The sequence below is a fragment of the Drosophila novamexicana genome, unplaced genomic scaffold (genome assembly GCF_003285875.2).
Source record: "Drosophila novamexicana strain 15010-1031.04,08,12 unplaced genomic scaffold, DnovRS2.1 tig00000068-arrow-arrow-pilon, whole genome shotgun sequence".
Lineage (NCBI taxonomy): Eukaryota > Metazoa > Arthropoda > Insecta > Diptera > Drosophilidae > Drosophila > Drosophila novamexicana.
In genome coordinates, this window is record NW_020824770.1 from 1 (window position 1) to 72,089 (window position 72,089).

General features: G+C 37.2%; 1 protein-coding gene across 1 annotated transcript; it reads left to right on the plus strand.

The window, feature by feature from the left end:
- Positions 1–18,797: 18,797 nt before the first annotated feature.
- Positions 18,798–36,171, plus strand: LOC115771322 (SUN domain-containing protein 2-like; the record flags this gene model as incomplete). The annotated part of the gene is made up of 5 exons (XM_030716986.1): positions 18,798–19,008; positions 25,093–25,166; positions 33,276–33,488; positions 34,242–34,331; positions 34,380–36,171. Coding segments are annotated over 5 exons (1,818 nt in total), but the record flags the coding sequence as incomplete, so codon positions are not given.
- Between the last annotated feature and the right edge of the window lie 35,918 nt (positions 36,172–72,089).

The following is a 72,089-nucleotide window of genomic DNA, read 5'->3' on the forward strand; positions in this document are numbered from 1 at the left end:
TTTTTAGGACTGGAATGTCTCTTTTGGGGACTTTTCATAATTCTTCATAATCTTAGTTCTTAGAAGAAACCTAAGGGTTAATAAAAATAACAATACCTTTTCTTAACATTATCCAACCAGCACTTTGCCTGTACCTCAAACTATAATTTTTATATTATCTTAAAGTTGGTCCACTTTATGGCGAGAAGATTTTTCGGGAACACAGATTTTAAATGCGTTTGCTGACATCTGCATAACTATGATGTAATCTGATTAGGTTTATTTTGCATGCATTTGATCATTAAAAAAGAACAAAACACAATTCGTACGCTAGTTCTCCCATAATATATGTTTTTTACTAATATTATATATCCTCATTTGGTCGATGTGGGTGCGAAATGAAAATGAAATGAAACAAACTCCATTTAGGGTAACGTGTTTTATGGGGACTCAGTTCCCGAAATACTCTCAGTATATAACACAAAAATTGTTCGTTATAATGTACTTTATATATAAGGTAAGTTTTAGGGACAAAAACGCAACGTGTATTATAAGGACACAGGAACGATGAGATTGGTCCAGTTCACACTTCAATTTAGTAAATAACAGTCAAATAGCTGTCCCCAAAAACATACTGATTTTATATAAATATAGAGACTCATATATAGAGGTTATGAGGACTAGGGAACAGTGAATTTCGATAAAACTCACTAAACTAAATAAATATAACGCGAAACCACGTAAGACTCAGCAATATTTTATTAAATTTATACATTTTAAATTTAGTGGCAGACTGGCTTAATTGAAATTAAGAGTCAAATTTATTTTGAATGTAGTTTTGGATCACTTTAGGTTAAAGTAAAATTAATAATGTGAATTAACATAAATGACGTTATTAAATACATGCATTTAAAATGAATTTTTTTTTAATTCCAAATTTTTTAACATAAATTAATATATACGAAAAAGTATAATCCACTTATTTTAAATATGGTCAACATATTTTTATTTAATCTATTTGCGGAGTTCCTTGATTTAGCCTTGCGCTGATTATCTATCCCATTTTTTTTTACTTGCGCCGGTGATTCCCACATTTATGATATGTGAATTATTTAACTGTGTTGACATTGATTAAGTGACGGCAATCCCTTAAGCGACAACAGGGTCCGCTCCAAAAGCCCGGGTATATTTCCTCACGCTCTTCATCGACCACGGTTTCTTATCGTTTTTCCAAATGATGATCCTGTTTAAATAATAGAGTTTAATACAATTTAGTGTGAAAAAGAATAACGTTTTAGTAATATAGAAAAATATTAAAAACTTTGCAGTCGGTTGCAACCGTCCGCAATACTCAATCATAGACCAATAACAGCTTATACAGCCTACCAGAACAATTTATTAGGTGATATCAATTTTAACATTCGCCACGCACCCAGTCAATCGTAGGCAAATAATTTTTATCGATCGTCAGAGTAGTCCATCAATAGTATTCATGAAAAAGTTAGTCAAGCTCTAAGATTCTGTAAGATTTGCGATTGTGCAATTTAAAACGATTTTTAGGATTTACAACGCCCCCCAGTGGTCGTCATTATATAATTGTAGCACTTTAACCTATCGTGGATATATACGTGTATATATTTCAAGCCCAAAGTTTCTAACTTCAATGGGCCCGCAAAATAAGCACGATATATTTTTTCACTTTGCGAATGAGGATAAATAGGACAGACTAATCGCAATGCATGTAAGCACGTGACAAAAATATGTAGGTTGCAATTCAATACTCACTACTTGGACGCTTTCCTTTTGCATTGGATTTTTCTACAATTTCATCATCGGAAATATTAAATTCGCTTTCTGATCGCTGTTCAGAATAATCTGATTCCGAATCCTCTAAAGGATCATCTGCAAAATACATTTTAAGTATAATTAAAAACATTGACAATAGGGCTTATGGATAAGTATTATTAGATAAGTTAAAATATTATATTCTACACAATAACTACACTTAGTATCACTCACAACCTTGATGAATATATTTACTCACTTCTTTTAACTGATCAAGGGCTACTGTGTTTTCATCCTCAACATTATTTCCAAGAGCTGCCATAAGCATCTGGGATACTTCGGCAATCTCCGCTACTGTTACAGGGATTCTGTAGATTTCTTTGTGTATATCTTTATGATGACCCATAAAATTGGCAAGCCTATCAATTTGGACATCTTCGACGTTAAGCATCGATGTATAGGTAGCTAAATGCTTTCGAAGCATCGTTCCCCTTAAGGCCCCTGGGCAGCGAGCCCCACACTCCAGGGCAAATCTTTTTAGAATGGGGCAAGCCCGTACATACTGCTTTGCTAAAGGCTTGGCGTTAGGCACGCTAAATATGTAATCATTATTTTTCTTAACACCAGCTCTTTTACGATATTTAAGAATAGTTTCAATACAATACTTGTCAAACGGTGTGAGCAGCACTGGCACAGTTCGATTTAGTTTTCCACGGATAGTCAACCTTGTGTATTTTGAGCAATTTCTCTAGTTTTCTTTCGTGAGACGGTCGAAGTTTTCTTTAATCCACATTTTCATCGATGGCGTGGCCTGTTAGATAGTTCTCAATTGTTAGTCTTTCAATTTCACCAGCTCTACGGCGGTTAAAAATTTGAAGGCCAATTAGTGTGCTTTGTATTAACGATGTCCATGACAAAAAATCAAACTTAATTTTCAGCACACTAAGAGAATTTCAGACTTTTTTATCACATAATCAAAAAGTTTTTGATGTCTTCTTTACATGGTAAGATAGTTGGTAGAGCTCTCTTTTTCTTTGACTGATGATCTTCTATAGCTTTTTTGTTTATAAAAAGAGGGATTTCGGTTTCCCATAGAACAAGAAAATCTTTAATTATTTTTTTTTTTTCATGATTTTGTGTTTTTTATGCATGAGTCCATAATATTTTGCGCACTTTTTAATTAAAGTTGTAAGGTTCGTTGCGACTGAAGGTGTTTTAAAAAACAACAAAGAAGAGTCCCACTGAGCCACTTTTCTGATACAAGATATCATTAAATCCAAATGTTTGGGATTAATGGCGTCTTTAAGTTCCTGTATCTCATTGGGTTCAGATTTTTTTATTTCACATAATAGTCTGCTTAGCAATCTCATGTTTGCTCTGATCATATCGTACTGAAGTTCGCCGTGCTTCATAGATTCTGCGTTTGCGAATAAAACAATCAATTCATCATATATCAGATTCCGAGAAATTGGATCATCATTTAAAACAGGCATTATTTTGTGCGCACAACGTCGTTTGCACTTTTATGCATAAAGCCGGTTTTGGAGCGACCTTGTTTTAAGCAAGTCACGAGTTCCTTTCTTATGATCGCTGCCTTTGCAATTATTAATATGACTTCGTATTGTGCTTTTGGGAAAAAATCCAGAACATCCCTTGCAACATATGAATCAACAACTTCATTTTTAGAATTAACTCGCTTTTGACGGGGCACGATTAGAGTTCCATTATTTAACGATGCATCGATATTATGGATATAATCACCATTTTTTCTAATTTCATCAATAAGTAATCTCCGAGTTTTGTCATTTTTCGGCAGGCATATGAATTTTTGTACTTGCGGCTCATTTTTATGAACAAGCTGCAAGTGACGAGCGAATTTTGTTTGCAACTTATTGCAAAATAAGCAAAAATGTTTCTTACAATTTTTTTGGGTTTTCGCAGTTTGAATAATCAAATCCCTGACATCACTTAGTGGAGTTTCAGTTGTGTAAGTAAAAACTTGTTTATTGGTTGAATTATTTAAAATGCTGGACTGGTTAGTTATATCCGGAGTATAACTGGAATCGAATCCATGAGTGGAATCTGGACAGTTAGTATTAAGCGATTGAAATGTATCATTTATCGTTGAATGATTTTGATTTTTTGCCGATGAATCTAGCCTATCATAGCCAAATTCGTTAAGTAGTTCCAAAGATCTTCTATTAGTCGATGAATTTTTAGTTGTATTGATAAATTCTTCGGATGCATCTATTTGAATATATTTAATAATAAATATATAACGAGGAATCCATATTAATTATTACTGGACATAATTCAATATTTTAAGTAAATATTTCGTATCTAATATAGTAGCACCAGGAGCTGTGCCTATATACATATTTAAGAACATTTATTTTACTTAACTTTCAGACCTGTAAGGATGTGATAGTATGACATAGTGTATACCTCCACTTCACTTGCAGTTAATTAATCATTCGGATGTGTCTCTATTACATCTTATATTTTAATGTATACAATTATTTTTATATTACGTTAAGCAGAATGAACGTTATTAAAAAATGTATATCTGTACTGATCATGATAAGCATTTTATTTATATATAGATAAATATTTATATTTTTCATTACCTTTACTAGAAACATATTAATATGAGACGAGAACAAGACAGCTGATAGGAACACAAACTAGCTGGAACGAACACGAATCAGTTAACAAACTATAAATTGGGTGATGTCAAGTATATAAAGTTAGCATTAGTAAATAAATATTAAAATTAGCAAAAAAACGGTTTAGATATGTCGGGAGGCATATAGCTTAAAAGAGAATATACTACTCCAAGTAACGCAATGACGGATTGTTTCTTTGATATAGTAATTTTATGATAAGTTAATCAGATCTTACCAATATGAAAAATTTTTAATTCATAACATATAAGGTATTGAATCTTTTAATGTATATCTTCAGATTCTGGCTTTGAAACTGTGCTAATCAAAATTATACACATTTAACGCTTAAAATTGTGAAGGATTGCATTTATTTGCTGTGTCACTATTTGACTTATCTTTAAAAGTCAAATTTAACATTAGAATTTTAAACGGACATTAATATTGCAAGTACTGGATTTATCTTCATTCGTTGCTGATTCACTTTCATTTAATTTAGTGCCTGCTTCTAGTGTCTATAAATATTTTAGGTATAAGGGAAAGTTTCCTTTCATTTTTGTTTCATAATTTTGTGTTTAATTGCAATGAGTCCATAATATTTTTGCTTACTCTTTTATTAAAGTTGTAAGGTTCGTTGCGACTGAAGGTGTTTTTAAAAAAAACTTCGAAGAACTGAGCAACTTTTCTGATACAAGATATTAAATCCAAATGTTTGGGATAAATGGCGTCTTTAAGTTCCTATATCTCATTGGAATCCGATTTTTTATTTCATGTAATAGTCTGCTTATCAATTTCATTTTTGCTCTGATCATATCGTACTGAAGGTCGCCGTGCTTCATAGAGTCTACGTTTGCAAATAAAATAACGTCACTTGCACTTTTATGCATTGGGCAGGTTTTAGATCGACCTTGTTTAAGCAAGTCACGAGTTCGTTTTTTATGTTCGCTGCCGTTGCAATTATTTATGACTCCGCATTGTGGTTTTGGGGAAAAATCCAGAACATCCCTTGCAACATTTGACAAAATATTAGTCTTTAGAGTTAACTGGCTTTTGACAGGGCATGATTAGAGTTTCGTTATTTAATTATGCATCGATATTATCGATTTTATCGCTATTTTTCCAAATCTCAATAATAAGTTATCTGCTAATTATATCATTTTTCAAGGGTCATAAAAATGTTTTTACTTGCAGCTAATTATTATGTACGAACTGCAAGTGACGAGCTAATTTTGTTTGTAATTTATTACAGAAAAAGCAAAAATAAAAGTTACAATTTTTTGGGTTTTCGCAGTTGGAATAATCAAATCCCTTACATCACTTAGTGGAGTTACAGTTGTGTACGTTGAACCTTTTTTGTGTTGGAACACTTTATATAGTGCTGGACTTACTTATATCCGCAGTATAGTTGGAATCAACTACTTGGGTGGAACGTAGATAATTAGTACCAAGCGATTGATATGTATAGAATGCTTTTGCTTTTTTGATGGTGAGACTGGCCAACAAGAGGCCAGGCAAGGGATAAGTATTTATTTATACATTTATTTCTTTTACATATTAATATAAGACGGACACAAGACAGCTGAATCAAACACATAATAGCTGGAGCAAACACAAAACAGGTAAGAATCCATAAGGTGAGTATTCTCAAGTATATAAAGTTAGCTTTAGTTAAAATATACAAATATATATAAATAATATAAATAATATATAATAAGGATGTACGTCAGAAGGCATATGGCGTACAAGAGAATATTCTAATTTAAGAAATGTAATGACAAATTGTGTATATTATATAGTATTTTTATGATAATTTCCTCAGATGTTGCCAATATGATTAACTCATAATACAATTTAAGACTGAACACTCAATAATAAATATATCACAATATATAACTCTGCCAGAAATTTTATGCAAATGATTTTTTATTTAGTCCTATTGGGCTTAATTTACTTATTTGCATACATACCGAAAGCTTCAAATTGGCCCGGGTTGCACTTATTTGTTGTGTCACTTTCTAAATTAAAGTCTGCTACTGGCGCGCCTTTAAAAGACAATGTTAATTAATTAATTTTAATATGACGTTAGTGTTTTACTTACTGGATTTATCTTCGTTAGTTGTTGATTCACTTTCACTGAACTTAGTGGCTGCTTCTAGTAATTCTATAAATATTTTATGTATTATTAATTTAAAAGTAACAAAATTGTTATATATGTACACACCATTATTAAGTTTCTGACATTGCTTCTCCAATATTTCTCGATCTTCTAAAGAAATATAAGAACATATACATACAAATACATATAATTATTGAAGGGAGAAATGTCAAGCCCAACTTACCATTCGAATCAATAATTTCCGCTTCAAAACTGCCTTTGCTGAATTTTGCAATGCAAATTTTACACCCTTCGTCTATTTTAATTTTTTTTTTTGGCAATACATAATATTGCTCGCACTTAATTAAGAAATACATCCTCTCGCACGCTTTCCAGAAATTTAATGGCGCCAAGTTTTCGAGCTACGCGACGAGTCAACACACAAGTCAAGTCATTTCTGTAAATATACTTTTAAGGCAGCTCTGCACTATCAAATTGAATACTCGAAACGCGTTCATTTTGCTCGTTTAATGGTAATCGATATTTATGCAATTAAAATAAGAGTAAAATAAGATGTGAGAAATATATTTGATTGATGATGGATGGTGATCACGAAAGCGGTCATAAAGAATAACTGCTAGCGGAAATAACTGTTTTAATTGGGAAAAAAATTAAGCCCTTTTTTTGTTAATAGATTCTTATTTTCATGCTACTATCGATATCTTACTTACATGTGAAGCAAGGTTTGTATTACGTCATAATACAAATAGAAAATACATTTTACTCTTCATGCATTATTATTAAACATTTCATGTTGCTTAATTAAACTAAGTTAATAATAAAAATTACCTATAGATGCCCGATTAATTGTAAGCATTTTTAACTAAAGACTCTAACTTAAAAATACGTTTTACATATATGGGCCTTGTACGTGATTTGAGTTAATAAAAAAACCAAGCTTATAAATAAAAAATTTGTTTTATTTTTTTATACTAAAATCACGTACAAATATATTTATAACAAAATTTTATTAGGTAAGAGTCGATAGTTAAATTTTCTTACGATAACTTGACTTTGGTCAAGATATCTTGAAAAAAAAATTATTTTTTCTTACAACTTAATTATCGACCAATCGTTCCTCTAGCAATTATATGTTATAATGTTGCTTAATTAAACAAAGTTAATAATAATGCTTATATTTATAAAATACATGTTTGTCTAAATTACCGATATATGCTCGATTAATTGTAAGAAAATTTACCTAAAGACTCAATAAAATATATTTTAAATATATTTGGGCATTTTATGTATTCTGAGTTTATTGAAAAATAAAACAAATATTTTATGTGTAGGCCTTGTTATACCCTTGAAGAGGGTATTATAATTTTGTCGTGAAATATGTAACGCATAGAAGAAGACATCTCCGACCCCATAAAGTATATATATTCTTGATCAGTATCAACAGCCCAGTCGATATTGCCATGTCCGCCTGTTCGTCTGTCTGTTTCTATGAGAACTAGTCTTTCCGTTTTGAAACTATTTTTATGAAACTTTGCAAAAGTTCCTCTTTCTTATGCACGCAGAACATATGTTAAAACAAGTAAGAGGCTCTAGTCGGAAGCTCCCGACTAGGGAATACCCTAAACCATCTTCTTTCGACACAGTAAAGGGGAGGGGGTGATATATATAAAACGAAAAGATACTTGATATATACATTCTATTCTGCAAGCTACGAGTCAATTTGGGGACTATAGCTCTTATTATTTGCCCAATTTTCTCAAAAAATCAGACTTCGATATCGATTTTTATCGATTACATGGAAACGCGGCATGTTATTGAATATCGGAAACAAACTCGATCTGCGCGGGACCTAGGAGGTCCAACAGCAAAAAATTTCAAATCTCTAGCTCTTACAGGTTCTGAGATCCTTGCGTTCATACATACGGACGGACGAACAGACAGACGGGCATGGCTAGATCGACTCGGCTATTGATGCTGATCAAGAATATATATACTTTATAGGCTCGGAGATGCTTCCTTCTGCCTGTTACACACCATAGGAAATATCGGTCGAAAATTACGTTGTTGTATGGAAAACATTTTTGTTGTTCAAGATATCTTGACAAAACTCGGCACCTATTAGTTTGACTAACTCCTCCTCAAAATCATGTTAACATAGGAACATTTTAACATATAGCAGCCATGGGGACGATCGGTCGAAAACTAAGTTGTTGTATGACAAATTTTTTCGTATTTTAAAATATCTTGACCAAACTCGGCACTTATTAGTTATACTATACTCCTCATATATACGCAAAATCATGTCAACATCGGACCATTTTAACGTATAATTGCTAGAGGAACGATTGGTCGATAATTAAGTTGTAAGAAAAAATAATTTTTTTTTTTCAAGATATCTTGACCAAAGTCAAGTTATCGTAAGAAAATTTAACTATCGACTCTTACCTAATAAAATTTTGTTATAAATATATTTGTACGTGATTTTAGTATAAAAAAATAAAACAAATTTTTTATTTATAAGCTTGGTTTTTTTATTAACTCAAATCACGTACAAGGCCCATATATGTAAAACGTATTTTTAAGTTAGAGTCTTTAGTTAAAAATGCTTACAATTAATCGGGCATCTATAGGTAATTTAGTGAAATAATTATTTAATATTTATAAGCATTATTATTAACTTAGTTTAATTAAGCAACATGAAATGTTTAATAATAATGCATGAAGAGTAAAATGTATTTTCTATTTGTATTATGACGTAATACAAACCTTGCTTCACATGTAAGTAAGATATCGATAGTAGCATGAAAATAAGAATCTATTAACAAAAAAAGGGCTTAATTTTTTTCCCAATTAAAACAGTTATTTCCGCTAGCAGTTATTCTTTATGACCGCTTTCGTGATCACCATCCATCATCAATCAAATATATTTCTCACATCTTATTTTACTCTTATTTTAATTGCATAAATATCGATTACCATTAAACGAGCAAAATGAACGCGTTTCGAGTATTCAATTTGATAGTGCAGAGCTGCCTTAAAAGTATATTTACAGAAATGACTTGACTTGTCGTGTGTTGACTCGTCGCGTAGCTCGAAAACTTGGCGCCATTAAATTTCTGGAAAGCGTGCGAGAGGATGTATTTCTTAATTAAGTGCGAGCAATATTATGTATTGCCAAAAAAAAAAATTAAAATAGACGAAGGGTGTAAAATTTGCATTGCAAAATTCAGCAAAGGCAGTTTTGAAGCGGAAATTATTGATTCGAATGGTAAGTTGGGCTTGACATTTCTCCCTTCAATAATTATATGTATTTGTATGTATATGTTCTTATATTTCTTTAGAAGATCGAGAAATATTGGAGAAGCAATGTCAGAAACTTAATAATGGTGTGTACATATATAACAATTTTGTTACTTTTAAATTAATAATACATAAAATATTTATAGAATTACTAGAAGCAGCCACTAAGTTCAGTGAAAGTGAATCAACAACTAACGAAGATAAATCCAGTAAGTAAAACACTAACGTCATATTAAAATTAATTAATTAACATTGTCTTTTAAAGGCTCGCCAGTAGCAGACTTTAATTTAGAAAGTGACACAACAAATAAGTGCAACCCGGGCCAATTTGAAGCTTTCGGTATGTATGCAAATAAGTAAATTAAGCCCAATAGGACTAAATAAAAAATCATTTGCATAAAATTTCTGGCAGAGTTATATATTGTGATATATTTATTATTGAGTGTTCAGTCTTAAATTGTATTATGAGTTAATCATATTGGCAACATCTGAGGAAATTATCATAAAAATACTATATAATATACACAATTTGTCATTACATTTCTTAAATTAGAATATTCTCTTGTACGCCATATGCCTTCTGACGTACATCCTTATTATATATTATTTATATTATTTATATATATTTGTATATTTTAACTAAAGCTAACTTTATATACTTGAGAATACTCACCTTATGGATTCTTACCTGTTTTGTGTTTGCTCCAGCTATTATGTGTTTGATTCAGCTGTCTTGTGTCCGTCTTATATTAATATGTAAAAGAAATAAATGTATAAATAAATACTTATCCCTTGCCTGGCCTCTTGTTGGCCAGTCTCACCATCAAAAAAGCAAAAGCATTCTATACATATCAATCGCTTGGTACTAATTATCTACGTTCCACCCAAGTAGTTGATTCCAACTATACTGCGGATATAAGTAAGTCCAGCACTATATAAAGTGTTCCAACACAAAAAAGGTTCAACGTACACAACTGTAACTCCACTAAGTGATGTAAGGGATTTGATTATTCCAACTGCGAAAACCCAAAAAATTGTAACTTTTATTTTTGCTTTTTCTGTAATAAATTACAAACAAAATTAGCTCGTCACTTGCAGTTCGTACATAATAATTAGCTGCAAGTAAAAACATTTTTATGACCCTTGAAAAATGATATAATTAGCAGATAACTTATTATTGAGATTTGGAAAAATAGCGATAAAATCGATAATATCGATGCATAATTAAATAACGAAACTCTAATCATGCCCTGTCAAAAGCCAGTTAACTCTAAAGACTAATATTTTGTCAAATGTTGCAAGGGATGTTCTGGATTTTTCCCCAAAACCACAATGCGGAGTCATAAATAATTGCAACGGCAGCGAACATAAAAAACGAACTCGTGACTTGCTTAAACAAGGTCGATCTAAAACCTGCCCAATGCATAAAAGTGCAAGTGACGTTATTTTATTTGCAAACGTAGACTCTATGAAGCACGGCGACCTTCAGTACGATATGATCAGAGCAAAAATGAAATTGATAAGCAGACTATTACATGAAATAAAAAATCGGATTCCAATGAGATATAGGAACTTAAAGACGCCATTTATCCCAAACATTTGGATTTAATATCTTGTATCAGAAAAGTTGCTCAGTTCTTCGAAGTTTTTTTTAAAAACACCTTCAGTCGCAACGAACCTTACAACTTTAATAAAAGAGTAAGCAAAAATATTATGGACTCATTGCAATTAAACACAAAATTATGAAACAAAAATGAAAGGAAACTTTCCCTTATACCTAAAATATTTATAGACACTAGAAGCAGGCACTAAATTAAATGAAAGTGAATCAGCAACGAATGAAGATAAATCCAGTACTTGCAATATTAATGTCCGTTTAAAATTCTAATGTTAAATTTGACTTTTAAAGATAAGTCAAATAGTGACACAGCAAATAAATGCAATCCTTCACAATTTTAAGCGTTAAATGTGTATAATTTTGATTAGCACAGTTTCAAAGCCAGAATCTGAAGATATACATTAAAAGATTCAATACCTTATATGTTATGAATTAAAAATTTTTCATATTGGTAAGATCTGATTAACTTATCATAAAATTACTATATCAAAGAAACAATCCGTCATTGCGTTACTTGGATTAGTATATTCTCTTTTAAGCTATATGCCTCCCGACATATCTAAACCGTTTTTTGCTAATTTTAATATTTATTTACTAATGCTAACTTTATATACTTGACATCACCCAATTTATAGTTTGTTAACTGATTCGTGTTCGTTCCAGCTAGTTTGTGTTCCTATCAGCTGTCTTGTTCTCGTCTCATATTAATATGTTTCTAGTAAAGGTAATGAAAAATATAAATATTTATCTATATATAAATAAAATGCTTATCATGATCAGTACAGATATACATTTTTTAATAACGTTCATTCTGCTTAACGTAATATAAAAATAATTGTATACATTAAAATATAAGATGTAATAGAGACACATCCGAATGATTAATTAACTGCAAGTGAAGTGGAGGTATACACTATGTCATACTATCACATCCTTACAGGTCTGAAAGTTAAGTAAAATAAATGTTCTTAAATATGTATATAGGCACAGCTCCTGGTGCTACTATATTAGATACGAAATATTTACTTAAAATATTGAATTATGTCCAGTAATAATTAATATGGATTCCTCGTTATATATTTATTATTAAATATATTCAAATAGATGCATCCGAAGAATTTATCAATACAACTAAAAATTCATCGACTAATAGAAGATCTTTGGAACTACTTAACGAATTTGGCTATGATAGGCTAGATTCATCGGCAAAAAATCAAAATCATTCAACGATAAATGATACATTTCAATCGCTTAATACTAACTGTCCAGATTCCACTCATGGATTCGATTCCAGTTATACTCCGGATATAACTAACCAGTCCAGCATTTTAAATAATTCAACCAATAAACAAGTTTTTACTTACACAACTGAAACTCCACTAAGTGATGTCAGGGATTTGATTATTCAAACTGCGAAAACCCAAAAAAATTGTAAGAAACATTTTTGCTTATTTTGCAATAAGTTGCAAACAAAATTCGCTCGTCACTTGCAGCTTGTTCATAAAAATGAGCCGCAAGTACAAAAATTCATATGCCTGCCGAAAAATGACAAAACTCGGAGATTACTTATTGATGAAATTAGAAAAAATGGTGATTATATCCATAATATCGATGCATCGTTAAATAATGGAACTCTAATCGTGCCCCGTCAAAAGCGAGTTAATTCTAAAAATGAAGTTGTTGATTTCATATGTTGCAAGGGATGTTCTGGATTTTTTCCCAAAAGCACAATACGAAGTCATATTAATAATTGCAAAGGCAGCGATCATAAGAAAGGAACTCGTGACTTGCTTAAACAAGGTCGCTCCAAAACCGGCTTTATGCATAAAAGTGCAAACGACGTTGTGCGCACAAAAATAATGCCTGTTTTAAATGATGATCCAATTTCTCGGAATCTGATATATGATGAATTGATTGTTTTATTCGCAAACGCAGAATCTATGAAGCACGGCGAACTTCAGTACGATATGATCAGAGCAAACATGAGATTGCTAAGCAGACTATTATGTGAAATAAAAAAATCTGAACCCAATGAGATACAGGAACTTAAAGACGCCATTAATCCCAAACATTTGGATTTAATGATATCTTGTATCAGAAAAGTGGCTCAGTGGGACTCTTCTTTGTTGTTTTTTAAAACACCTTCAGTCGCAACGAACCTTACAACTTTAATTAAAAAGTGCGCAAAAATATTATGGACTCATTGCATAAAAACACAAAATCATGAAAAAAAAAAAATAATTAAAGATTTTCTTGTTCTATGGGAAACCGAAATCCCTCTTTTTATAAACAAAAAAGCTATAGAAGATCAGTCAAAGAAAAAGAGAGCTCTACCAACTATCTTACCATGTAAAGAAGACATCAAAAAACTTTTTGATTATGTGATAAAAAAGTCTGAAAATTCTCTTAGTGTGCTGAAAATTAAGTTTGATTTTTTGTCATGGACATCGTTAATACAAAGCACACTAATTGGCCTTCAAATTTTTAACCGCCGTAGAGCTGGTGAAATTGAAAGACTAACAATTGAGAACTATCTAACAGGCCACGCCATCGATGAAAATGTGGATAAAGAAAACTTCGACCGTCTCACGAAAGAAACTAGAGAAATTGCTCAAAAATACACAAGGTTGACTATCCGTGGAAAACTAAATCGAACTGTGCCAGTGCTGCTCACACCGTTTGACAATTATTGTATTGAAACTATTCTTAAATATCGTAAAAGAGCTGGTGTTAAGAAAAATAATGATTACATATTTAGCGTGCCTAACGCCAAGCCTTTAGCAAAGCAGTATGTACGGGCTTGCCCCATTCTAAAAAGATTTGCCCTGGAGTGTGGGGCTCGCTGCCCAGGGGCCTTAAGGGGAACGATGCTTCGAAAGCATTTAGCTACCTATACATCGATGCTTAACGTCGAAGATGTCCAAATTGATAGGCTTGCCAATTTTATGGGTCATCATAAAGATATACACAAAGAAATCTACAGAATCCCTGTAACAGTAGCGGAGATTGCCGAAGTATCCCAGATGCTTATGGCAGCTCTTGGAAATAATGTTGAGGATGAAAACACAGTAGCCCTTGATCAGTTAAAAGAAAGTGAGTAAATATATTCATCAAGGTTGTGAGTGATACTAAGTGTAGTTATTGTGTAGAATATAATATTTTAACTTATCTAATAATTACTTATCCAATAAGCCCTATTGTCAATGTTTTTACATTATACTTAAAATGTATTTTGCAGATGATCCTTTAGAGGATTCGGAATCAGATTATTCTGAACAGCGATCAGAAAGCGAATTTAATATTTCCGATGATGAAATTGTAGAAAAATCCAATGCAAAAGGAAAGCGTCCAAGTAGTGAGTATTGAATTGCAACCTACATATTTTTGTCACGTGCTTACATGCATTGCGATTAGTCTGTCCTATTTATCCTCATTCGCAAAGTGAAAAAATATATCGTGCTTATTTTGCGGGCCCATTGAAGTTAGAAACTTTGGGCTTGAAATATATACACGTATATATCCACGATAGGTAAAGTGCTACAATTATATAATGACGACCACTGGGGGCGTTGTAAATCCTAAAAATCGTTTTAAATTGCACAATCGCAAATCTTACAGAATCTTAGAGCTTGACTAACTTTTTCATGAATACTATTGATGGACTACTCTGAAGATCGATAAAAATTAGTTTGCCTACGATTGACTGGGTGCGTGGCGAATGTTTAAAATTGATATCACCTAATAAATTGTTCTGGTAGGCTGTATTAATCTGTTATTGGTCTATGATTGAGTATTGCGACGGTTGCAACCGACTGCAAAGTTTTTAATATTTTTCTATATTACTAAAACGTTATTCTTTTTCACACTAAATTGTATTAAACTCTATTATTTAACAGGATCATCATTTGGAAAAACGATAAGAAACCGGTGGTCGAATGAAGAGCGTGAAGAAATATACCAGGCTTTTGGCGACCTGTTGTCGCTTAAAGGATTGCCGTCACTTAATCAATGCAACACAGTTATAAATAATTCTACATATCTAAAATGTAGGACACCGGCGCAAGTAAAAACATGGATAGATAATCAGCGCAAGGCTAAATCAAGGAACTCCGCAAATAGATTAAATAATAAATATGTTGACCATATTTAAAATAAGTGGATTATACTTTTTCGTATATTAATATTAATTTATGTTAAAAAATTTTGGAATTAAAAAAAAATTCATTTTAAATGCATGTATTTAATAACGTCATTTATGTTAATTCACATTATTAATTTTACTTTAACCTAAAGTGATCCAAAACTACATTCAAAATAAATTTGACTCTTAATTTCAATTAAGCCAGTCTGCCACTAAATTTAAAATGTATAAATTTAATAAAATATTGCTGAGTCTTATGTGGTTTCGCGTTATATTTATTTAGTTTAGTGAGTTTTATCGAAATTCACTGTTCCCTAGTCCTCATAACCTCTATATATGAGTCTCTATATTTATATAAAATCAGTATGTTTTTGGGGACAGCTATTTGACTGTTATTTACTAAATTGAAGTGTGAACTGGACCAAATCTCATCGTTCCTGTGTCCTTATAATACACGTTGCTTATGCAAAAAGGTCTGCATATGGCAACCCTGCGTTTTTGTTCCTAAAACTGACCTTATATATAAAGTTCATTATACGGAAAATTTTTATGTTATATACTGAGAGTATTTCGGGAACTGAGTCCTCGTAAAACACGTTACATGGTGTGTACCCAAAATAATGGTTGTATATAAAATTTCTCATAAGTCACGAGGCTATGCTTCTAAGACCGTTAAAATTTCCCAGAGGTTAATTTAGAAGTTCCATCATGATTCCCCAAAGAGAAAACCCCCACTTTTTGGGGTCCCTGAAATCGATGCTCCACATATATATATATATATATATATATATATAAATATATTGTGTATATTTTTTTCGTTTGCTGCGGGCGCTGAAATTTATTTTTCTATTTTATCCGTTTTTGGCCAAAAAAGAAAATGCATATTAAACAATGCATTTGCATATGCATGTGTGTGTGTGTGTGCGTCTCTGAGTGTGTGTGTGTGGTTTGTGCCACCAGGCATGCATGCAGGAGTTAAGAATGTTGCAGTCAGCCGAGCATACACTGTAATATACCCGGCAGCTTCATAATTCCCGAAAATGCTGAATATGCTGTTCAGATTATTTTTGGACTTCTTTTTATTGAAGTTAGTTTTTGTTTAACTTTAGAAATCTTTATTCCGACAGGCATAAGAATAGATAAAGCAGCATAGTACATTGCCCGATCGCTTTGTGTATAAATATACATATATATATTTTACACTTGGAATATTTCCAACAGGGCTCAGGTTGACGGGTAGTTGCAAGTCTGACTCCAGGCGCTTACCAAGCCAAGCCAAAGCGGGCGCATATTCGCGTCGTTTGTTTGTGCTAAATGTGGGCGTGGCTAACAAATAGTTGATGCGCTGCCCCGCACACACACACACACACACACGCCCGTCTTCTGCCCTCGTCAGCCTCCTCGCCCCTTCCGGCTGGCACTGCCACAATTCACTGGCTGCTCGTGTTTCATGCATTTTTAAACAGCCATTTGTCAAGCGCGTGAAAAGTGTTGCCTGCTTTTGGGCTCAGACACACACACACGTACACATACACACATACACACACACACACATGCACACACTGACTGACTGAATGCCTGCAGCTGCTGTCTGTATGTATGCTTATGAGTTGGGCAAAACTTTTAATTAACCAAAATTGAGGCTCCACAGCAGCCACAAAGATTTATTTTTTTTTTATACAAAGCCAAAAAGAGGCATTTACCTGCTGCAAAGTCGCTTTGTCATGCTCAAAAGTTGCAGGGCTTTTGCCAAGCCTACACTAAACAAAAAAAATAATTTAAAAAAAATAGAGGAAACGTCAAAAACTGCATGAAAAGCCTGAAAAAGTTTTGCCAGCGACAGGCAAAGTACTTTAGGAAGTTGCAAGTCAATTCAGCGCTGGAAGCGACTCAAAAGATCAAAATCGCGCCAACTTCTGCACGTCATGTTTCTGCGCTTGTGTGTTTTCGTGTTTGTAGTGGGTCTGTGCATGTAGCTGACTTCGTAGGCAAACAAGCTGTCAGGTAGACAGAAGGACAGACGACAGACGTGCAGTGATAGGACAACCTCATTCGAGTGAAATATTGGAGTCCCCCTTCGGGCTAATGACAGAAATATGACGAAAAATAAACATTTTGGAGTCTGACACAAGCCAAGAGGCAATTACTTAAAGCTTACAATTTAAAAATGTAATGCACTCATACCCAAAGTACAGTAAACTCGTTTCTAACGAACACTCCAACTAGGCGGAGACTTTCGTTCAAGCAATTAAAAATCAGTCAGCACACATGCCCACTTTATTAAGCGTAGACTCCTGCCGGCGGACAAAGTTACCTGGCAGTCGCTGTTCACACAAGAGTGTTTTCACTGTACCACAAATGGGCATAACTAACTGTGCCAATTACAAGAAAAGATTTGTGCGAATAGGCAAGCAAATTTTGCATACTGAGAGCAATTTTTATACCCTGAACCCATTAAATATGGGTAAACTGGGTATTATATATTTGTGCAAATGTATGTAACAGGCAGAAAGAAGCATATCCGACCCCATTTAATATCTATATTCTTGATAAGCATCAATAGCCGAGTCGATCTAGCCATGTCCGTCTGTCCGTATGTATGAACGCAAGGATATCAGAACCTATAAGGGCTAGAGACTTCAAATTTTACCTGTTTATATTTATTCTTTATATTTATAATATTCTGTGGTACAATACTCGATGGTACAGTATTGTAGAAATTTTCATTAAGATCGGTTAAGAAAACCCCAAAAGTCATGTGTTTTACTGCGCAATTAGATGGGGCAGCTAGCGCAAATTCCAAGAAAATACCGCAAGCTTCATGAATTGCCAAGCTCTCGCCTTGGAAGTTAAAAAAGCGATTTGAATGTATTTAATATTTTTGGTGCAAAAGTTATTTGTATTTGTTTTTTCTGCTTTCGGCTGGGGCCTTGTATTTTTATCCCAACTATAAATGGTAAATACCCCATGGAATACGCTATAAGTCAATTTTATAATGTATTTAAATTAATTTCATTTTACTTGTAATTTTGTTAAAAATTTAATAATAAATCCCACAGCTTTTGCTTGATAAACATATTCACTCATGCATCGCTTTCACTCTTTCTCTTTATCTCTCTCTCTCTCTCTCTCTCTCTCTCTCCCTCCCTCTCTCTCTTTCTCTCTGTCTCTCCCACTTTTTTTCTTGTGCTTTGGTCTGCCTATGACTTTGCAGATTCCGAGCTAGAAGAATTTGAGACGCCGGCTCGTTACAGACCAGACTCGCTGAGCGCCCTGAGTCGGGCCACCCGCTTCACAGAGGACGAAATCAAACGAATTTATCGCGGTTTTAAGGCTGAATGCCCAACGGGCGTCGTCAAGGAGGATACCTTCAAAGTGATCTACTCTCAGTTCTTTCCACAGGGAGGTTCGTGCGGTACAGTATATTTTGTTTCGTTAACATTTGTGGCTTGACCTAGTGAACTGCTAAAGCTTGCACACATGCCACCCGTTTTTCGTTTACTTTCATTATCGAATACACAGCCACATCAACTGTGTCTAACGATAACAAAATTTTGATTACAATTGCGATAATTGAATAATTACGATGACAATTCCGATAGCAATATATGCGTATTGTTTGTAGCTCAGATTGTGTATTTAGATCTCATTTAAATTTAAACAAATTTTAAATTTTAAATGCATTGGCAACTGCAACTTGTTTTCAATTTTGATGTTGATCTGTGTTCTTAAAGCATATTAGATGTAATTAGTAGTTTAGTCTATGTGTATATATGTATATATGTGTGTGTACACAGAACAAAAGTATAGTTAGTGAAACCATAAAAAACAAAAGCTACAAGCTTTTAGCCAAACAAATTAAATTCCATTTTCTTTTTGAGCTCAGAGAAATTTACATATTATTTTATTGAGAGATTAAACAATAATAATAATGAAATTTTAAGAGAATTAGAAGAGGGAGTGGTCTCTCTGTATGTTAAAGAAAATTATAAATTCTTTAAGGAAATGCCAAATTATCCATTGCATATAATATTTGTATACTATAAAATATAATTTAGGTAGGCTCCACACTAAGGCAAAAACGCGCTTGAAGCGTGCTACGATTATTATTGTTAGATGCTTCGAACATTTAAGAGCATAAATGATTTTGAACTATTCTGAATCTGTGTATAATAGCTTAAGTCAAGAAAGCTTCAAATTTAAATGTATTGACATTCAGAAAATTATGGGGAGCCATCGATTAATTTAATGAGATAAACATGTTCTGCGTATGCTATATGAAAATATATCCATAGTAAGAACTGCAAACCGAGCCCGACTCTTTCATACAGACGCACAGACAGACAAACATTGCTAGACCGACAAATATATACACATACTATATAGTATCAGAGATGTTTCCTATTGAGTGTTATATATATTTTCACAAAACTAATAAATTAATTTTCAATCGAAGCAGGGCATAAAAACCGGTTTTATAATATATCCACAAGGGCATTTATATAATTTATATATGTTTTTAATGCATTTTTCTCCACATTTGTATTTTTCATTTATTATTATAGTATTAGAAAAAAGTGTAGAAACGCAAGCATTACATAAAAATAACATCAAATATTTCTAAAAATTGCATGTGCTTAATACCATATTCAGTCCATAACTACGCCATTTCACTCAAAGCTGGCAACAAGCGTGTGACCAGGCCATGGGGCAGGCCAAAGCCTAATCTTTATCAATTTTGAATGCCAAACTAACCGAAACATAATCCTTGACATGCCCATTAATGTTCTGGCTCAACCCATAACTGTGGCCATCGGCTCACTTGACTCTTATTGTTATCTATTATCAATCCAGTGAGCATCGAGCATCGAACATGAAGCATCGAGTAGCGTCTGGATGGCCCGCATACAAATGACGCCCGCAATTGGCTCAATGGCACCCGTTGCTATTGCCAATTTGATTGCCAGCTTTATGGGTATTGACGATGACCAGAGGAATGGCAGCTTCATGCTGTCAATGCCGGCATGTACACCCATGTATTATCGTTATTATTGGCTCTTTTGTCAGTGGCCAAAACAAAGGCCAATGCCAGCCATGGACAGCAGCAGCATTGGGGGAGGGGGTAGGCATTGATAAATAGATGCACAGTAATATGAACTGAGGGTCCCAAAGAGTTGTGCGAGAGAAAGGCGAATTTTCTGTGCCTTTGCTTAAGCATCGGCCCCTCAACCCGAGCCCCAGCCACAGTCCCAGTTCGGCTCCCAGGCACAACGAATACGAGCGGACCCTTGGCTTGTAAAACTGAAATGTTGAGAGTGCAAATTAGTAAAAGTATAAAAAGCAAAATCATGTTTCACAAGTCGCGACTGGGCTGAGCAGGGCCGGCGAAGGCAGCAGCCATTCAAGTTTAACCCAATCCACCCACTTGACCTCGTTTGTATAACAAGTAAATTTGCTCATTTACTTTTTACCACGCGGCTTCTACCCATAAATAAAAGCCTTGCCACAAAGCATTCCAGGCTGCGTCGCGCCAAATTGAGGCGTGGATAATGAGCTGCTGGACACTAACTAAGTTACAGACTGACTGACTGACTGACTGACTGTCTGACTGACTGACTTACTGATAGCCCAACCAATTGAGGGACGGACTGACTAAGCCATGCACCAAATGGAAATTTAAAAGAAAATACTTAACCCTCCACATACACAGACTAACTCATCGCTGGCAATAGTCAAGCATAGCGGTTAATGCAGGCGCCTTATAACGACCGATCGACCGATAATTCCATATTTCTTAGTTATTGCTTTAATCCCAAAGAAATTATTTGACCTTTCAAGTGTTTTGGATCATAGCAACTAGTTTTATCTGGTCTATAGATATAGGTTAGAACAAAATACGGGCTCTTGGTTAATAATAAAACCTCCTAGTTACTTAAAATAGACACATGCCCTTCTAATTATTTACATAAAAAGCAATCCTGCAACCTTCATTCAATTGCCTGGTTAAGTAGCAATCCAATATTTGCTTTAGAGCTTTGCCTTTGGCTACCCGGTGGTCAAATGTAGGCCAAAACCAATGCAAAATATGTAGAAACTATGGAATCCACTTTGAGTACACGAACTTTTGCATGCATGTACAAAGAAATATGTATACCCGTACGCTTGTGTGCTCCCCAATAAATTCTACTTAAAATCCATGATTGTGTAGGTTTTATTTTTGTTGTTGTTGTCTGTACTGAGACGACGCACGTCATGCAGGAATCCCCTCTGGTCACGACGAACACAAAAAAGAGAGAAATATTGCTACACATGTTTCGCACTAAATTATTATAATAAACTTATTTGGCTGCCTTTGAGAGAGGGAAACTGTGCACGAGGAATAGGGAACGGGGAACGGGGAACTTGAGCCCAGACAAAAACATGGAACATGGTAATGGATGTGACGACTTGGAGCAACATGGGCCTTGAGTTGGAAGAGCAGCTTGAGCATCACGTTGGGTAAGGACAAAGGCAAGGAAGAGAATGAGGGCGAAGACAAGGGGCGGAGGCGTTGCTGTAGCGGTAAGCTGACAAACAAGCATCGGCAGCGACAGGCGGAAATGCTTGTAAAAAGCGTAGGGAACACGAGATATGCTACGCCTTAGCTATCTGATGAAAAATAAATAATGAAATCATTTTTTATTTTGATAAGCCGCTTTGCCACCCGAATACTCCGCAGCCACGATGTGAGTCGAGGCGCAACCTAATACGAGGCGACAGCCAAGCCAAAAGAAAAAGAAAGTACAACCAAAAAATGGCAAGAAAAAAAACATCATCATCAAAGTTGGTGATTTATCACTTTTGCTCCCGGTTCCAGTCTCGGTGCCCGTCAGAAACTCAAAAGCTGCTGCAGTTGCCCGGCAGCGTTCTATCTGCGTGCGCTCCCTCTTATCCCCTCCCCCCTCCACCACCACCTACAGGAAACACACACACACACATTGTTTCGTTTTCAATGTGCGCTTTTCCTGTTTTTCGTTTTGCGAATTTTCAGCGCAAATTTCATAACAATTTTTACATGACACATTTGCAGTCATTTTGACTTGGCCAAAGCAGAAAAAAAAACAACACAGTTTTGACAGCAACAATGGCAACGACAACAACAACAGCTGCTGCCTTTGCCTTTGAGCTTTGACCTTGCCCCCGCATTGTGAGCGCTGTGTGGGCGTGTCTGTGCGTCATGCGTCATAAAAACACATTAAGTATCAAACGGCGACAATAAACTTTGACAAATACATTTTTGGCAACCCCACAGTCCACAAACCTTCGCCCCCTACAATTGCCACGCTCCCCTCCACAACCGCCTCCTTCCACATGACATAAAGGCGAAAACCGCGCACATCAATAAAGTTGCTCTTTGCAACACATTTGCCAGGAGATGAGCGAGTTTCCATTTTATTAACTGCATTTTTGTTTCGACTCCGAGAGGAGGTGTAAAAATTGTGCAGTCATAAAGAGCTGGATTCGAACTCGAGCTGCGGGCTGTTGCACTCGTTGTTGCAGCTGTAAGTGGAGCCTGGAACCAAGTCATAATCATAAAAAAAAGAAACGTACAAATGAGCGGCTGCTGCCTGGCAATAATCTAAATGTAACGTGATGGCCAGATAAGGATATTTGCACCAAGTGCCCGACGTTGGGTGGTGGCGCAGTAAAACTGGCTTTAAAGAGGCCTCGAGCGTACATTTGCTTAACTGAGCTCTTTTTGTGCAGGCGGGCAGCACGTGCCTCAACAGCAATACGTTGATATAACCAGCAAACACCCTATAATTAGTTGTAGGCCAATCAGTTGCAGTTGGAAGCTTACACATTTATAACACACCAGCGGGAATTAGCCTTATTTGTCCGGGTCAAATGTCTTATTCTCAATTGATGACTAGTCAAAATGATTTTGGACCCAATTGGACAAGAAAAACACTTTTGCTTGTCAACCTGTGAGCCCCAATCTATCATGCGGATAAATTCGTTTTTCAAGTCGAGCTTTAAAAAATACAAGCAGAGCCGATCGGACTCAACTTAAGCTGGCACACGTATAGCCTTTCACCCTAATTTTTCGCAAGCATACAATTAATTTTAATACAATAAATAACTTAAATTATGCATGTGAAACTGATTGGTTGGCAATAAAGAAAGCTTTTAACAAACGCTCAAAATAAAAAAAAAAGATTTCCATAATTTTTTCAAATTTGCGGGTGGAATTTTTGACTGTTTTAACGTGCAATTACATCACATTGATAGGTAAATATAGTAAAAATGTCAGCGAGGCAGTCACTCAGTCAATCAATCAGTAAATCAGTCAGACAATTGGACAGTCAGTTAGTCAGTCATGAGATAAATATACATATCCGTTGAAAATCAGTCCGTCAATCAGCCAATCAGTCAATTATTCAGTCGGTCAGTCAAGCATTCATTCAATCATTCAGTCAGTCAGTCAATCATTGAGTTAGCCAATCAGTCTATCATTCAGTCGGTCAGTAAAACATTCAGTCAATCAGTTAATCATTTAGTCAGTCAGTCAATCATTCAGTCGGTCAGTCAATCATTCAGTTAGTCAATCAGTCAGTCAATCAGTCATTCAGTCATTCAGTCAATCAGTCAGTCAAGAGAAACAGTTGATTATCCATATGCGTTGCCTCACGCACAGTATACCCATACGGTATAATGCGCATACAGGATATTTGGTATCTGGCCTTACACACATGTGGCATAATTTGCTGAACATTTGACAACTTATCAGCACACTCGCACACTCTCAGAAGGACACACAGACACGCAGACGCACACACATAATTAGCTGAACACATTCTTCTTCAGACAGCGACACGAGGGGTCGTCGCTAAGAAGTCGAAAGTCCCGCTTCGGGCCATGTTGACTTCTTAGCGAGAAACAAAAACTTTGCGGCTGACAAAATGAAAGTTTTGTTGCAACAACAGAGTGTACACAGTGTTCGTCGAAGGACAATGGGGACAACGGGGTCGGACCCCCATAAAAGTTTTGACCCAACAATGACGCAGCAGCGGCAGCATATGCCCATATTTTTGCTGGCATCCCAACTAAACACAAAACTTCACTTTCACTTCCACTTGAGCTTTTACTTGCGCTTTCGCTTTTACTTTTACTTTCAGTTTTTGGTTATGTTTCGCATTCATATGCTCATTTCCATTTACATTTAACATCTATCATTCCCACTGTTCCCAGTACTCGCATAGTTTATTAATAACAAAGCACATGCAAATTAAATTGCTTGAATATCTAATGCGCCATATCTGTATATATTTATATTTTTGTGTTTGTATGTGTAGAGTTGACACTTATTGTAAGCACATATAATCAAAAGTTTTCGACTTAAAAGTTAAAGTCCCAGACTATTATGTCTTGGCTTTTAAAAGCTGTACACTCACTTTTAACATAGTGTTTCTTTCTCGTTTTCATTTGCAACAAAAAACAACAACTACAGCAAATCCAACATTATACGCACATTATGTATTTAATACCCTGGATCAGGATCACAGCGGCATTGTCAGCTTTGAGGTAAGTTATGTTAAATATAATTGTATAAATGTCGTCCATTTACATATATCCTAAATGAACATATTTAAATCCTTTTTATAAAACAATAAAAGTCAAGATACCCTGTAGCTAGTCGCTCAGGTACTTATAGATATCCTAAATGAGGGTATATTACTTAAGATACCCTGTGTCCAGCTGTGTTTCTTCTTAATCTCAATTATTCTATTATTCTTTAATAACTTCGGGGCTTATTGTCCGATCGTTTTAATATATTCAGGGCTTAAATATATATACATTCAAATTTGTTCACATATTAAAGTACAAGGCTTTACTGCTTTTAACAATTTGTAAAAAGAAAGGCATCCAAAATGTGTAATATTCTGGAGAAGTGTACCTGCGTGCTTGAAGTTTAAATAGAATGCGAGATGTACGACAAAAGCCTAAATGTATTATTTGTACTTATTGATTACGTGGAAACGGTGCGATATTGATGTAATGAAAACATAAAATAAGCCCGATATAAAGTATTGACAGAGAAAGACAATGATTATAGCTAACCACGATTTCATATACCATATAGGGACGGAAATGTCATCCAATCAAAATTAAACTCCAGTATATATATGCCTATCGATATCTTATGCTTATCGATCTCGATACTTGTCTTGAAAATCGCGCAATCTAGTTGTATATGAGTGATAGAGCGACCCGTTGTCTTCTACTGTGTATATCCATGACCATGACCATGCACGAGTATTTCATTCCGACTCGTTATGGCAAAGATTCCGCCAGAGCTTGCGGTCAATAAAAACAGTTTTAAGACGGTCTGCAATGATGTTGTCATAAGTTGGGAACAGTTTAAGTACAACTTTAGCCCAGGTCTTAAACGCTACAAAGTGGTTAAGCGGCAACCGAATAGGTTAAAGTGAGCGTACGAGTTTTAAAGTGCATGATATGCATGAAACAGAGAAGTCAAAAAGTTTTGGCTAATTTTAAATAATTCATGGTAAAACAACCAAAGGACAGATTTCATTTTGGACTTGTAAAGAGTTATGCGCCAAGTTAATGTTGGCAAATGGGATATTTGAACATTTTAATGCGCCTAAGCACTTGCCGAATAATTCAATTTAATATACTTGTATACACTCGCGCTCTCTCTTTCTCTCTCCCTCTCTCTTACTGACCAGCCGGACAAAAAGTGGGCGAAAATTTCGCTGTTTTGCTTAATGCTTGTTGGTTGGGTGGGCTCAGTGGTCAGCCAAGTGAGACGGCAGCCAAAGCATCCATAACCCCCAACCGTCAAACCCCAGCCCCAACATTGGCAACAAAAAGCGCTTAAGTACAATGAAATTACTTTAGACATTTTAAGCATAAAATATGGCTGACAGTTGAGCTGAAACTCCACGACACAGTCGAGTAGCATCATAAGCGATGTGCTTCACGCTGCCCACTGACTCTGTGTGTGTGTGTGTGTGTGTGTGTGTGTGTGTGTGTGTGTGTGTGTGCTTTGAGGGGGTGGTTGAGTGGTTGGCGCCAAATGATGCTGCAAAATGCTTCAAAGGCGAAACAACAACGCCAACTCGCAGCCGCAGCCGCAGTCTGGGACAAGACGCGTGTAGAGCAGCTCATTTAGCTGCGGTTTCGTAGCAACAACAACTGTGAAAGTCCTTTAGTTAGATGTCAGCGCTCTATTAAGTGCTACCGGCTACATCTTTGAGTTTGTAATAAGCAAAGTTCTAGTTAACCGTCAAAATTCTGCGTATGGGATAAGTACTTCAGCACTCTATTTTAATATATAAATCTCTATGGCCTTATCGTCAGTCAATTCCACTGTGCTTTACTGTAGCGCAAAAGTTTGGCCAAGTTTGAGCGCTGAGAAATGCGTGTCATTGATAAGAGGCGAAAACGTCAGGACTCTGGACTATGACAGACAGCGACTGATTTACTTTAGAAAACAAGCGCTCAAATTTGCGAGAGATAAATAAGAACAAACTCGACGGGCAGCTTAGCATACATATATATATATATATATATATATATATATATCTCCCTCTTTCACTTTCTCAGTCTTTCTCTATAAATAGTACATAAAATGTTTTTAAAAGTACAGACATGTTCATATATTTATACCCTGAACCCATTAAAAATGGGTCTGTCTGTCCGTCCAACTGTCCGTCTATCCGTCCGACCGTATGTATGAACGCAAGGATCTCAGAACCTATAAGAGTTACAGATCTAATATTAGATGTAGGTCCTCCTAGTGCCTGCCAGGATCGAGTTTGTTTCCGATAATCGATAACTTACTCCGTTTCCAAGCAATCGATAAAAATCGATATCGACATCCTGTTTTTTTTTTTTGCAATGTTGGTAAATTTTAAGAGCTAGAGTCACCAAACTTGTTATGTTGCTTCTAGAATATTATATATATATATCAAGTATCTTTCATTTTATACCTATCGCCACCTCCCCGCTAACACCCCAGAGCTATAAATCAAGTTAATAACCCAACTTATATTGCCAACTAATCTAAGCCACAATTTTAATGCAATTGACTTTTTGGGAATACACAAATATTCTATGGTCCAATAAGATATACTGTAGAAAATTTCATTAAGATCGGTTAAGATAGAACCAAAGTTATATGTAACTGCGCAATTGGAGGGCACAGCTAGCGAAAACATCAAGAATTTGTGTATACATGTACACACACACATTCATGAGAGTCTGCATCGCATTCTATCGCATTCTAACAGCATTGTAATTCCGACTTTTTTCTGTAATGCTATTTTAGTTCATTTTTTCTCACTATTACTTAATTATTGGAGCGGCTGTTGAGTAGAGGCATAGCAAGTGCTGCGGTCTGTCGCGAGTTCGAGCCCTACCTGGCAAACTATTATTTTTTCTTTTTTTTTTTTGGCTGGTTTGTCTATTGAGTAAAGTCGTCAGCAAGTAATACGGTCAGTTGCGACCTCGAACCCTGCCAAGGGAACTTGTTTTTTTTTTTTTTATTTATTTTTTTTACTTTAAACGAGCGCGTTGCGCGAACTGCATTTGGTGTTGGAAAAAGAGGGTTCAGTGTATTCCCTAGTCGGAAGCTCCCGACTAGAACATCTTACTTGAAATCATGCGCTTCGCTATTTAAAAACTGTCACTATTATTGTTTAGGTTGGAAAACATTTCAAACTTGTATTTTTACAAGCTATCTACAGTCGAATATATATTAGACATGTTTGCAAAAGTGTGCCAGCTTTTTGTTTCTCACAAATATTTTTTTGGCTTGCAGATACTTTTCTATCCTTTTCTTGTTGTGAATACTTTTATGACAGAAACATTTGTATTTCATAGTTTTGCATCTCACAGATACTTTGCTAACTCAGAGCTACTTTTGAATCTTACTAAAACCTTCGCATCGCATAGAAACTTTGAATCCCGAAAACTCTTTTAAATCTCACATATACTTTTCTAGCCTACAGATACTTTGTTTCGCGTAGACACAATATTCTTCTATGGGTATTTTGTGTATCACAGACATATTTGGCCTCCTTTAATTCTTTTACTTCCCGAAACACTTTTGCCTTTCTGCTACTTTTTTTGCTAAAAGCTAGATTTGTAGATCAACAGAATCTCAAAAGAGATTTTTATCTCATATTACTTTTGTGTATATTTATTTTGTATGGATATTTTTGATTTCGCAATGCCTTTGCGTCTATACGATACTTTTCTAATAAGTGGATAATTTTAGTTGTGAGCTTGTATATCTTAGTAGTTAGTCTTGCACTCAAGTATATGAGTAGCGTTCACTCTAAACGGCCCTACTTGAGACTTGTTTAAAATAAAATATAGATACCCCGCAACCAGTGCGAGGCTATGTTTATGAACAATTTTATTAAACTAATATGGCATTTCTTATATAAAATCAAGGGATATACTATACAATGCAGCGCATACAAATAGGCAAGAAGCTCTGTTAATATTTTAATGCAAACAAATATGTTATCTGCTATAAACCATGTTTTTAATCTAATAATAAACTAGGTTGCTTTGTGAGGAGCAACTCATGACTTAATGGTTCCGTAATCTGCCAATAACATGTGTAACATAGTTAACACGTGTCAACGCAATTTTGGATATTTCAATAGCAATTTTGTGTAAAGTGCAGCTGCCAGAAACTGAATAAAAGAAGAAGTAAAAACAATCATTGGCATTTCCATTTCCATTTTCATTTTCATTTCCATTTTATTTTGCATTGCCTGCTTGCGGGCGCGGTGGCGGGCGTTTTGGGTATTTCGCCAGCGGCCAAAGTGGAAATGGCAGAACGAGCGAAACAAAAGCCAAAAAATCAAGTGAAATGTCTCAAAATTGAAATAAAATGCAGCACAAGTGGGTGACAAGCGCAACGGGGGGTAGTGCGGCTGTTGTGGGCGGTGCTGCTGTAGTCGCCTATCTCAATCTGCTTTCGCGTGCGGTGTTCATGTAGCTGTTGCAGTTGCAGTTGCAGTTGCAGTCGTTGTTGCTCCTGCTACTGCTACTACTGCTACTACTGCTGCTGCTGTCATTGTCAACATTTCTATTGCAGGCGAACAAAGCGAAAAGAAGAAGAGAAACGGAAATCAAATAAATATGCGCATGCAAAACGTGGCAAATGGCAATGGTGGCGCCTAAAGAGGGCGTTGGGCGGAAAGTGGGGAGGGGGCGTGGCCAGCAGCACTCTTCGCATGCAAATTGCAAATAATTTTGCAGTTTTGTTCGCTGCCAACGTCCGAGCATGAACTTCACTTCCGGCCCAAGAGCCACGCCTATTGGTTATGCCAAATATGAGGGTTGCAGAGGGTTTCCGGGCTTGGTGGATAGGGGGCTAACTGCGACAGCGCCCAGCACAATGGCAGCACGTGTTGGCTGGCAACGCCATTGAAACGATGAATTATGGCGATTTTAACGCCAACGCTCACCAGGGGGTGGGCGGTGGGGGGGTGACCAAGCCAAGACACAAGTGCGATATAAAGCAAAGACAGGCCAAACAAAAGGCAGCCAACTGCTGCATTTATACAGCCAGGCGCACACACACACAGAAACACACCTATATACAAACACACACACGCACACACACACACACACATACACACATACTAGCTACTGCGAGACAGCCGCTTATCTGGCAATGGAACAAGGCCCCTCGCGAGCTTCGCCTTTGCCTTTTTGCCTGGCCGCCATTTTCGTTTGTAAATAATGACCTAAAATTGTAATGACTACAAGGCACGTTCGCCTTATAAAGCATATGTAGACACACACACACACACATTAACATTTGTATGCATGCACATCCCTGCCCCGCAAAAGAGCTGTTCCGCCTCTGCTTCTGCCTCTGCCACGGACTCGGTGCGAGCGTGTGTCGAATGACGGCTGACTAAGTAGACTTCCGCTTTTCAATTAAGCTCACATATTGTTGCAAGGTGTTTTATGCACGATTTGCACGACAGCTCCTTTTATTAAATTGCCAACGTTGTGACCAGACAACAATAACAGCAACAACAACAACAACCAACCAACCCACAACAACAGCAACAACGCTCAAGTGCTAGCCTCGACTTGTTGTTGAGTCAAAAATGATAGGAATGCATTAGAAAGCACAGCGTATAATTATACAATGTACACTGGTATATATTCATAAATATACATATATATATATATATGCAAAAATCGCCAAACAAATCGCAAGTCACAAATTTGTGTCTAATTTGAAAACGATTTCCCATTGTGTAGATTTAAATGCATGTCAGAAATGGGATTGCTATTATTATTATTTCGATTCAACTAGCTAGTGTTCTGAAACGTGCACTACTTGAGTATCTGTACAGCACTGCAAGAGTAGGACCCTGATGTGACTGGACTTGAGTCCCTGTACAAAACTGTAAGAGTTGGACTCGGGTGTGAATGTCAATTAATGACATATGTCTTAGAAGGGCTTTTAAATTCCTTTAGGATTCATATGCTATAGCAGAACGATTTCAAACGATCTTACAATTATTTTCCCATAATATTACAGCTTGCTGCGAGTTGTTCAAAGACTTTACTCACATGTAAATAGCATAGAAAACTCGTAATTCCCAAGTATGCTAAGCACATCTTGATATACAAAAAAGTTGTTCACCCAATAACTTTAGTTTGGACCAGCCCTTGCTATATAAGCCCACACAGATATAAATGTATATATTATTGAGAAGCGTCTCTATATTTGTGTATATATACCTTCGTTTTTTTTTATAAAAATCTACATCTTCCTAACATAGCACTGTCGTTTTGTTTCCCCTGCTCATTTATAAACGCAGCTAAGAGGAATCCGGCTAGTTTCATTCGTGTTTCTGACTGCACGCATTTGTCAGCGTCGGGGCTGCAACGCCCGAAAGTAGGCAGCGGCACTTTTTTGGTTGGTTCTGTCACGTCCCCTGCACATTGATAAATTAGCCAAGCGCTCTGTGCAACTGTCCAAATGGGCGAAATGTTTCTCAAATACAACTAGAACGAGAAAGAACGGCACGCCGAAGATCTAATACCCTTGCAGACAAAACCTTTTCATGATGCTTATAGCGCTAAGAAGCACAGGGAAAAGAGTTAATGCCGAGTTTGGTCAAGACATATTGATAAACAAAAAAGGTTTTTAATCAAAAACCTAGTTTTCGACTGATCGTTCCTATGGCAGATATATGATATAGTAGTCCGATCTTAATAGGATTTTGCATATATATGCGGAGCATAGTAAAACTAATAAATGCCGAGTTTGGTAAAGATATCTTGATAAACAAAATGTTTTTTCATACAAAAACTTAATTTTCGACCGATCGTTGCTATGGCAGCTATATGATATAGTGGTCCGATCCTAATAGGATTTTGCATATATATGAGGAGCTTAGTAAAACTAATAAATGCCGAGTTTGGTCAAGATATCTTGATAAACAAAATATTTTTTCATACAAAAACTTAATTTTCGACCGATCGTTCGAATGGCAGCTATATGATATAGTGGTCCGATCCAGCTGGTTTTCACATATGTGCTGCGTGCAACAGAAATAGGGACTTCCGCAAAGTTTCATTAAGATAGCTTTAAAACTGAGGGACTAGTTCGCATAGAAACAGACAGACGGACAGACGGACATGGCTATATCGACTCGGCTGTTGATGCTGATCAAGAATATATACTTTATGGGGTCGGAGATGTCTCCTTCTTTGCGTTACACATTTCACGACAAAATTATAATACCCTTTGCAAGGGTATAAAAACACGTATTTGAGCTGTAGGCGAGAGTTCACGACTAGGCAACACCTTGTACCCGATATATATCCCGATTGGGGTCTGTCGGAGATTTTAATATTAGTGAATAATCTTTTCGATGTTATCCGGGTCTAAAAATAATATTTATCGTTTTAACGAAACACGTAGAGCTATCGAAAAATATTCAATAATCTTTATGTGCGAGAAGTTATATTTGAAATTTAATTTCTGTTTTTTCGGTCTCTGAATTGGCATAGGTATTCAACTGAACAGCCTTCAATGGGTTTAGAGTATAACCAAGCAAAGCTGACTCTTAGCTGCATTCCAGTCTCAGGTCGAGTTGAATACCTCACCCCGGGACGCAGATTAAAAGCGGGGTACGAATCCCGCTAGCATAGTTGTAGAACTTCTTCCACTTGCCAGCTCTTATCTGGGCACATTTTTCATACAAATTGCTGATATAAATGTCCATTTCAGCAGCATATTATGTAGTGAAATCTTCAGCTCCAGTTTCAGCTATCAGCCGGACGGTGCTCGACTTAACTCGACTCGAGTGGGGGGAGCCAAGTGCGTCTGCGACTTATGGGCATTTTTTTTTTTTTTTTTTTTTTTTTTTTTTTTTTGTTTGTGTAAAACCTATTTTCCATTTCATTTGTTGTCCGTATCGCGCACCTGTCTGTCTCAGTATATGTATCTGTCTCAGTATCTGTATCTGTCTCAGTATCTGTATCTGTCTCAGTATATGTATCTGTTACTGAATCTGAGAATCTATCTGTGGGTGCAGGTTACTTTTTCTTGTATGTGTACCCGCATCTGTAATGCGTAATGTATATTTATGTTGACTTATTTTTCATTTACTGCAGGATTTCGTTCAAGGACTTTCGATACTGTCGCGCGGCTCCGTGGAGGAGAAACTGCGCTGGACCTTCTCGCTATACGACATCAATGGCGACGGCTTCATTACGAGGGAAGAAATGACTGACATTGTGACTGCCATATACGAGCTAATGGGCCGCCTGCCCGACGAATGCCCCGAGGAGGAAAAGATCAAGGGCAAGGTGGAGCAAATCTTTCAGGTGAGTGCCCATAGACAACGTTGTCCCATTGACAAAAAAAACGTCCTGGCCTGCTTTCAACTTCAACTTCAGCTCAGTTCAGCTCTGCAGCACAATTCGCATTACTTATGTTAATTATGCAATTTCAATTTGCGCTCGCCTCAAACTGTCGGCTTATTTACTCTGCATTATGCAAATCAAATTATGTATATTTCTTTTGTTGGCCATTTCGCCAGACAGCACAGCACAGCACAGAACAGGACATCACATTCGAATGGTCGCTCATACTGGTGCAGAGTCTGGACATAGTCGTCACGCGGTCTATCGTTATATTCTCTTTAGATTTCATTGTCCACTGTCCTGGACGCTCCTGGACTGGCCTGTCCTCTGGTTCGTTTGGCTTGCCAGTCACGCATTGTCATTAGCGTCTGTGGTCCTGTTGAATGCCTCATTTTGCCCTCTATACGGGTGGAGGACAAGGGAATGGAAGAAGGCTAGCCAATAGGGCACAACTGAACCAGATATTTGTCATTATTATGTGCTTTAAGGCATCCTTAAATTAATGCTTAGTTTCTCAAGACAGTTAATACCTGACTAAACAAACAGCTCTATATGAGCGCATCTTTAAAAGCAGAAAGTCGGTCTTTAGTTTGTTTTACGGCAAACATGTTGATAGATAGAAGCGAGGTCCTCGTTCAACTTTCTTTCATGCCCGTTAAATTGGTTAATTCAATTTTTTGCTAATACAAAATACATCTATTTAATGCTCAACAGAAAATGGACATTAATCGCGACGGCGTTGTGACGCTGGAGGAGTTTTTGGAGGCGTGTCGAAATGATGATGCCATATCCAGATCTATGTCCGTCTTTGATACAGCATTCTGACCATATCCGACTGACAAGGGCGATGAGTATACGGTACGCAGACGGCGACGTAGTCGCAGTCAGCAGCAAAAACAAAAGCAACAACAACAACAGCAGCAACATAATCAACAACAACAACAACAGCAGCGACAGCACAAACAGCATCAACAAATGGAGCCAGAGAAACGTAAGTCAAACTACAAGATGAAACAACAACAAATGCAACAAACACATAGCACAAGACACCAGACGGCAGCCAAGTGCTGTCATGTCATTGACATGGATGGCGCCAGCACAACAACAACAGCAACAACAACAACCACAGCAACAACAACAAACAACTGCACAAGCAACAAACATCCCAACAGCCACAATCACAACAAATGCAAAACTAATCACAGGCCTCGCCGCGACTATGAACCAGAGCTTGAAGAAAATGAGACAGAGTTTGAGTACGATAATGATGTGTACAATGATGATGATGATGATGATGGTGATGATGATGATGGTGATAATGATTATGATGATGAGGACGATGCGGAATTGGATGACTATGAGAATGGCGAACAGCTGCTGCTGGGTCGGCCTCAGCGCAGTCAATCCATTTGCCGACACTGCCTGCGGCCACAAATGGAGCTGCATTCACGCCAAATGCCAGCGTTGCGCCTGCGCAAGTCACAATCGAAAACACGTCAGCGCAAACGAAGCAAGAGCAGGCAACGGCATCATCCCCACCAGCACCCACATCTGGATGCCAACAGCAAGCCGCGTTGGCCGCAACTGAGCGTTGCCAACGAGCAGGCCATACGCTTTCGCTGTCCGCAGGTAGGTCCGCAGGTGGGTCGCGACCTGCATACACCACAGCCCATGCACTTCCATCATCCGCAGCAGCTCTGCCAGGCTAGTCAGACGCCAAGTGCCCAGCCAGCGGCGGCACCGCCTAAACCAGCCAAGAGTAAAAACAAACACAAGCAGCGAAACAATCGCAAGCAGGTGCATGGAGGAGCAGCTGCATCATCATCAGCAGCAATTGCAACAGCAGCAACTTCAGCTGCAGTACCGCCAACAACAGTTGCTGCCGCAGCATCTGCAACAGCAACGCCCGAGTCGCTGCCACCGCCGTTGCCGCCCGATGGCGGTCATTCGGCATCCCAAATCCTGGAAGGCAATGGGATTGCTGGTCAGGGGAACACGGAGCTACCCAATACGCCAGATTCACCATCTCTGGTGACGGTTAGCACGTGGTATACGGTGGCCAAGCAGGGTGTTTCCTGCTAATAGGACTTTATATATTTGTAGTCGTCAACTCCAGCTAACGCTCGCCGTCAGTGAGTACCTATAACATCAGCCTGAGTATATTCCCAGACTTTATGAAACTTGGGTTTCGTAATTGCATGAAGGTTCAAACAATAACAACAAACAACAAAACAAAAACTTCCTTCTGTATACTGAATTTCGCCAATGCATTTCGTCGCGGCGCCGAAAGGTATGTTATACGAAATATGGTTAAATTGAGAAGAAAGAGATTTTGGCATAGATCTAATATTAAACAAAATAGAAGAGAACAACTCAAGTGCTTAAATTTATAAGATACACATTCAATGTACTGTAATTATAGACATGTGTGGTTATACTCGAGTACATATAGTGTATGATGTTTTTTTTCCTCTACCTAGGCATATGGACAGCAAAAAATATAATAATAATAATAATAATAATAATAATAATACAAAAAATTAACACATAGATCAGATTTAGTATCTGAGCAAAACTCAAATGTATGTGTATGTTAAATTGATGTTGAAAAATTATGTAAAAAGTGTTATAGTGTTAAAAACTAAATATAAACTCAAATATATAACAGAATATAGCTACAATCTAACTAATTTTAATCAACCAAAAAAAATAATATAAAAGTCTTAGAACAAAAGAATAAAATTTAAAATCTGATTAAAATGTGTTTATTTTTGCTTTTCTTTTCATTTGAAACTCCCCAAATCGGCGACAAGTTTAATACAAAAGAGTTGGAAAACAAAATATAGTTAATAACCAAAATTGACGTTAGCTGTGATGAAAATTAAAACTACTTTAAACTGTAAAACAAAAGTAAAAAAAATAAATAAATAAAGGAAAACAAGACCATGCTACTAGCAACTAGAAAATCAAAGGATTACTAACTACTAAATAAACTAATGAATCAGGTTCGACAAATTGCTCAAAAGCCTAAATTAGAGAGCTCTAGTTCATATATACATACATATGTCTTTAGTTGTCCTAATGTGTGTTTATGTATGTATGTGTGCTGCCTGACATTTTATAATATTTCAATTATTTCTATACTCTTTCAATATATTTTTAAATTAATTTTATATTAAATGTTATTATAAATAATATTTAGACATTTTTTAAGATACTGTGAATAGACATGTGAAATATTGTAGTGTGGTGTAACGCCTAAAAAATGCATTTGGGTCATTCACAATTGCCTGGAAGCCTGTATTATGTAGGCTTGCGCAGTTTTGCTACAACAAAATGTACTGCAGTTTCACTCTTCACACCATTTGCCTGCAACCCAGACGCTAGTGTTGTTGTTGCCTGTAGTCCTGCAAAGTAGGTGTTGCAAAATACTCTCTTTTCGTGATATCTTACACAAAGCGTAACTCGTTTTCGAAAATGGAAAATTCTCTTATGTAAACATACGTGTGAAGGAACAAGAAAATACTAAACTCTACTCGTATACGCCCAAAAGGACATTTGCACTGGAACCAGTAGAGCATCTACTTGATGCAGCCTTGCAGGCAACTGTGAATGTCCCAACTAATTTATTTAACTTTCTAAGTTAGAGCTAGCATATTAAAAAAGTGTGTGTTACATTTTTTCTACGGTTTGTAGATTTGCATTGTTTTTATGTCATTTACTCTGAATGAGTTAATTTCATGTAAGTTAAACTATTTTTTTTTTGTGTTTTTCCTAAGATAAGAGAGAGAAGTTTGCATTTAATCAACCTTGTTTAAATTGAGATTTTTAATAAATTTCAATTTTGTTGTTATTAAACCAAACGCGCTCTTAATTTTGTATATTTTGAGAGTTAAGAGAGTTAATGTTTAAATGTTGTAAAGTGTAACAAAGCGAACATGTTTATCATGAAATCAAACTTTTATCAAAGTCTATTTACTGTGCCCGCTACGTTGGGAACAGTTCATTCAACAGTAAATGCATATGTATGCGTACATGTATGTATATTTTATGTTAATACGATTTGTATTTGTTCAAGTGTCGCTAGTCGCTGAGTGAAAAAAATTACAACTCGGCTTCGCATGAAGAGCTGGGAAAAGAACACGGAGAGAACAAAGATAACAAAAACAAAAATTAAGGATGCAATTGCTCGTAACCTTTTGCTAACTGTTATTGCTATCTGTTTTCGTATTTTTTCTGATATGATTTGTTGTTGTTTTCTTTTGTGCTACACACACAAACACACCAACACACCAACACACACACACACACACACACACACACGAACACACTCACAAGCTAGTGTATACATAGACGCATGAAATTGAAATTCTTGTATGCCAATTAAAATATGTGTTTTCTTTCTTTTTTCTCTTTCTCTTTCTATCTCTTTCATTTATTACCATTTATTCTGCCGTTGTGGCTGCTGCCTGTTGTTGTTGCTGCTGCCTGCTGACTGCTTGATGTGCTGCTGGTCCTAACACACACACACACACACACATGCAAACACTCACAACAGAAATTTGCATAACAACAAACTGAAATATGAACAAAGTAATAAATGCGATTTTGAAATTGAACGCGAATTGTCAAACTACCTACGAAATGGCCATAAATATGCAATTATGGCCAAAAGTGTGGACGTGTTTATATTTGTCACTTGTGCTACACACACGCACACAAAAATTCACACATTGAGACACACGCACACAGAGAGAGGCACTGCAAAGCCAGCTAAATATTCTCAATGCACAATTTGCATCAAAGCCAAGTTAATGGATTGCCATGCCGCTTGATCGGCCGGTATAAGCCTACGCATATACAATACACATGCGCCATGTTTACTTTTTTTTCATATGGATTTGGTCGGCCGGGCGAGCCCAAAAAAGCATGCAACATCATTTTGACCGACGACTGCATGCGTAACGAAAGCTTTATAACAATAACAACAACAAACTACCAACTAACCAAAAAACTGAAAACCACAAAGTTTTAAAAAGTAATCATAATGAGAGCACAGCTACCTTTTTTACGAAATGAAACTGTAACCAAGTGTCTGCAGATCATTCCCTTTATTTATTTATTTATTTCAAGTTCTGGTGCTGATTATTATTAGATACTTGAATCGATTCAAGGAAAGCAAAAACAAAAAAGAAATGCTTGAACTTAGCATTTTAAAGCTGAACCCAGAGAATTACTTGAACAAAACACTTTATCAGAAAAATCCAACACCTTAACCTTATGCCGTGTCTGCAATTGCTAAATGTGTGCTTTTAAAGCCACAGTGCATTAATCTGAAATATTATTCAACAAGTTTTATTTGTTTACAAATTCATCAAAGGCGGGCCCAGCAAATAGGCAAACATTAATGTAATTGAGGATAAATGGATTTCTGTATTGCATACAGCACACTTCGGTCAATAAAATCGAAAAGCCCATATCTCATAATTCCGTATTAAATACAGCAACTTTTCAATTTTGTTGTTGTATTCTATTGTTGCTATTTAAAGGCCAATTAAAAACTTTAATAAAAAATAAATAAACAGAAAAAACACTCCGACAAGATTCTTGAAGTCCATTTTGGCAAAGCTGCATAGACGATGCATTCACAACAGACATGTATGACGTATATCTATATATACATACATATATACATATGTGTATATGTATTTGGACATGTACCATGTACTTATATAATTGTGTGTTAAACAATAAGCAAGATCTTGGTGAAACAAAAAGAAAAACAAATCAAATTAAAATCAATGTTGAAAAAAAATCATAAATTGGACCAGCAAAACTATACAAAATGTAGAAGAAAAAAAAAGAAAAGAGAAGAACACTAAGAAAACCCAAATCAAATGCTTAGTTATAGAACTAACTATATTCATGACTAAATAAGAAAATGTGTAAATATACATTACAATATACAATAAATGTATGTTTGGATCAAATAATGCAATACAATTACAATATTTATCAAGTATATTGGTGTATTGTATTTTATAAGTAGGCATAAGACACAGAACACACACACATAAACCTATTAGGCAGTACAGTTTTAGCAAGAACAAGCATATAAAAACAATAGTTAAAAAACAAAAGAAAAAATACCATATAAATAGTTTATTTTATTAATTAAAAGGCAGCCAAAAAAGTTCACTGAATTTTTAAACCTAAAGCAACAAGAGCTGGAACTAGAATTGGAACTTCAGAGTATTACTTCACTTAGATCTGGTCTATACCACTACACACTCACTTTCTGGTATGTGTATGTATGTATCTAAGTATATACACATATATATTTACTTAGCTGTAGTCTTCCAAACACAACAAACAACAATTCTCAACAGATCTTCAATCTGCCTTGGCCCTAAGGGCTGAAGCAAGAGTTAGAACAAGAACCAAGAGAGAGTGCAAACAAATTTCCACTTACACTTAGACAACCTGTAGCAAATTGGTACCTTAGCTGAAACAACCAAGAAAAAGCTTTCAACTTTACAACTTAATACTTACTAACACTCAAAAAAAAAAAAAAAAAAACAAAAAAATTGACTGCACAAAGTGCAGTAGTTAGAACACAACCAGAAACCAAGAAAATACAAAGAATAATCAAATTTATCACACACTAAAAAAAAACTATGTCCAAACAAACAATAAATGTTTTCCCAATCAAATAAAAGCAAATTATAATAAATTAAAAAAAAGAAAAGGACGCATGACAAAGATTTATAATGTCTAAAGAAAAAACAAAGAAAAAGTAGATAAGCATTGTATTATTTTTAGATAAATGTTGCCAGAGTTTACATCTTAAGCGTTGCAAATCGTGTGCATACCAACTGGTCTTAAGCTATCCAATGTTTTGACACTTAGAATTCTAAACTCCTTCACACCTATACTAACTAACCTATTGAGCATAACGTGTGCTGGTCTTAAACTATCCAATGTGTTGACACTTAGAATTCTAAGCTCCTTCACACCTATACTATCTAACCTATTGAGCATAACGTGTACTTAACTTATTGTATATCAATCTATAGGAATAATACTACTTAAGTCTATCAAATTTAATAAGCTAATACTTCACTTCTTTAAACAACTATTGGTTTCTTGTTACTTATTAATCTACTCAAGTGAGTTAAACACAATCTTAGGCAATTTAACAATAAATGCATCTACCTTTAGTTTGGAATAAATGATGCACACAAATGACCCCAAGTATACACCTCCAAACTGTACGCACCTATAAGCGAATCACGACAATATATATGCCAACTGTTGAATGTAACCCACACAATGCCAAGCAAATCAGAACGATATTCACCCACGTTTAAACTCTGACCCACCCAAGCAAAGCTACATACATTCAAGTTTCTCTCTCTCTCGCTCTATGAAAATAATAATAATGATTGTTGTTGTTAGCGACCTTTCTATTAAATTCCTGAGCGCTGGCTGCGTGAAGTTCAAGTGTTGACATAATTAATAATGTAAACTGTTTTAGTTAATTGCCAGTATTTGTCCATCGAATGCTTTTCAAGTTGTCTTCAGGGTGTACTACAAAACAATATATCATATCTATATAAAAGAGAGTTTTTTCCGAACGACAGTTACATTTTTTCACTTTCAGTGAGTCCATGACTTCGTATTACCTAGTCCAAAATTACATAGGCATAAACAGATTGATTGGGAACCCTTAGTAAACTTATGTGATATAATTTTAGCATCATACCCTAAAGACGTCTGAAAAGCAGTCTTGTTCTTGGCTCCAATAACTTACATCCAGTTCAGTCAGCATTCGGGAATAATAAAAAAACACTACTACTAGCAATAATAATACATAGCAAACAAAGCAGAAGACACATAAATGACTACGTTTATACACTGGTTCATATCACGGTATTCAATCAGAAAAATTGATCTTGATTAACGCTCTATACAATATAGTCGGTAATGCGGTGTGAGACAGTTGATATGATACGATTTTTAAACAGCAACTATGCTTTCATTCTATACGGGATTAAACAATCCACTAAAACTTTTAACTAATACCAAGAAAAGAAAAACAAAAGGCAGCAAGAGAAAAATCGTATTAAAAAAAATATTACAATAAGAGTTCTTGAAAAAGAAGATTTCTGACGGCTTGCAAAGAACCCTCTCTATATAAAGAGTTTAGAGAGTTTAGTAAAGTAGTAGGAAATAGTTAACCAATTAAAAAGTGTCAAATTTAAACAAAAATTGGACTCGTGGCATGCTCAACAAATACGTATACAGTGTATTGAACGGAAACACGTTGAATGCCACATTTATTTTTCAGGCCTAAGCCTTATCAAATCAATAATTGAAAGAGTGTTACACATAAATGTATATAGTCTATCTATGCATTCATGTTTTTTTTTTTTTTATTTTTTTTTTTTTTGAAATCTAAATTTTATAAACTGTTAAAATAAAATTTTACAACATATTTAAAATTGGTCAGTAGAGCATAAAAATATTTAACAAACCAATGAACAAAACAAAAGAAAAAGAAACTGATGTGAACAAAAAGTCTCGTTTTAGAGAATCTTTAAATAGTTTTGTTAAAATTTATTTTCTTAATAGTTTAGTTTATTGCTGTTATTGTTATTGTTCTGTTTAAACATAGAACTGGAAACAAACATGGTACCAAAAATTAATTTTAAAAAAATTAATTAAATAATTAAATATTATAATAAATGTATATTTTTTTGCTTTGTGAATTACTTACGAAATAATAACTAAGAGAATAGTGTGGAAAAAAATACATGTCATAGCATTAGATTAAGTACAATTAATTGTATTCAATATTTCAGTGTGACTTAAATGAAACAAGCAGAGCCGCAATGTCATGCAGACTAGTTAATTACAAAAGAGAACTCATTAGTTTAAATATAGCACGCAAAGTGGGCCGCCGCATTCTCTGTTCAATAAAATATCAAAAAAAAATTTTTTTAAAAAATCAGAAGAACTCAAAGGAACGAGAGCCCACACAAGATATTACACAATGATGTAGTCTTTTATCGAACCGAATTGAAAAAAAAAAGATTATCGAGAACCGAAATTAAAGTATTATGAATGTAAGTATATCAATGTAAAAGTTCGCTTACTTTCTTCGTAGGATTGGAAGCTCTACAAGAATAAAGCGGCACAGTTCGAACTCAAAAAGTAAAACCAAAAAGAGCAAAAAATAAAAATAAAGAAATACAAATTAAAGATAAACATAATTGCAAAATTGATAATTACGAATATATTCTAGTTGTAATACATAGCTGATCTTTTTTGGTGTACTTTTAAATGAAAAACTTTCCATGAAATGAAAAACAAAAATAAGAAGAAAAAAAAAACAAAAACTGTTTTAAAACTATAAACCAATTTGTTTAAATCCAGCTGCATGACCAAAGATGCAAACCAAAAACAAAACAAAACAGATATTAAGGAAAGAGTATACAAATATTTAACTAAACTATAATACAAAAGAAAAAAACAATTTTTTTTTGTAAAGTTAAAATATGCATATAAAAAGAGTGTATGGAAAATAAATGCGTAATAAAATTATGAAACGAAAATCGAGTTCTTATTCAAGGCCTTGAAATTTTAGGTTTTATTGTAAAAAAACAAATATATATATATATATATATATATATATATAAATATAAATAAATATATTCGTAATTGGTTTCCAATCTTGTGATGCTAAAGCGAGCTATGTTCTTACGAGCAGGTGAATTTATAAGGCTGCGGTGCAGCAGACAGAGCTCGGCGATTGACACGAGCCTAGGCGACAGACCACGACCCAACATGGCTCAATACCTCTATATATAAAAATGTTGTCCTGACTGACGGAATGATTAAATGACAGACTGACTAGCTAAGTGAATGACTGACTGACTGGTGATAAATGTTCAGCCAGTACCCTAGCAGCTAGGAAAAGAAAATGTTTACTGTGAAACTAAAAAGTTTCACCTGCAACTGTGAGAAATTAGTGGAAAACTGCATTATTTTCTGATTTACCATTCGATCGGCTGCCAATTCCCTTTTACAGATATTTTAAAAATATCATCTTTAAAAAAGATCTTTTAAATTTTTATAATATTTCTTTTCAAATTTCACCTGCAACCGTCGAAAATTAGTGAAAATCTGGTTAATGACATTTTCTGATTAACAACCGCTCGGCTTAGAATTCATTTTCTAGGGTATTTATGAAAATTGTTCGAAACTTTTATTATTCTTGACTTTATTGTAGATTAAATATTAAATATAAATAGGTATACATATATACCATTTCATATCAAGTCAAATTGTCGACAGTGGTGGCAAACACTTGTGGCTCATGTTTGCGTCCCCATCGCGCTCATTGTTTTATAAAAATACAACATGCGCCCATATCTGTTAGGGAATGCGATGAAAATGCTGATTGCATTTTCAAAGATCTGCCATCTACGATAATTTCGACGTAATGCGCTTAAATGCGCCTATTAACGGCGGGTCGAAGTGCCGTGGGCTTGTGGTAGTGGGGAGCGGGCCAGCTGAGTGGCCAATGGGTTTTGTACGAATGCAAATGTTGTTTGGCTGTTTACGCCGCATTGTGCACTTTAACATGGCTCGTTGAGCCACAAAGTTGGCACCAAAGTTTTACTGCATGTAAATTAGCGGAATGCAACAGCGCAGCAAATGAGCTGGAAGCGAGCGGGTGAGACGAAGACCAAACCAAAATGTGCCGCAGTTCCGTTGCGCAGCTTGCCTAGTAAAACAAGTCGAGTTGAACTCATTAAAAGTTGGAACAAAAATAAAATGGATCGATCAGCTCTTAAAAAGAGGGAAAATATAGAATGATGGGTCGAAATCTAAGCTATTTCACATACAATTTTGTTTGGTTTTCCAAATATCTAAAGTTTGGCATTTACGAATTGAACTATGATCATCATATATAAGCAAAGGACTAACATATCATAAGAACATATCATTGAAGAAAATTGGAAAATGTGTCTAATTACAAAATGCAAACTTGACCAAACGCAGCAGCCGCAAGTGTATCACCTAACCTGTCTGTACAAGCCGCACTATAAGCCATATGTCCACATTTAATCTTGGGCAGCCGAAGATAGTCGTTTATTACTGCTGTTAACATTATTATATCAAGAAAAGCATAAAACTATATACCCCTGATAAATGTTTGATTCCGAAAGATCAATTCGGGAGCTATCGAAATAAGAAATTATTAAATTATTAATACCGTGCCAAATTTGCAGCAGTTAATCGGAAATGTTATAGCATTACTCACGTTTGCTACAATTTGATTGCAACACTTGACCCATAAGATATGTGCGTGTCTCTTGCGTAGCTGACCAAACTAAGTTTATACCTAGCCTCACAGAGCAGACGTACAATCGACCAAGAGACCGCCACGTTTCACATGTGCCAAATTAATACGGTTAAACACATGCTCGGATAAAGATTTTCGTAGCCTTTTCCATTTCTATTTAGCCTGGCACGCACCACATGCGATTCGCAGGCAGTGAGAAAAAGTTTTAGAAGAGCGTCCAACTCGATAACAAGTTGGCTGTTAACCCAAAAACGACAAGGAAACTCGCTTAATTGTTTCATGAGCGAGCAACTGAGGGCGGCATCACCCAGCTGACCGGGCCGGGCTGCCTGCTTAACTCTGCTTATTGTAATCGTTAATTAAATCACGTTGTTGCAAAAATTAAGTTATTGACAGCATAAGTGCTGTCCCCTGCATATCCCCCCTGAACAACCACTATGCTCTTAATGCGAAACGTGGCTAATTGCTAAATACGTGTACGGGAACATGGTTTGCGTGTGTGCGCTTGTCTGTGTGTGCGTGAATGTCAGCTGTAAGCCGTGTCACGTGCATTCTGTTTGTTAAAAGATTACACTCTTAATACATCCATGTAGCCAAGTGTAGTTTACAATAAAAACAAATTCAAAGAACACAAGAGACAGACGAACAACCACCAACACCGGAGGCTATCGAATTGGCAAAAACATTGTCGTCGATGCCAAAATAAAGAAGAAAAAAAAAGCGTTGTCTCGGTCGGGTAACACAGGCGTTGCCAAAGGAGTTATCCAGAAAACGAATAGTGACAGTGCCAAACGCGTTCATAAAACGAGGTCTTCAGACGAAGGTGCCCGGATAAGCGCTACCCTGTACCTGGCGCAGTTGTCCTCACAAATGCTCCAAATTGCTTTTATATATATTAAGATAAAAATAGAACAAAAATGAAAATAATTAAAATAAAAAAATAAAATAAAATAAAAATGAATAAAACCGAAATATAAATAAATAAAAAAAAAAACTATGTTAAAAAATATATGGTCTATACATAAAACTGTTTGTCCAGACTGACTGACCGACTGACTGACTGATCAACGCACAGCCTTCACTGTAGTTACCTTATGTGATGAAGGTGCACGTTAAGACGGGGTTTGGGGAAATTTTTCGCAAAATCTAAACTCCTTCGGTAGAAATGCGATTCAAAGATTTTTTGGGTGAAGTTTTATGTGGTGTCAGATTTGCTTCAAACTTATTTTTTAGTGCTCTACATAAGAACTTAATGAATACGTGTTTCAGCGATTTGGGAAATTCCACCCACAACGTTTGTATGAGAGTTGTTTATTTACCGTCCGATCAGTTTAAAAATTATTTTCAAAGGTTTTTGAGAACATTTATTTTATACGTGCCACGGGCAATGTTGGGCTATACCCGCTAGTGTTATATATATGCAACAAAAAAAATAGATAATAGAAAAAAATCTGAGCCTGTGCTTCTTCATGTACTATTCCTTATGAGACTATTTCATGGAAAAGGCATTCTCAAATAACTTCGTTGCTTTAAGTCCCATCTTTCTAAAATGTACTTAACTTTTTGTCATAAAAACATGTATTAATACCAAAGGACACAACCAATTGATTCAAAAAGGAATTTTCTTTGATTTAAAGTGAAAAGTGGGGAAATGACCAAAAAGTTAGATATTTTGTTGTCTCTGGAACTCAAAATCTACGAGATTTAAAACCCTTTCTTTAAAAATTTATATTTATCGATACTCAGGGAATAGGTAAATGGCAAACCTATTCTTTCTACGACATAAGGGAATAATCGGTTGAAATTTCAAGTCTCTAGCTTGATGCGTTCCAAATCGACGCAGTTGCTTGTCCTGATCAAGATTACATATATATTTTAAGGGGTCGCTCATGCTTTGTCCTTGCACAAAACTAGCATACCCTTTTCAACGTACTTCCAATGATTACAGGGTATAAAAACAATTTTCTTGCGCCCACGATCCCACTTTCAATTCTCAAAAAAGTAAAACGATTTTCCACTACACTTTTAAGCAGCTTCACAGAAAATTGTTAAACAGATATAGAAAACATTTGATAATGGTTTAGTTATTCGGGAGAGTGAGACAGATACCGATTTTGCCCGTTAGCATTGAAATGTAAAGCCTCCGAAATGCACCTTAAGCCGAATAGTACACATAGACAAAAAGCGTTTAAAATCCAGTTCGATATCGACTTTACAAGCTGTGCAATACCACTTTTTGTTTTGTTTGCTCGCTGGCAAAAAGAAAAACTCATGGGAATCGAATAAATATTTTCATTTTCCTTTTGTTCAGATTGCATTTAAATGCTTGCAATCAGCAAAAATATAAAAACTGCAGCATCTCTTCGACTTTTCGGAACAGTTCATTTAGTCTGAATGGCAATGGACACAAGCTAAATCTGTTTGCAGCCTTTAATAGCCATGGCGGAGCTCATTGGGCATCCTTTAGGGTGCCATTCATGCTGTCATCAGCTGTTGGCTGCGGTTTTTCTCTCAATCCTTTTTGGTCAAATGTGCATAAATATTTATGGGATTAACTTACTGTTGGCGTAAATATTTAGGCGATTAAAGTAGATTGTTTTGTTTTGCGGGCTAAAACAAATTTGTTGTGGATAAAATTCAATAAGCCATAAAGGCCATTTAAGGACTGCTGCATCATAATGGTCGCAGGTGCAGTGTGTAGAGTGCGCGAATAAGAAGCACACTTGAAGAAGAAGAAGATTCAGAAAATGTTCCTATTTAAATCGTTTAGTATATATTTAAGGTTTCCTTTTATTTTCTTTGAAATTCTGTTTAAGTGATGCCCTAGCATTCAAGGAAAGCGAATGTTTGGAAAACAAGAGCAGCCATGCTTACTCTCTTGAGATCGTAAAATTTCTCGTCTCCTATTGTAGCGCATTCGTAGACGTTTTCGAGGTTAACATATGTAAAAAAAAAATACCGTATAATAAGAACACAAACTTAGCTTCTGTAAACATGACTGTCTAACCTAGATACACGACTATTAAATACTGTAAGCATCTGAACTGGGCTGTATCTATCTAAGCACTTAAGCATATACATAAGACCGGACAACGTCTAAGCCGTGTGTAAAATGAGATGCATTTCCTGAAGACCCTTCACCCATTGACAGGGATTTGTAATCTCAGCCTGTGCTCACGGCTCGACATAATGGCATTCTCATGTGCCCATCAACGGTAATACCCACAGCTACAACTGGATGTCCGTGTGTACCTCTGATTTGATATTGGCCTGGACATCTGCGGTGGTTAGCTTCAGGCCTGCGTGTGTTTCTTGGCCTAAAGAGTGTTCGATTACGAGCCACAAGAATTCAATTTTCCTTGCCAGCTGACATGTGAAGCGGCCAGTCAGCATTCGCGTCTTACATATGTGTGTAGGGTGTGTATGTGCGTTTATAGTTATTTTCATTTCACCATCATCTCAATTCAATTCAAAGAAATCAATAAGTCTGTGTGACACTTGTGTCACATTTGTGTCGAAATTTGTGGCGTTAATGCGTACAGTTTATGGCTTCTGTTGAGGCTTCTGCTTGTTGTTGCTGTTGCCATAATGTCCGTATTTATTACGTATACGTTCGACATTGTTTATGTCTGAAAGGGCATTTGTGTTAAATAGATACAGACATTTTTGGCATTCACATTGATTTGAGGCGCCTGCCAGAAATGAAGACATAAAAACTTATGAAAGCCCTCCACAAATGACAAAAAAGCAACAACAACAACAGCAACAAGCGACTGTCATCAGTTTTGGCAGTTCCTGTTGTTTCAGCCAAAAAGTGAATGTTCATAAAATCTATTGGGCGCCACAAGCGTAATACGAGAGGAAAATAAAACGCATCTAGCTTGACGGTCAACTTCAGTGATAGCCACAAAAATGTGAGAAAGAGTGAGAGTGAGAAAGAATATGAAGATAGCAGAGAAAGTACGAAATATCAAATAGATTGACATTTATGTAAGTATGGAAAACTATTCAAGAACTTGAATATGTTTTCATATGAGGTAAAATGAGATTCTAGTGTGACAAACTTATTTGAATAGATAGGCAGAATTCCTGGCTAACATTCCCCAGACAACAGTTTGTCATTTGTTTGGGTCGTTTTATTGTTTGCTCGAATAACTATGCAGTAGAGGAATTCCTTTCTATTGAATGCTTGCTCTTTAATTATGCTTTATTTCAGTCAAACAACAAACAAGATTTGTATACCATAATTTAAATTAAATTCAACTGAACGGCTTACACTGAGCGACTAAACCAAGTGCCTGAAGCTCTTCCATTTATCATCGAGTCTGTTAATTGGTTTCTTAACAAAAGCAATGTAATAACGATTTAACTGAACTGCAATTTAAACCGAACACGCAATTGCAAATAATTGTTTTCCATGAGCCGCAACATAAACCATATTAAACGGAACCTAAACATATAAGCTTCCGAAAACGGTTTATTTCCTTGGATTTGTATTTTTATACCCTTGCAGAGGGTATTATAATTTTGTCGTGAAATGTCTAACGCATAGAAGGAGACATCTCCGACCGCATAGAGTATATATATTCTTATTCAGCATCAACAGCCGAGTCGACATAGCCATGTCCGTCTGTCTGTTTCTATGCGAAGTAGTCCCTCAGTTTTAAAGCTATTTTTATGAAACAGAAGTTTCAGAAGTCCCCCTTTCTGATGCACGCAGCACATATGTCAAAACCAGCTGGATCGGACCACTATATCATATAGCTGCCATAGGAACGATTGGTCGAAAATAAAGTTGTATGAAACAAAACGTAGTTTACCAAGATATCTTGATCAAACTTGGCATTTATTAGTTTTACTATGCTCCTCATATATATGCAAAATCATATTAAGAGCGGATCACTATATCATATAGCTGCCATAGGAACGATCGGCCGAAAATTTAGTTGTTGCATAGAAAACATTTTTGTTTATCAAGATATCTTGACCAAACTCGGCATTAACTATTTTCCCTGTGCTTCTTAGATACAGGCAAAGCACTATAAGCATTATTAAAAGGTTGGGTCTGCAAGGGTATTAGATCTTCGGCGTGCCGAAGATAGCCTTTCTTTCTCGTTTCTAATAAGATTTGCTGAACTTTTCTTTATATTTTAATGAGACTTTTATTTGGCTAGCTCTAGCTCTTTGAGGTTTTTAGTGTTTTTATTAAAACACAATTTAGCACAATTTTTCAACAAAATATATTCCGACTCACCTTGAGAATCATCATCAAGAAGGAGCAAGCGTATGTTTTGTCAGCTGTGAAGTTTACAAATTTTAGCGATTTTAGCGTTACATTTAATAAACGATAGTTTCAATGCCCTAAAGATAATAAACAAATGAAACATATTTAAATATATGTATATATATATATATATAATAATATTTGCAGTAATTTAATTTATAATAAATTAAATTGTAACATTGCAAATTTAAAATAAACAAGTAAGAGTTTCTAGTCGGGAGCTCCCGACTAGGGGATACCCTGAACCCTCTTCTTCCAAAATCAAATGCATATATATATTATATCTATTTTAGAAGCTACATGTCAAGTTTGGTGACTCTAGCTCTTATTATTTACCAAAATTGCCCAAAAAACAGGATATCGATATCGATTTTTATCGATTGCTTGGAAACGGAGTAAGTTATCGATTATCGGAAATAAACTCGATCTGCGCAGGCACTGGGAGCACCTACATCTAAAATATCAAGTCTCTAGGTTCTGAGATCCTTGCGTTCATACATACGGACGGACGGACGGACGGACGGACAGACGGACATGGCTAGATCGACTCGGCTATTGGTGCTGATCAAGAATATATATACTTTATGGGGTCGGAGATGCTTCCATCTGCTTGTTACACACATTTGGACTTTGCACAAACACAATATACCCTTATACCAATTTTTAATGGGTTCAGGGTATAACATACCCAGTTTTAATGGGTTCAGGGTATAAAAACAGGTTCACGAATTGAACCACTGGTACTGGCTCCAACCCTAAGCCGAACCACTGAAAACTAGCATTCGTGTTTATACCTAGGTTGTGATCGAACCTCACCGTTTAATTGTAAATTTCCCTATTCCCTATTGAATATTTGACAAATAGCTCAATTTTTAGTTTAATTGAATGCGTCTCGTCTTTGCCAGCCGTTTATTTTTGCATTTGCCTTATGCCAATGCTAAGCGGATTTCTTAAGGTATTTTTTAATATTTGCCCTCAATAAAGAAAAGTACAAGACACTATCAACGTACTAGATTTTTAAACTTTTTTTGAACTCAAGCAAATTTTTGGCCCTAATAACAAAGTCCGCGACCATGGCCAACCATGAGTCCCTGGTCTTGTCCACAGAGTAAGAGCTTTAAAGACAGCAAATAAGCCAAGTCGCTGGGATCTGTGCTGTGTTTGCTCAAATCTGCATAATGTGGTGGCAGAGCATTATGCTCCATGGGCGGTAGACGCCACCCAGACCCCACATTCTGTCACGCTTTTAGCCCGTTTAGTTGGCCACCCTTGAAGCGCGACGCGCTGAGCGCTGCAGCTGAGCAACTTTTGCTATTCTTTTTAATCACTTAATAAAACGCGGCAACATCATCAACAGCAAATTCATTTGGGTATTCAGCTTGCCGAGGCTTTTGTTTATGCCAGCGACGACGACGACAACGACGACAACAACAACAACTGCAGCTAGTGGAGACAAGCAGTGCGTACCAACAATTAAGTCGCATTTGTGCTAAACTTTTGGATTTCGAAAATATGTTAAGACTTTTGTTCAACTTGTCCGGTTGCAAAACTTTTAAGCCCCGCCTCCCTACCCCAACGCCACGCTTGCCGCAAAGTGGCGTTATCATGCAGCACAGCTGCATTGGGACCAGGTTGGGTGGGGGGTTTGGGGTCAGGTCTGTATGCCTGGGGGTTATTTGCTGGCGTTGACTCTTAAAGGCGTCGCTGTTGCAGTTACATTTCATTTGCCACACAGCAGCAGCAGCAGAAGCAGAAGCAGCAGCAGCCCCAAATGGCTGCCCTCAATAAAGTTGTACATATGAATTTAGCGACTTTGCCAACATGCGCCCCAAGCACTGAGTCAACATTTATGACATTTCTTATGCTCACTTCACCCTGCCAAGCAACCTAGCCAGCCAGTGGCAGCCCTGGCAATGCATAGATGCTGCTTTTGCAAAACTTTTCAATTGCATTTAAACTTTGTCTAGCGTAATTTGGCAACGCCCATACCCGTGCCCATGCACATATACCCTACATTGCCTCTGGCCATGTCCTGTTCGCCTTGCATTTTCCCCATTGCCTTTCAGTTGGGTGCGTGCCACGCTTTATTCACGCTGCGTTTGCTTTGTTTCGTCTGCTTTTGCTTTTTATGATTATTAAATTTGTCAGTTTTTTTCTCATCTTGTGTGCATGGGATAGTTGTGTTCTGTTCTATCAGTTGCCGTAGATTCCATTTACCACATATACACACAACAAAAAAAAAACTATTGAGTTAAGATGTGGCATCCACAAAGTTGCACGTTTCGTATCGAAGAAATAGAACAGATGGAAAACGTCTTCTTTGGGTAAAGATTTTAAATAGGTTTAACTTCTTTCTTACAGTTAGTCGTAAGCTCCTATCTAAGGAATCATAAGTTGGGCTACATCTTATAAAGTCAGATTACAAAAATATGCATGTCCCATAAAAAATTAAAAGTTTCAATTTAATTATTTATTGTAACTAAATAAAAATTTTGACTAAGAGCCTCAAGAGATGTTACATTTGAAAATGAGATTAACAAATAAAATGTTCCTTACTTCCCAAAAAAGCGAATCTTAGGGTATCGCGCAGTTACTATGTTTTTCTTGCACTATGTTAGTTACAAAAGTTTTAATACCTACTAAAAAATGTGTAAATAGCCTTATTAGAGTTACGGAATTGTACATCAATCAGATGAAATTATATGCTATGCTATAAATTATACATGCTAATGATGAGCATTCGTAGGTATTGTACATCAGCGAATGACTGTTTATTGTGACTGTTAGATTATTGATTATATGTAAAAAGACGTACTTAAGGTACGCCACTGAAAATTCTAAAACAGGCAAATATAAGTTACAATATTTAGTTCAGGTAATTTTTACCCAAAAATTGACAAACATACGGTAGAAATTTTATTGCATTTAAAGAGAGGAAAAGTCAGAGATATAAAAATCACAGTTGAATTCATGAGAATTGCATAGAAGAGCAATAATTAAATTCAACAGAATCGCATAGAAGGTATATCCATATGTAAAAACTTTGGTGGCATTTATGAAACTGAGAAAATATGAAACACTGACGTTTAAAATCTGAAAAAAAAACAAGATCCATGAAAGCGTTATATGCTATAGTTCGGTTTGTACTATACATATCTGTGTGCACTTCTGACACACAAAAATGAATAACAGCGTCTAATTGAGCAATCAGCCAGTCAGTGCTCCTTAACGGCATCGAAAAGCAAGTGCAGCTGCAAATTGAAATAGCAAAATGCCAAATTGCTGGCAATAATTATGTTTAATAACAAGGCGATGAGCGTTCTGCAGATAATGATAACGACTTGGACGTGACCAGCCGGAGGGAAACACAGAAATGAAAGCGGTACGAATCACGGCCTTGGGCGACAACAAAGAATGCTGGAATGAGGATTGCAGCTACAATCCCAATTGCATTGTCGTCTGTCTATCTGCCTGTCTGCTGTGGCAGAGTGTCGCTAACGCTGTTCGCTTTGGCTTTGGCTCTGGTAGGCCAGGTAATGACTAACGACCCAGCGAACCAGGAAGCCAGCCATACCTGTGGCAGCGACACCGGCGCCCGGCACAGGAAACATACCGCCATAATAGCTACAACTATGGCCGCCTCGCACAATGGAACGGAAGTGAAGCTCGGCGAGCAGTCAACGGATTCGTAACCGTTGTCATAATCACGAGGCCTGACTATCTGCCAAAAGTACACTGGCATTATCAACACCAGGCACGCCGCGCCACGTCGACAGTCAAGGACACAAAAATGTTGCAGGTGATTTAAATGGGCAATTGGTATAAAATGCGCTGAGCCGCATTCTATGCCAGATTGATCTCGTTAGCGGGGTGGGCTACGCCTTCATAGTATGAATTACTAGCGTGTAGTTAATAGGCGCCGTGAGCCATTCATTTAGCAGCTGAACGTACATAATTATGTCACATTATCCATACGAATAATAGACACATGAGTAGCGAAACAATTTTTGTGACAAAAACACGCTGGACACAACATTTACTGCCCTCACTGGCTTAGCTTCGGTCTCGCTCTCAATCTTACTCTTTCTCCCACTGCCACTCCCACTGTTACTCTCAGTCACAATCCTTGTGTATGGCTTAAATTTATGCGCATATGTTAAACATAGCTCACAACTCATAACTTACAAAAATATGCAATCAAAATACATTAAAGCAGCTTAATAGACGTGCCACATGTTCTCTGGCCGGCACAGGCTGGACAGGCTGATTCATGTGCCTAGCAGCCGACAAAGGATAACTGCGCTTTAATACGAACGCTTTTTCAGTACAGCGAATCGAAAATAATCTCTTTACGAGCTCTTGTCGTCCTCCTATATCCTTTAAGTTTTGTTTAGGTTTTTCATTTTATATCCCTAGAAGTAAAGGGATTTAGACACGACCACACAACTGCGGTACACTCTGTTCAAAGTGTGAATACCATTTTAATGAATCGAGGCGAGCCAGAAGTTAAGAACATAAAAAGTTCAGAAAATATCAATATTTGTAATTTTTGGGTCAATGCTTTGAGGAATTTATGAATGAATGAATTTTAATTTCAATATTTTTAAATGTCGCCTTACTACGTGATTCTCATGAATTTAAGTAAGCCCACCGGAGTTTTAAACTTTGATCTGATAAGTATTAAACATATTGGTTAGGGAATTCACGAGTCTTACTCTAAATAAGCAAAATAGTTTGTCTTAAGTGACTGATTGCCTAACTGACTGACTGACTTACTGGCTGATTGGTGGGCAATGCATAGATCAAACCGTGTAAACAAGGGAGCTGGGTTAGCTAATATGATAAGCTATTAATACGTGAGCTCTTTCCGTGTGTACACTCAATAAAAACTAAGGTTATAGTCTAAACACTTATATTAAACTAAATTTTGTACATCAGTGTATGCGTGTGTTAATCTGTGTGCCTGCGTGTGTATATGTGCGAATATTAATAAAATGATTCAATAACACAGCACGTAAAGTTTGAATGTCAAAGAACACAAAGCCCATGGGCTCCAAATGCCGCTCAAGAAACAAAAACTGGGCCTGCTAAACGTGACAAAACACGGCACACCTACAGAACCTTTCCACCAAGCACACATACACAGATATGCATATTTGAACACAGATACTCGTACTAAAGGGTGCACAGCCTGTACATATAGAAAAACGGTAGAAAAACAACAACGACAAAATAACAATATTATTGTAAGGCAGCAAAGCAAAAAATTCACTTAGTTGGAGCTAATAAATGTCAACGATAATGTTGGACATTATATATGCACACATACGTGTGCATATAAACACACTTACATACTTCAACAGGCATATGTATGTCAAAATAAATATGTATAGAATGTACACCAGGAAAAAGCACTCTATTCTCAAATAAGCTGAGCAAGTGTATTGTGTACAATTTTATGTGTGCTAAAATCAAATTTATCTAATACTTATATCATTTAAAATGTTACATTATATTGTATCATTGTCTATATATATTATTTTTGAATTATTATTATTATTTTAATATTCAAATTATCATTATTATTTTCGTAGTATTAATATTTGATTTCATACATTAACGTCTGAAATGAGCTTCGGCTCAGACTTTATAATATAACTCTATCATTTCCGGGGACTTGAACTTTTAAGCCTATATATATATTATTAAAATTCTTAAACAATTTAAGCAATTTAAATTCAGGAAAATAAAATTCAAAGCTCGACTTTCTGTTTAAAGAATTAATTTCATTTCGCTTTTAGTACAAAAATATGCGCTTGCACGTTTCTCTGCAAATGTTTTGAAAAAGATTTGCACAAGTTTTTGGTGGCAGTGTATACATACACGTAGTTTTAGCAGGTTGTTTCTGTCATTGGTCCTGTTCTTGTTGTTGGCTGTAAGTCATACTCTTGAGTGTGTGTGTGTGTGTGATTGTGTGTGTGTATGAGTGTGATATATAAGGACACTCAAACATAAAATATGTACACATATGTGCATATGAACGACCTTGTCAAGGGGTTGTTTGTTGCTTTGGTTTTTTTTTATTATTTTTATTTTTATTGCTTCTATTGCGAATAAATCCCCTTTGCAAGTTAATTTCAGCAGAGAATTTTTGCGCCCTTCCGGCCCCGCGTTACTCTACTCTAATTTAATTAATTACACTAGCCGAAGTACATAGAAGATAACACATGTAAAAGCAGCCAAACAAGCGCGCAATAAACTGCTGTTGGCATATAATCAAAAAATGAAGCTGCGATGGGGCGGGGATATGTCTATGGGTTGGCTTGGGCTGAGGCTGGGCTAGGCTTGGATGTTGCACGTAGCACACTGCGCCTCTTGGTGTGACTGGGACTAGTTTATGACATGGCCAGACTGCTGTAGTTGTTGTTGTGCTTGCCAGGCAAAGTTCGAATTGGGCCCTGTGCATGACCAGCCGCTTGGCTTAGCAGCAAACTCATCAATCTAATCCTCAGTTATTTCCGTGACATTTTCTTTGTTAACGCTGACGCAGTCGGCGACAAGCGTCGGCAACATCCGCACCTATTTAACTCTTATGGGCTTAAGGCCTGGCGACCAGCAACACGGCCAAGAGACAGGCGCACACACAATGAAACACATTGAAACAGTTTCATTTACATTTCAGTTAACGTCCCTGGACAGGAGAAGCCTTTGCTGTTGGCGTTGACTTTACCGTTGCCGTTGCCTTAGCCATTGCTTCTAACTTTGCTAGGCCCGTGCTAAGGCCACAGTTGCCGCACCGTTTCCGGTTTTATGTTACCACCTTGTAACGCCATAAAAAATATGTCCGCTTTGACTACACCAGACCAGTGAACAGGGCGCAGGTGGCGAAAGTTAAGCAAAGTCTCCTCTGGCAACAGCCTTACAAATATATATATATGCCGTCGCCTGTCATCGCCGGAATGTGCAGTCACAGGCTCCAAACTAGGCCGGGGCCAAGCGTCTAGGTTGGAGCCTGTGTTTCGGCAGTGGAATACGTGATTGTTTTGTCATTGATGTTCATTATGAGCCCTTAGCGATCGCTGAAAATTGCCCTTTGCTGTATTCATCAAATAATCCAATTAAATTATCGGTATATAACAATACCCAGCAGCATGTCACTCATGGGGTATCTTAACGTTTACCTAGCTGATACGTTTTAAACTTAATTGTGTTGTTTGATGATTTTAATAGCCTGTGTCCAAGGGCAAGAGTTTTGAACTTTGCAAAAGAATTCAATTTCTTGTCACCCAGTTTGATGAAACGCTTCTTTAATGATAGATTTGCGGGTCTCAAAACCAAAATGGATTGTTAAACATTTAATGTTAGTTTTTTTTTTCTAAATTCTAAGACTTTCCTTGCAAAGATAATGCGACTAGGCCGATTAAAAAATCGTAAGATGCGAACTTCAAGGTGTTCGGTTTCAAAGTGCGCATCGCCAGCAAATAGAGCAGTGAATATAAACACAATGACTTTGCTAAGCATTTAACTTATATTCATTTCTTCTTCTTCTTCGTAGTTGGTCAACAAGAAGGATTAGTCGAAACGTCGCCTGGCACACGGGTCGTATGAGCAACGCGGGCCGGTCGTGTCCGTGTCCCCCCCCCCCCCCCCCCCCCCCCCCATCAGTCGGTGCCATTTTCTTTTCAAAGCTAATGCTTGACACACATTTTTAATGCTCCAATGACTTTGCTGTCATGCTTTCTTCTATTCTGTTTAATACACTTGTAGAGGGTATTACAATTTTGTCAAAAAATGTGTGACGTACAGACGGATAAATTACATATATATATATATGTCTTAATTAGTGTCGGCAGCTGGGTTGATATCGTCGATATGGGGTCCGTCTGTCTAATTGCAAAAATATCGTTTAGTTTTGCATATCACTCATGTTTCTTTTTTTTTTTTTTCTTTTGCAGGCAGTTTAATAGAATCAAAATATTATATAGCAGTCGTTTGAAAATAAAGTTCTTATGTAACTTTTTTATTTCCCAGGCATATCTGGACTAAGCCGGGTATTAACAAACTCCTTAGATATACGCAGCATCGGACATCATTATCTTTTAGCTTCAATCTGTTGAAAAATTATTTGTTGAATGGAAAACTGTTCTGTTTATCAAGATATCCTAACCAAGCTCAGCAAAAGATTTGCTGGGCTCCCAACATTAAAGAAGATCCCTTTATCATATGGCTCCTACAGGCACAAACCATTGGAAATAAACTCGTTTATGAGGGTGTTTAATGTTCGGTATAGCCGTTATTTCTGGCTTCTTACGTTATTTTTTTCTTGAATTTTTTTTTTAAAGGTCTGTAGGCCGCAGAGGCAGAGAATCGGAATTGGGAACAAGTTGGTTGACGCCTGTGTGAGGCTTAAAAGCAAAGTTATGTCAGGCTCAACTCAAATGCATTGCATCAATTAAGTGCGGTGCGCACATGTGGACAGTAAAAAGTCATCGACAAATGGCTAATGGTCAACGGGCCAATATTGGCCGACCGCACACACGCACACACATAGGCAGACGTAGAGACAGAGAGACAGAGACGCACAGCTTGGCCCTAATCCGGAGCTTAGGCTGGACAGGATTACAAGCACACGCCACTCAGCCACTCAATGCAATTGAATTGAAATCTAAATCTGTTCATACGGTGTAAGTTAAGAGCCTCAACTATTAGGCAGTTGGTTTCCAGTTCGAGTTTGGGTACGAGTTTGGGTTTGGGTTTGGGCTTCGGTTCTCGGCTCTTTGGCAATTTATATGCCAGACTCGAAAAAGAGTGCGGTCGCAATCAGCAAATGGCCAACAGAGCCGCCTGGACTAACCAATAACAGCGATAATTTTGTGGCCAAGTCGCCGGTCTTGTTTTTGGGACACCGCACAGAAAAAAAAGCACGTGCCTAGCTAGCGAACGACCCAACGGCCGAGTTCATTTGAAGCTTTATTATAGTGCAAAGCCGGAGGCCTCGAAAATCTCTGGCATAGCATAGGCAGCCAGACTGTGCAGGCCAACCAAATCAAATTATGGGTTCAAAGTCAATCAAAAATGTTAATTAATATGCCACGCATTTTAGGCTGATTGCTAAATATGGATAATTCAGTGCGGCCCAAGCGAAAGGGGCTGTGAAAATAACTAACTCTGAAGCAGCTATTAATTTTATTACTGCTTCTAAGCTGTAGTCAGCCGCTCGACCCTATTGTCGTTGGATTCCCAGTCAGGTGAATGCCACAACGGGCAGCCTCATCGTCAGCGCCAGGTTTAACGTACATGTGACCAAAATCACAACAACCGCAGCCACAAGCACAACCATACAGCCGCAGCCACAGCCACAGCCACAACCACAAGCACAAACAGCTACAGTTCGCAGCCACAGTGCGCAGCCACAGCCATGTTCACCAACAATGACGATGACGACTGATCTCCCTGGTGGCATTTGAGTGAAGTGCTGCGTTATGGGCATTTGAGGCACAATAAAAACGAATTGTAACAGGGCCGACCGCCGAATCGGAATTGGAAGTGAGGCAACATTTAGTCATGGGTGTGTACGTGTGTGCAACAAATGCAAGCTGCAGAGCAACATACGTTGCAGCTAAATTTAGAGAGCTCTTTTCTAAAGCACCGTAATTCAATGCCACCAGACTGGCTGCATGCAAAAACTAATTTCAATTCACATACTAGATCAGCCTTAACGATGCTTGTTTCTTTGTTAAGAATTTTCACTTCTAATCAGAACGAAATATATGTCTATATAATATTAAATGACAAAATAATAGCCTGTTTTAAGCCCACCAACTTGAGGTCAATGCTTGTCATAAGCAGCAACAACAGCAAGGCATAAGCAATAAGCATTAAGATTGAGCAGGTTGTTTGTATAGCTATCACAAAAACGTCCCGATTCTATCATCAGCAGAGTTTGCTACAGACTCTAGATTTGAGGGGTCTTATGCTCTGTTTGAAGTCATAACCACTTGAGAATCATAAGAAATGATAAGGCAGCAAAGCCTTATATCTCATATGTTTACCTCTATAGCACACTCTTTGCCTGCGAGAGACCATAGTTCTTTATATAGAAAACAGGGGATAAAAGTCTGCGAAAGAGCATCGTACTTTATATAGAAAATAGGGGATTAAAGTTTTCTGTTTTCTTGAGAACTTCTTCTGTTAATTAAATGGTAAAATTATATTATTAAAATATTTAGCCATGTCCATCCGTCTAGCTGTAAGAAGTCATCATCGATCTGGGCAGCTGGAACGGCTAAAAACTTCAAATATGAAATATATATTCTCATATATCACAAGTAGAACTTGTTTATCATTCATTTTTGTCGATATTTAGCTCCATTTTCAGAATATCCTTAAATTTTGAATTTGAGACATGATTTTTGAAGGATAACTCGAGGATCATAAGAGCTATATATACCGACATTTATTACCTAGCTTCTCTACTTGTGTATATAACTTTTTTTTATACCCTGAACCCATTGAAAATGGGTAAAGTATATATGTTCTTGATCAGCATCAATAGCCGAGTCGATCTAGCCATGTCCGTCTGTCTGTCCGTCTGTTCGTCTGTCCGTATGTATGAACGCAAGGATATCAGAACCTTTAAGAGCTAAAAACATGAAATTTTAAATGTAGGTCCTCCTACAGCCTGCGCAGATCGAGTTTGTTTCCGATAATCATACATTTTTCCGTTTCCAAGTAATCGATAAAAATCTATATCGAAATATCCTGTTTTTTGGGAAATTTTGGTAAATAATAAGAGTCAGAGTCACCAAACTTGACATGTAGCTTCTAGAATAGTATATATATATGCATTTGGCGTTGGAAGAAGAGGGCTCAGGGTATCCCCCAGTCGGGATCTTCTGACTAGAACCTGTGACTTGTTTTAAATTAAAAAAAACAAAAACACATTTATAGGTGGGCCCATGCGTTTTGGCATCCAATTCATTTTTGTGCCATATCGAAGCTTTACCATGTTAATGAGCACTGTTGCGCTATTGAGCTTTTTCAATAGCTTTCACAAATAGAAATAATTAACTATTTATTTTTTGTGTTCAAAATTGTTTTATATTTCTTAGTTACGAGAAGCAGGCAAACCCGAATTGGTCTGTGCTTACTATTTAAGAACAATAGTTTATATATAGGCAAGCGAACCCGAATTAGTACTTGCCACTTTTAGCGAAGAGACAATTATTAGTTATAATTTTGAGTAATGCAAGTGGCCGATGCGTACCAAATGCATGAAGCGAACTGACTTAACTAACTCGATGCGCAGCTTCGAGGCATTCGCATAAGTAAAGCTAGGGCAATAAAACGATCGTTACAGCGAAGAGCGGCAGCTCTATGTAAATGAATTATTAAGAGCGAAATTTAGGCACTTGCTTTGCAGAGCGAGTATTATAAGATAAAATTAAGATGCTGCTCTTATCAGTTGCGAGGTCGCTCCAGTTGTTTTGGCTGCGTAACCAGACATTCTCCCCCCGTTGGAAGGCATGGGCTTTCAACAGATTCCCTAATGGGCAATAGGCATAGCTTGTTTGCAGCTCTTCTCGTTTCTCCTGTTGCGGTGCGCAAAATGGCTACTCGAGCGACTCCATCCTTTCCCACGATTAACTCTGTGATTCTCGCCAGTGGCCACCGTAGAGGGGGCCGATTTTCATCCTTTACGAGGACTATGTCGTTGACGCATAGGCCTGGTTTCGGAGTACGCCATTTGGAGCGCTGCTGAAGCAGTGTTATTCTTCACGCCAGCGAGACCAAAACAGTTGTTGGAGGTACGTTACGCGTTGCCAACCATCCAGACGATTGAATTGAAGGTGCGTCACATCAGGTTCAAAGAACGATGAGCTGGGTCCACCAATCAAGAAATGAGCTGGAGTGAGCACATCTAGATCTGCTGGATCTTCTGAAAGAGGAAACAATGGCCTGGAATTAATTATCGCTGCTATGTGGCAGACTAGGGTGCGAAACTCTTCGAAGTTGAGAACACAAGATCCAACAGCACGATAAAAATGATGTTTCGCTGTCTTCACTGCTGCTTCCCAAAGGCCGCCAAAATGCGGTGAACGAGGAGGTATAAATTTCCAATCAATGGAATCAGCCATGCAAAAATTATGCACTGACTCAATATGATTACGACTTATGAATAGACGCTTGAGATCCAGAAGCTCGTTTTTGGCGCCGACAAAGTTGGTAGCGTTATCCGACCATATCTGAGATGGCCTGCCTCAAGTCGATATAAACCTCTTAAGCGCATTCAAGAAAGAAGCTGTCGACAGATCCTTGACCAGTTCCAGGTGAACCGCTTTAGTCGCGAAGCAGACGAAGACAGCCATGTAACATTTGACTGGAGCTTTATTTCGTACGTCTGGCTTATAGAAAAATGGTCCACAATAGTCAACACCAGAGACTTCAAAGGCTCGACAAGCAGTCAAACGTTCTTTAGGCAGATCACCCATTATATGCTCTATTAATCGAGGCTTGGCACGAAAGCATCTCACACATTTTCCAACCACCTTGGATACGGTCTTCCTTCCACCAATCGGCCAATACTGCAACCGAATATGAGCAAGAAGTGCCCGTGGACCAGCGTGTAAGTCCCGATTGTGAAACCGTGTGATGACTGAGTTTGTGATGGGGTGGTGAGACGGGAGAATTATTGGATGGCGAGAGTCGAAATCCAGCGAAGAGTTTTTCAAGCGCCCATCAACTCTAAGAATTCCAAAATCATCCAAAAAAGGGTTAAGTGATGCGATACAACTGGACGGTTTAACAACTCTTCTCGATTGCAATGAATTGATCTCTTCCCACAGGTGTGCTCTCTGGACAAGCCTTAATAAGAGTTGGGTCCCATGTTGTATATCAGACACCGTTAGTCCAGGATGCCTGCTTCTGTGTATGAATTTATAAATATATCCGAATATACGCTGCATTGTATCAAATGAGTTGACGTATTTACAAGTGACAGTTATATCAACGAAGGGAGATGACGCAATAAGGACCCTTTTTTTAAGTTCGAGTTCTGTCCTTTCTGACAAGCAAGAGGCAGGCCAGTCCAATTTGTTTTTAACTAGAAATTCTGGGCCGTTGAACCACAGTGACGATTTATCTAATTCACTGGGCGTAGATCCTCTCGAGAGTATATCTGCCGGGTTGAGTGCAGTAGGCACGTAACGCCATTCCATGCCATTAGTTAGCTCTTGAACTGCTGTGACGCGATTAGCCACAAACACATTGAGCTTGCAGGGCTCAGTCCTTATCCAGGAAAGGCATACAGAAGAATCCGACCAACAGTAGAATTTTCCATTGAACAGATTCATTTTAGATATCTCACGCATGAGATTAGATAATAAGACGGCACCACAGAGCTCTTGCTTTGGAACTGTGATTGTTTTCAGAGGAGCTACACGCGATTTGGAACACAACAGCTGACAACTGGCTGATGTTCGTCGAGAAAGGACGTAGGCACAGGCCCCATATGCTTCGATGCTGGCGTCGCAGAAACCGTGAACTTCTAACTCTGCTGCAGGTATTGACACGAGACGAGGAAATTTAAGAAACTGTGCCTTCTCAAAACTGCAGCAAAGATCATGCCAAGCTGTTGCCAGTGATGATGGCAAGCTCTCGTCCCACTCAAGCTTCTCCTTCCAGATTTGCTGCATAAAGATTTTAGCCTTGGCAATTACTGGCCCTATGAGTCCAAGCGGGTCATACAAGCGAGCTATGGTCGATGGTATTGACCTTTTGGATGGTTTAGATCTCTGCTGAATGGACGAAAACGAAAACAACAATCGATCCGACGCTGAGTCCCAAGCGAGTCCAAGAGTTTTGGTGATGTCGCTACCATCATCAAACTTTAGGGAAGATTCTCTGTCCTCTACGGGTATCCCTTTCAGTACAGCAGAATTGTTTGAGCACCACTTTCGCAACTTGAAGCCCCCACTTGCCAAGATTCCAGCCGTCTGATTAAGAAGTTCCTTTGCTTCTTGAATTGAATCACCCCCTGAAATGAGGTCATCAACGTAGAAGTCACGCCGCAAAATCCGAGATCCAATTGGAAAATTGGTTTCCTCATCCATAGACAGCTGATGCATAGCACGGATAGAGAGGAATGAAGCTGGCTTTGTTCCGTATGTAACTGTATCCAGCTTAAAAATCCTTATATCCTGTTCTGGCGAGTCTCGCCACAGAATGCATTGGAGAAAATCATCCGGTGCTGAAACGCGTACGCAGCGATACATTTTTTCAATATCTCCTGTTAGGGCGATCGGGAAATTACGAAAGCGAAGAAGGATATGAAACAGAGAGCTTTGAATAACAGGTCCAGCCATCAATATTTCATTTAATGAATAACCTGACGAGGTAGCTGCTGAGCCGTCGAAAACGACTCGCAATTTTGTCGTTGAACTGTCTTCTTTAAAGACACAGTGATGAGGAAGAAAGTATTGACAAAGTCCTATAGACTCTGGAGCAACAGGCGACATATGACCAAGATCCAAATATTCCTTTAGAAAGTTTGAATATTGAATCTTCAAATCTGGACGATTTTGTAGTTTGCGTTCCAGGGTCAGGAACCGACGAAAGGCTTGTTGGTATGACGTCCCCAGACATTCCAAACTTCGCTTGAAGGGTAAACGAACTGAATATTGGCCACTAGGCAGTCTGATATGAGTCTTTACGAAATGTTCTTCACAGATGTTTTCTTCCTTTGAAGTGGTAGGTGTACTTTCCAAGCAGGATTCTATCTCCCAAAATCTTCAAACCAATTCATCAGCACGTTCATCAGAACTTGACTCAAGTTTGCCCGCAGTATGCTTTGCCATTAACATAGAACCACTCAAGCGCGGTCCGCCTCCAGAAACTACCCAACCAAGCCGTGTTTTTTGAAGACACGGTAGTCCTGGGAGAAGCCTTATCTGGCCGACGCTGAGAAGGTCGTAAAACAGGCTAGCTCCAAGTAGCAAGTCCACGCGTTGAGGCTTAAAGAAAGACGGATCTGCAAGTTTTATGTTATCGGGAATGTTCCAATTCGTCGTGTTGATAGTAAAACTCGGTTGACTATCAGTTATGTTAGGCGCTACCAGAGCTGTAAGGCATGTTGAGTATTCAGAGACTTGAGACTGTATTGTGATGGTGACCGTGTTTCCTTCTGTTTCAAAACGAGAATCTCCTAGACCAGAGACAATGGCTGAGGACTTTTGCTTCTTTAGCTGAAGCTGTTGAGCAAGGCGCGACGTTATAAGGTGAAGCTGAGAACCAGAATCCAAAAGGGCACGACAAGGTATCAAAGTGCCGGAGCGATTTTTAACAAAGATCAAAGCCGTAGCCAAGACGACAACATCACTACTAAAATACTGGGCAACAAGAGATGTGGAGGTAGATGGCGATGACTTAGCGAAAGAGGCATGGGCTATCGGCGATGAATTTGCAGGCTCAGTCAGCTGACCAGACGGAAATACGGAATTGTTTAAATGCAGCAGAGAATGATGTTTCGCCCCGCAGGTCCGACAGCATCCAGAGCTGCATGATCGCAATTGATGACCTTTCTTTAGGCAATTCAAGCACAATGCAACTCGTTTTGCCTCCCTAAGCCGTAATGCAGGGGTCAAATTTCCAAATCGAGAACAATTATATATACTATGACCAGGGCTGTCACAAAAGACGCAGACAGGGGCGTCGTGGTTAGTGGCGATAAATGACGATCTACTGGTGTTAATTGCTCTAGTTTTTCCCACCTGATGGCTAGGGGCATAGCTTGCCATAGCAAAATTTACGGTTTCCATTGTTCGGCATCTCTGCTCCAGAAACGTAGCCATATGCTCCCACGATGGTATTAAGTTGACGAACGACGAATCCTCTAGCCTTTCTTCCCATTTGGCTTGTGATATTGGATCCAGCTTTTGTAAAATAATCTGCACAATGATGCATCCAGCGATTTGTTCGGAGTTGCCCATGCTCTTTAACGCGCAAAAATGTGCGTTGAATTGGTCGGATAACTCCCTTAGCGACACGGCCGATCCACCTGCCACCCTCTTGAGCCCCAATATCTCAAGTATGTGTGCCTGAAAAACCAAACGTCTATTATTAAACCTTTTCTCCAATAAATTAAGTGCTATGGCATAATTATCGTTTGTTATTTCCAATGATCGAATCGCGTCCAGCGCTGTATCCTTCAGGCACGAACGAAGATGCTGCAGCTTTTCGATATCTGCTAGGTCAGGATGATTTTCTATGACTGTTGTGAACATAGAATAAAAGTCGGCCCATTCTGTGTAACCACCACTGAACGTAGGCAACTTTATAGAGGGTAATGTTGGCGGTGCCTTAGCTCTAACTGTCTGCGAGGGCAGCACAGATTGGTCGCGAAATGTTGAGCAGGGCAATATTGAGACACGTTTCGCAATTTCACTCCGAACCGAAATTTCCATAGAAACTGCTAACTCGTCGAAGTCCTCACGCAATTGGTTACCGATTTCATCAAAGTCTAGTTCTTCGACGCTAGTGTGAGTAATATCAAATGAGGTCTGAAGCCGCTCGATTTGCTTCAGCCTAACACTAAGACCGCACTCATCAATTACACTAAGTGGCGAATTAGTTAGAGCATTGCGAAGTGTTTGCAAACTGTCATAAATTGAAATGGCTTTGCGCTTCAGAAAGGTCACCCTGTTTGCAGAGGGCACTGCACTAGAGGCATTATTTTCGGTTGCCATTAGAAGCGTGATAGAAAGCGCGTGCGAAACTAGCTGAGTAACTAACAACGGTGATCGCTAGTACATGCAAACCGTTCAAAAAACAATAGTTGTACAACAAGAACTTCGGCGAACGCAAGTGTCAAGCTATGTAATGAAGCAACGGCAATAGCTTTTACATGAGTACCGCACGAATGAGCAAATACTTTAAGCGACCGAGAGAGTAGGCAAAGCGACGGCGATAAGTATGTATGTATATAAAGTGCACAAAACGAAATGCCAGGTGATGTCTTTTAAGATTATTGCTTTAATGTAAAGCAAATAATCTTACAACAACAAAAATAAGTATCACGTCGGGGTCACCAAAATGTTGCGCTATTGAGCTTTTTCAATAGCTTTCACAAATAGAAATAATTAACTATTTATTTTTTGTGTTCAAAATTGTTTTATATTTCTTAGTTACGAGAAGCAGGCAAACCCGAATTGGTCTGTGCTTACTATTTAAGAACAATAGTTTATATATAGGCAAGCGAACCCGAATTAGTACTTGCCACTTTTAGCGAAGAGACAATTATTAGTTATAATTTTGAGTAATGCAAGTGGCCGATGCGTACCAAATGCATGAAGCGAACTGACTTAACTAACTCGATGCGCAGCATCGAGGCATTCGCATAAGTAAAGCTAGGGCAATAAAACGATCGTTACAGCGAAGAGCGGCAGCTCTATGTAAATGAATTATTAAGAGCGAAATTTAGGCACTTGCTTTGCAGAGCGAGTATTATAAGATAAAATTAAGATGCTGCTCTTATCAGTTGCGAGGTCGCTCCAGTTGTTTTGGCTGCGTAACCAGACAAGCACCATTCCCTTATTTTCTTTTCAACTCCTTGAAGCGAGGATACATCAAATTCTTGTTGTGTCCAAACATCAACTATATGAGTTTCAAGTTCAAGAAACAAAGACACTAGTTTAAAAAGTGTTTAATCAGAATGGGAGTAGATTTTAAGCCCTGCTATCAGATGTATGCACTTGATGTCATTAGAAATATCCCTGACCCCATATGCAAATGATGTTATTTGTCACCATATACTACTATATGTATCTGTATCCGTGTCCATGTATTCCTACGGATTGAGCTTGGGGCTGGCGAGCGCCAGCCATGAAGTTGTTTTTCGTGCCGCAATGTCCTTTACCCTTGTGTTCAAATTTTCAAAAGTTTTGTCGCTTAACGCAATTTCCACTGGGCACTGGCACAAACACACACACACATACACATAAACTCAGCAGCTACAAGCCAAAAGTACACTTGTATTGGTGTTTGTATTTTTGGTTGTGGCCGCGTGCTGCTGTCTCAAAGCGCTTACCGCTGGTCCAAATGCTTGGTAACTTCTCTGCATTTACTGTGTGGATAAAGTTTTAATAGTATAATTTGCCATATGTACACATGTATGCATGTGTATGTGCACAAAAACTAGCGTACAGAAAGTCATGCCCGATGCCAGCACCAACAACAAATCCTAAATGGAACAAATGAAATATTTACGCAAGCTGCAAGTGTTTTGACCATTCGTGTGTTTTGCTGCGTGTATATGTATTTGTATGTATGTGTATGTGTATGTGTATGTGTGTGTGTGTGTGTGTGTGTGTGTGTGTGTGTGTGTGTGTGTGTGTGTGTGTGTGTGTGTGTGTGTGTGTGTGTGTGTGTGTGTGTGTATGTGTGTGTGTGTGTGTGTGTGTGTGTGTGTGTGTGTGTGTGTGTGTGTGTGTGTGTGTGTGTGTGTGTGTGTGTGTGTGTGTGTGTGAGTGTGTGTGTGTGTGTGTGTGTGTGTGTGTGTGTGTGTGTGTGTGTGTGTGTGCGTGAGTGTGTGTGTGTGTGTGTGTGTATGCATCCATCCCGGCGGATACGTAATACCTATACTATTACACTTTGAGACCTTTGACATGACATCTTAATCAACAGTATTTACAAACGTTAAAGTTGAATCCAATATCATACCCTTTAACCGGAATAATTATAATAAATAAGAGTTCTCCAGTCGAGAGTGAACGACTAGCGGTTGCCCTGTACCTCAGCCTAGAACTGTCTTCACACGCATTTGTTCTCACTGCTTGGGAGCACAAAAGAGAAAACGGGCTTAGACTAAGCTAAATAGTTTATATCAAAAGAGATTAACTACAGGAGCAGTAGATTATCATCTGATTGCATGGCAAATTTCAATAAATTGGTTGTGCAACATTGAAGATATAGATATAGATGGGAACTGTTAAGACTAGGTGAAAGAGAAGTTATCTAAAGAGCGAATGTTAGCTGAAACTAAGAAGTTTAAGGGTATAATGCGTCTGCTTTCATAAAGCTTTTCTTTTAACAGCCAACTTTAACTAACACGAAATCGAAGACGCATTTCACTCCTACAACAAAAAGAGCGAAAATGCGGCGTTCCAGCATTTAGTTTTGTGTGCGTATGTGCCTCATTAAAATATGGATACTCGTTTATCTGCCGAAAATACTAATGAGTACGGAGAGGATAATAACCAAAAAGTAAAGCGCTGGACAAAATTTGATGGCTCTAACAGAGACTCGCTAGCTCTGCATACTTTTTATTCTATTTTTAATGAATATGCTTCACATTTGGACATTAATACGTACAGGATATCTTCTGGTCAAGCCCGCAGCTCCCTTTTTTTTTGCAAACATTTTGCTTATTTATTTGCTTTTTCCATGCGTCCTCAACGGAGAAGTCTGGCTGTCTGTATGTACACAATTACTTATGTAGGTGTGTGTGTGTGAGTGTGCTGCCAAATTTTGGCCAAGCCATTTGGTATGTGGCTATTCCCAAACTAGAGTTAAGAGCGTTAAGCGCCAGCTGCTCGATTCTGGTTAAAGTCTAAAAACAATTTCTGGTATGAGGGATTCGCCCGTCTAACCGCCGCCCGCTGCCCGCTGCCCGCCTGGCAAATGGCCAATATACCGAGCCCATCAGTCACTCCCCTTTGGTCATATTTTCATTTGTTCATTATTCAAATTCTGTGTTTTTTTTTTTTTGGCTTTTTTTGTTTGGGCTACAACTCATTTAGGGCAATTGTCATTCTGTTCGATTCCATGCCATTACATTTGATCCCATTCCCCATTGATTTGATTTGCGCTACGCTCAATAAATTTCATTTCAGTTGTCCGCTTTGGGCGTCTTTATTTATTGACGCCTTCGCTTTTTGTTGATTTGTTTTTCAACGTTTTTCAATCCATCAGTCTGTCGATGGCGCCAAATTTAAACTGTTACCCAACACTAAAATGTTTAATTTTAACAGATGTTTCATTTAAACGGGATTTAAAAGCTATATGCACTTTGTTGAGATATTTAGGACTAATTTAACAATTAAGTGCGAATTTGAAAGATGTTCTGGTGTTCATCTGTGCTCTTACTTTGATATATGCAAAACTGTTATTTCTAGCCTACGCTCGATTTAAGCTTTTTTTCAACTTTATACAGCACTTCTTCAACTCGTTTGTATAAGTTTCACATAGATCTTTGAAGATATACATACGAGCAGCTAATTAGATGGCAAGGCAAAAAAGATTCATTCAATCATTTTCCAAATTTTCCGCAATTGGGCTCTTCCAAAAATTCGACACAAATAGTTTTTTAGATTATAATATAAATAATAATACTATGAATTATTACCGACAGCCCTAATAGAACAAATTTTCTTAAGTAAAAGCTGAAGGTAAAATGTTTACCTCATTAATTTGCAAGTTTTGAGCAATTCTCAATCTGAATAGACTTTGTGTGTCTAAATATTTCTATAGAGCCTACACAGAAACTTGCTAATAACTAATCCATTTTAATTGTATTGCGTTTAAAGAGTTATATGCCTAATTTATGTCAATAAATGGGCGCAATTAACAGCGCTAATTAAACATTAATGAATAAACTTTTACACTTGACGCGTGTTTGTAAGTGCGTGTGTATGAGTTGTCTATGATTTGGCCGTTCTCTAGTTTATTTTATGCAATTTGCCTATGTAAATTATATTTGCGTAATTTCGTGCATTTTGCAAAGTATTGTCCCACCTTAGCATATGAATACAAGTGAATGAATTTATATAGAATTGTGTATGGGTGTGTGAGTGCGTGTGTGTATGGTTCTGTGTGTGGCTATCTGTCTGTGAGCGCGAAATTATGCGCCATGCCGTGCATACAATTAAAATTGCGGTGTGTTTATTCAGGCGTTTGTCTACTCCTCTGCATTTGTGTGTGAGAGAAAGAGAGAGAGAGAGCGTGTGTGCTTATTTGTATGACTATGTGTCCGCGCGTGTGTGTGGGTGTCTGTGTGTGCGTCTGCCTGCAGCGTAATGAATTCCATTTGATATTTCACGAGTAAGCATGTTTATTTAATATGTGTGCACATTTCACATTCTTTTTTTTCTTTTTTGGCAAACGCTATAAAAACATAACGCATTTAGCAGTAAAAGAAAGTAAGCTTTTATATTTTTACAGGCATTAAGACGACTTTCTCTAGATCCAGCTTTACAATAATTGGTCATATTTCCGGTGAATACGCGACAAAAGTTATGTTCGCAGTGTTGGTAAACGAGTGACAGCTTAACAGAGAAAATTGAACAACAGGAGAAGTTGGCAATTTAGACAACATTTTGACTTGCTTACAGCGCTTATATAACATGTATAAATATATAAAAAGCATTATTCGGTAGACAAGCTTTTTCATGGAGAATATACATTTTTAAAATTATATATTTTAGAATGGAATTAATTTCAGCAAGTTTGCATTTGGCCTTCCCGTATAATATGGTGCTGGATTTCAACAACTTAACGCACATGAGCTTCACTGTACTCATTGCGTGTGATTTGAAGGCAATTACACATTCCGAATAGATTTTGAAATGCAATCGACAGCAAGAACAAGCATAAAAGTATCAGATATAAGAGCAGCGCCCCACTGCCCCGGCACCCACATTCTTTAAACGTCTTTCCAGGTCAGATGACAAGTGTTCACCATTGTCCACTGGCCGCCCTTTGCCCAGAAGACTGCCTGCGGCAGCAGCTGGCGCAATGTCACGTATGGAATAATGTTGATTTTTACCCAATGTGCAGGCAAGGGCAACGGCAGAGGCAACTTGATGTCGCCTACTCTGACACTCTCGGAGAGCTACCGCAAAGCATTTTAGGC